Here is a 70,897-nt window from a genome sequence, read left to right on the forward strand (position 1 = left end):
AATAACTCACTGCAAGGGTCTGCTAAATAAAGTTACAATTCTGATCATTGGGGTAATGGGAAAATGAGTTTCACAGCCATTCTTACAACCGGCAGAATGCACAGCTAAGAGACACTAAATTAACTCATGAGTTTCTGTATGCCAGGATGTCTTGGGTTGGAAAAGCAAGATGTGCCTGGGGGTGGCTATTGCCATCTGTCAGAGCTGGGGCAGTTCTCTGCTGTCCCTGGGGCAGTTTTTTCTTTCTCTCTCCCACAGCCAATCCTCCCTGCAGGAGATCTCTGCTGTCCATGGCCACTGAGTGTCCCTGCAGGGCTGATCCAATCCCATCATCCCATGGGGAGATGCTGCATTGCCCAGGGGAGGAGCCAAGCATTCCTACCTGGATCCAATCTGAGGTGCTGGCACAGCCCAGCAGCCTTTGCCCAGTGCATTGCCAGAGGAGCAGCTTCTGCTGCCCTGCATGGCCAGAGGGAGCCCAGGCCCATCTGCAGCAGCCCTGGAGCTGCAGAGGAAAACTCCCCCCTTGTGCAGGATCCCTGCTCCAGCAGAGCCACAGCTGGCACTGCAGGAGGGCTGAGCCCCCATGGGATGGGGCTGTGCCACCCCCCTGACACACAGGGGAACAGGTTTTATTCTGACTCCATCAGTCCTGTTTTGTATCACTCCATTTTTATTTTATTTTTATTTTTTCCCTAATAAAGAACTGTTATTCCTACTCCCATATCTTTGCCTGAGAGCCCCTTAATTTCAAAATTATAATAATTCAGAGGGAGGGCATTTACATTTTCCATGTCAAGGGAGGCTCCTGCCTTCCTTAGCAGACACCAAAGCAGAATTGTGCCCAGTGTCAAAGCAGACACTTGGTCATTTCAAACCAAGACACAGGATGTGTACTCTGAAAGTTAAATGCTTGAAATCCTTTTTCAGAAACCTCTATGTATCCCACAATAAAGGGCATGGAAGGCTTGAATCTGTTTAATAATGAACCTGAGAATGACATCCTGAATGCTGCTTGGAGAGGGTCACTCTGAATCAGACACCAGCAAAGAAGCCTCGTTCTCAGCAGTTTAGACTGGTACAGGATTTAAGAGCAATAGAACAAATGATCATGGACAAATAATGATTTGACTGCTTTGGATTTAAAGATGCTTCCTTTGCATTCTGGAGGATGAGCAGAGCCAGACCATCTTAGCATTCAGGTGGGGAAATCAAACAACAGGAAGAAAGGTGCTGCTATTCCTGCAGAATTTTGAGGGTGGGACACTCTTTTCCGGTGGTCAAAACAGCTCACAGGGATTTTCACTAAGTTACTTCACCCTGTTGTCGTTTTCTTAATGCTAACCCTATTATGCTTTCTCTTAATTGCAGCACTGAATATTTGCATTTAAAAAATTGTGAAGCAATTTACTTGCCAGTCATCCCTGTGATTAATTTCGGGAAAATGTGTCATGTTCATAAAAAGTGAGGCTTTTGAGTGCTGTTGTGGCTTCATAGCCTCAACTGGAGGAAATGATGAACAACTCCCTAAAAGATAAATTATGTTTAATGTGTCTCAGTAATTGCAGGAGCTGTAGAAAAAAAAAAGGAATAGAAGAAACTTGAGATAATGTATCAAATGCAGCCAGGCATAAATTACTGCTGAACCAACAAACCAAGGACACTTGGTGAATAAACTAAGACAATGCCAGATAGCAAGGAGCAAAGCAAGGCAAGCTCATCAAATCAGGAATGGGTAATTTTGGCAAAGGGAGATCACAACCACTGACTCACTGCCCAGCAACCCAAAAACTCACTGACTCAAAAGAAGAGAAAGACTGAGCATGAGGACTAATTAGCAAAATAAGTGAGGGAACCATTTAATCAATAGAAGATAGAATACTAGTTAATAAGAGAACTCTGTGACTTGTAGCCTGTGAACATTAATGCCTTTGTTGGTGTATAAATTGTGACAAGTTTTGATAGTCACTGGGCTGGCTTTGTGGATTTGCCACCCAGCACCTCTTTCTGTGCAAGACTGTAAATAAACCAAATACCTCTGTGTGAGGATCAGCCTCTTGCACACAGAGTGAAAAAAGCCATTTTGGGACAAGAGTATGATTTAGAATCTCCTTCAGATTGATCTCCTGTATGATTAAGTGCAAGGATCAGGATGGTGAAAGAGGCCAGGAGAGCTTAGAGCGGCAGTGTCCTGTTGCAGCCCGTGCCCAGCATTCTGCCACCCACAGCCAGAGCTTGGAAACAAGTCCTGTGAGTCACTGCCAGGTGAGGAGTGAGGAGAAAGGGCTGGGTCCAGAGAAGTGTGAGTGCTGTGCAGTCAGACCCATGGAACTCAGTAAGGCAGTTGGAAACCCACCAGAACAGCCAGGAATTGAGAACAGCTGATCAGTTGAGGCAATGGGCAAAACCAGAGGGAGTGAGAAGCAAGGGGGGTTCCTGCATCCAGCTTGCAAAGCCCCTGACTGAACAAAAGTATACTGATGTTGCTTAACAGTTTAGAGCCTATTAACAACAGAAAAAAAAACCCTAAAACACAAAAAAATGAGGGCAGGGGAGCAAAGACAGCAGAAGAGGAAGCATCCTGACCTAGTGATGTTGAGAAAACACCACAAGGTCATGACAAACAACTTGGACTGTTCTGAAGCAGTGCATAAAAGAGAAAATCACACTGTGTGTCACTTTGCTGTCTTGTCAACCATATCCAACACCCTCAGCCTCCAGCAGCCACCGCACAGCCAAATATTTCTCCAGTGAGAATTTAGTTTCATTTCTGCTCCTTCTTGTCACAATGGGAAGGTGGAGCCTGTAAGTAAAAAAGCCTCTGAAGAAGTTTCAGAAAGACACTGCTTCTCCTTTCTACAGGACACTTAGAAGGGTAAGTTTCTCCCTTCCTTCTTCTAAAAAGAATAATGCAATTTTGGTGTGGTTTGCCACCCTGGCTGGTATGGGAAGTCTCACTGGGAGATGGAAAAAACACTCCTCCTGTGGAGGGGGCCCTCACCCACTTGCTTTTTGCATGGAGGGCTGAGGAGGCTGAAAGGGTCCCCTGGATGGCACAGGACCAGCATCCCCAGCAGGCAACACCTGTGGGAGTGGGGCACAGCAGCTTGAGCCAGCAGGTTCTGCCCCAGGTGTGGGTGAACTGACCCACTGAGATGCCTTTTTGTGGGGGAGGTGTCTTGGTCTCTCTGCAAGCCTCTCAGGAACCCTGGGCCAGTCCCGAGTTGGCAGACACCGGGGAGCAGCCCCAACACGGCTGACAGCGGGGAGACACTGTCTGTGTGTGCCCCGAGGGTGCTGAGGGCACCTGGGCTGGCAGGGAGACACTCTCTGTGCCCTGAGGGTACTGAGGGCACCTGGGCTGACAGCAGGGAGACACTCTCTGTGCCCCGAGGGTACTGAGGGCACCTGGGCTGGGGGGAGACACTCTCTGTGTGTGCCCTGAGGGTGCTGAGGGCACCTGGGCTGGGGGGAGACACTGTCTGTGTGTGCCCCGAGGGTGCTGAGGGCACCTGGGCTGACAGCAGGGAGACACTCTCTGTGCCCTGAGGGTACTGAGGGCACCTGGGCTGGGGGGAGACACTCCCTGTGTGTGCCCCAAGGGTGCTGAGGGCACCTGGGCTGAAGGGAAAACACTCTCTGTGTGTGCCCTGAGGGTGCTGAGGGCACCTGGGCTGGCAGGGAGACACTCTCTGTGTGTGCCCTGAGGGTGCTGAGGGCACCTGGGCTGGCAGGGAGACACTGTCTGTGTGTGCCCCGAGGGTACTGAGGGCAGCTGGGCTGGCAGGGAGACACTCACTGTGTGTGCCCCGTGGGTGCTGAGGGCACCTGGGCTGGGGGGAGACACTCTCTGTGCCCCGAGGGTACTGAGGGCACCTGGGCTGGGCCCCTGTGCAGCACAAGAGACACCAGAGACATCGGTAGAAGATAAAGGGCTGACTCTTAGCAGGGGTTAACCCAAGGTTTTATTAGGATCCCAAAGGAGCTCCTGCACCTCAGGGGCCTCCTGCCCACAGCCCCGGGAGATGTGCCAAGGTTACATTTAAAGGGAGGTGGAAACCAAAAGTAGAGAACATTTTACCAACCAATAAGTGACTCTAAGGGATGGATGCTGGGGGATAGACATACAGGACAGCGTATGGGGCAAGGCTTGGGGGGCTGACCCCTGGCCTCTGGCTCATCACTCAACGACTTGGACCGAAACTTCTGGATGGAGGGGATGGGAGGCTGAGTGATTGACAGAGAGCCAGGGTGGGGTTTGGGGATGATCTCATCCCAGGAAAGGGATAACACAGGTAAAGGGAGGGGGGTACAGTCTGGGATAAACCATTTGGGAAAAATATGGGAATACAAAACAAAACTACTTTAGAGTAGTTTCGAGTATTACGAAATATAAAAACACACTACAGGGAGGAAAGGCACATTGTTGCTCAAGTATTTTCCAGTACCTCTGCTATTTATCCATGACATTCTATTAAACAGCCAAGGAAGGAGGAGTTCAGTTGTATTGTAAGGAGTTTCATTTCTGCTGTTCACTAAACATACAGGGAAATGAAAGTGAAAAGCCCAACACATTGCATTATTATTTCCAGGGCTATCACAAAGCTGTCTCAACAGTAGGGATTTCACATTTGCCTGACAGAGCCCCTCCAAGGCCTTTCATGTAGACAGTTTTGTCAAGTCAAGAATTGTATTTTGAGGTGACAGCTGTAACAGATTCAGAATTGCCTTTGATAAATGCATTTGCTGCATTAGTGCTAAATATCCTAAGACTACTCAGTGAGTAATTAATAATTCACAATTCAGTAAAAGTTCAGCAATAATTAAGCTGAGCTTCACCTGGATATCATCTGCTGAATGCTGAACTGCTGTACAGAGGTGTGGCTGCTCTTCTGAGAGGCTTCGGTGAGAAGAAGGCTGGGAGAATTTTACAAGGGCAGGTAGTAATAGGACAGGGGGGAATGGCTTTAAATTGAAAGAAAGTAGCTTTAGATTGGATATTAGGAAAACATTGTGCCCTGTGAGGGTGGCCAGGCCCTGGCACAGTTTGCCCAGCGCTGTGGCTGCCCTGAATCCCTGGAAGTGTCCAAGGCCAGGTTGAACAGGGCTTGGAGCAGCCTGGGACAGTGGAAGGTGTCCCTGCCATGGCAGAGGAGTGGAACAAGATCATCTTTATGTTCTTCCAACCCAAACCATTCTAGGATTCTCTGGCTCTCTGAACTTCTGGCTGTGAGGTGCCCCCTTCTCTGTGAATACAACTCATGTGTTAGAATATCCGTCTCCTTAACTGAGCCAGGTGCAAAGTAAGCAAGTGGTGCCCACTCGTGGCAACTCTGTCTTTTGAAACAGCCTGGTCATGTCCACAAAAGCCAAATATTTCTCCAGTGAGAATTTAGTTTCATTTCTGCTCCTTCTTGTCATAATGGGAAGGTGGAGCCTGTAAGTAAAAAAGCATCTGAAGAAGTTTCAGAAAGACACTGCTTCTCCTTTCTACAGGACACTTAGAAGGGTAAGTTTCTCCCTTCCTTCTTCTAAAAAGAATAATGCAATTTTTTACTGTTATCTTCATTCCTTTTAATATGACAAGGCTGCATAAAGCATCTAAAGTAAGTGTGATTAAACAGGGTTTCCAGGAGCAGGATTTTTTGCTTTCTGGGGTGGAAAAAAATATATATTTGTATTATTTCCTCTTTAAAAGGAGGCAACTGAGAGATGGCATTTAATTTTTTTTTTAAGCCATTATTCAGCAAGATGATCTAGCCAGCACTATTTATGAGTAGGATCATAAGCTTTTCATTGCTTCATTTTCTTTATGAGAAGACAGCTGGAGTTAATAACCATACAACATGGAAACTGTGATGTTTACCCAAATATCCTGAAGTCACAGGGTGCATCAGCCAGAAATCCATGTGCTCCTCTGGCTGGACAGAGAATGAATAAATCCAGGAGCTGTGTGGGTTCAGCACTGCAGCTCTGCACCCTGGTTTTGAGAGATTTTTTAGAATCTTTGGAACTTTTCATCTTCTACAGATGCAAAGCCAAAGGGTCGTTACAGAAAAACAAAAGAACTTTTCAGAACCATGGGCAGGTTGATGTTTGTTTGTGCAGATGTCTGTTGTGCTGGGAGAGGTTTCCCTCACACAGGCAGGCAAATTCTAAAGTAAAGCTCGATGAAATCAGTGTTGTCCTGACAAAGGAGGCAGGGGCAGCTTTGGGGAGAGGAAATTTTTGGCAGACTCTCAGTGTCATGGCGTCATCCAGCTGCAATGTTTCACAAGTGGCTCCTGGCCCATTGTAGAAGGGCTCTTTACAATTGCAGCTTTTTTGTTTCCCCCTTCTCCTTTCTTCCATCCGATGTTGTCACGGCTCAGTACACAAAGAAATCACTATGCCCGTGTGGCACAGGGAAGGGTTACAGAACCCACCCACCCTTTCCTAATCCAGGGGTGTAGCCCTAGGAATCCACATGGGTGTTTATCCTGGTGCTCACTGCAGGTATCTTTGTGCAGGGGTGTTGAGTGTGTGTGTGTGTGTGCACCCTGTGGTCTGCACCCCACCTCGATGTTTGTAAAGGTTAATTAAAGATATTTGGATTTCCCCATGCATCCTCAGCCCTCCCCACATCCCTTCCACCTCTGTGATGGCCATGGGATTTGTCCTAAATACCCACATCAGGTGGGTATTGCAGGATATCTGGATGTTTCCATAATTAATTAATTCCAGAGACCAGGAACTGAGATGTTTGTGATTGACTTTGGTGTACATTGGCCACAAAAAGAACATAAAATGCTGCTGGAGGCTGGGCCAACAGGGCAAACTGGTGTCATGAAGCTGCAGGAACTTTCTGGGCTGGTTTTCCCCCTTCTCCATCCCCTTCTCTCCCCACCTCCACCAGGGATGCCTACAAGGTAAGTCCAGCTCCTGTGCTTTTGGACAGGTGTTAAAATAACCAAGGTCCACCTAAATACAGACATAAAATCCTAAAGTAGCTCCAGAGGTGCTTTGTTGCTTTGTAATGATGAATTCTGCAAGGCCAAAGACTGGAAATGTGTACATTTCCACTGGAACTGTTCATGTTGTAACCCTTTACACAGGGACTGCTGACCCAATCTGGGATTAAAGTGGAGCAGGTTGCAACTAGACTGCTCTGAGAAGTTTTGGAAGCAAAGGGGTCTCACTTGTGACTCAGCAGAAGGACCATGACCTGATTATAATCCATTGTAATCGATGATAGAGCTGTTATTTTGATATTGCACTGGCAATATTTCCATGCTGTATTAGCAATCAATCTAATTAAAGATGCCCACACAGTCACTGTATCCAGTTTCTCATGCTTGGCCCACAGCCTTATCTCAACTGCTCTGCTACAATGTGTGAGTTTTTTCCTAAACTTGTTTTACACATTGAAATTATAACCTGCATTGTGTCTGATCATCCTATTTTGGCATCTGTTTGAATTAGAAAGCCTGTAAACTTAATTCAACCAAAAAAAAAATTAACAGAACAGGAAGTTATTTCGAGCAAAGATGTGGTTCTCCTAATTTGTTTTCTGAAGTGTTTGAGTTAAACAGATCTTGGTTTTGGCAGAGGGAGGCTAAAAAAATTTAGCTTTGAAAAAGGACTCTTGGGTTTTTTTCCTTAAATCACTTTCTCTGGAAATCCCTTTCCCTGCATAATGTCACACCAAAAGCCACTAGTTTCCTCAGTCACCCATAGAAAACAAAACTTTTCCATAAGGAAACGCTGAACAAGGAAATAAAAAGCCTCCTAGTCCTCCCTTCTCTAACATCAGGTGAAAAAAAGTCTGGTTTTGGCAGAGGGTTTTAAGCTGTAGAGGAGGGGACCAAGGTACAGAGCTTCAAAAACAGGTGTCAGACTTGCCCCTGACAAGTATTTCTTCCAAATAAAAGAGGTGAGAGGGGCACTCAGCAGACTATGGATTGGAGCCAGCCCACAGCCCTACACTCCTGACCCCAGGAAGTTAAGAATTCACATTCCCTCCAACCCTGCCCTGATACTGACTGAGCTTCTCCAAACACCTTTCAGCAAATTTTTTCATCGAGGGAAATTTGCTTTTTGCAAAAACTGGTGTAACTTTTTTTTCCCCCAAAAAAACAAATATTGTTTTTTTCTGTTTTGTCTGATCATTGTTGCCAGGTGGAGTCACTCACTTCCCCGTGTTTGGTTTCAGAAGCTGCACCTCGGAGTGGTTGGACCAGGCACTGATCAATATTTAGTGAAGCCCTTACAGACAATCCACGTTCAAGCCCAGTAAATCAGCAGGCCATGGATAATAAGAAAGCAGCACTCAAACAACCTGAAAGAACCAAAAATACCCCCAAGAAAGAGGGGTTTGTATTTTCTTTTGGAAAACCATTTCCAGAAGCTGCTGAAGTGCCTCTCCCACCAGAACCAGAAGATGATTCTGGGCTGTCAGAGAAACCGTTTGAGAGCAAACCTAACTATGACCAGGACTTGAAGAAGAAGTTTTTCACAGAAGAGGATGAGGTATGGCAAGGAGAGGGCACAGATCCTCCCCACTCCTACTCTGTTGCTTCACTTTGTGCCCCAAAATAAATCCCTTTGTCTCTTGGGCAATCTGCACTTGTTAGGTCTAAGAAGAACTTTTGGGATGAGTCCTAGCAATTATTCATGTAAGTGGCAATAGAGGTACCTGCAATTAATCTGCAGACATTAATAATGCAGGTCTAAAAAAAGAGATGGCTGCAGCCTAGAAGCCAATTTAATGTGTGACATATGTCTGTTTCAATCCTAGCAACAAATGCTGAACAGAAGTGATAAAAGTTGAGGGTTTTTTTTTTCTTGAGGCTCTTCAACCCTTAACAGAAATACAGAGAAAGGTTAATAATAACCTGCTTGGGTATTTAACACTGAACACAGGTTGGTTTTAAGTCTGTGACACAGTTATTGAAGTTTTTTGAGAATTTACTAGCTATTAAACATTGTAGTGAAGAGAGTGGGCAGGGGTTACTAAAAAGGGTTTAGAATGCCTGCCTCCAATAATGTGTGCTGCCTTCCTCATCTTGAACCAAAAATCTGCTTTGTTTGAGTGCATCTGATCCATAGACATACTTCTAGAAGTAATTTTCTTGATTAAAAGTGATGGAGAGAAACTTCAGTTTTTCTTTTCAAAAAAATGAGGTTTGAATGTGCCTGGCCCAATATGTCTGAAACATATTGGTGTTCCCAAAATTGCATCTCTAACTGCAGCAGTCACTGGAACATGGAGAGAGGAACGAGGAGAAGAGACCAAGCTGATCTTTATATACTTTAGCTGAGCATATTTAACAGCAGATGGACCAGTTTTGCCAAAGACTGGAAATTGTTTTGTTTTCACATAAATGAAGAGTCTGTGTTAATATCTGGACGTGTGTCAAACCCAGAAAATGACAATAATCAGTCATTTAAAACAACCCACTCATATTCAAGCCTTATGTGAGCCTAAAACGAGGCAAAGAAGGAAGAGCCATGGTGATCTAGAAGATTTCAGCCACCTGTTAAGAATGTTACAGAACTCTTTTGGTGCCTGTGCACAAACTAAATCTTCAAATTCTGAAACAAAGATCTAATAAGCTATTTTTTACCAAATTCAGTGATTTCTGGGATCAGTCTTCATTTGCATACACGTGCTGCAGTACATCTGTGGAAGAGTGGAAGAAAATGGCAGGTTTTTTTTTAAAAAAAACCCTGTTATTAAGAAAAATTAACAGAGCACACTTAATAATGTGTTCTTTATCTTCTCAGGATGGCTTCTAAAATTTGTTATTTTTACTAAGGATGGTCTGTGAGCCACCCTCAACTGTTTCTTTCATATTTACAGACATATGTTTATTACATGGAGATGCAAGGATGCACAGTGATACGAAGTAGAGCTTGATGCCAGTAAATAACTTTTACTAAAGAACGATGAGCAGAAAATGCATCTTTTTTTTTTTCTTTTTTTTTTAATTATGGAAAATTCACTATAAGTTTAACTCCAACAGCCTGCAGAACACACCTTGTATAACCAATATGAGGAGAAGATCCGACCCTGCATTGATCTCGTTGACAGCCTGAGAGCTCTTGGGATAGAGAAGGATCTGTCCTTGCCCGCGATTGCGGTGATTGGAGACCAGAGCTCCGGGAAAAGTTCTGTCCTCGAAGCCCTCTCTGGTGTTGCTCTCCCCAGGGGCAATGGTAAGAATTCACTTTCTCCCATTTTCTCTTAGAAGGGATTTTTTTTTTCTTTTTTTTTTCTTTTTTTTTTTTTTTTTTTATTTTGGTCTCGAATTGGACAATTCCATGACTGAGAAATGGAGGTGTGAGTGAGGCACCACAAGGTAAATCCAAGGCACATGTTCCAGGTGGTCAAGAGACCAGGAGTAAGAAGTGTAGTGTGATTGCTCCAGCTGAATCTGTGCATTTCCCAGAAAGCAGCAGTGCAGCAGAGTATTAATTTCACATGGAAAACCAGTTTTTAAATTTGCTTTTGAGGTTGGTTTGGGTTTTTTAAACTACATTTTCTTACAGATAACTTGTATTATTATTATTATGTGTAAAAAGTGTACAAAGATCTTTACTTAAAGCATTATTTAAGTCAGAGATGATGAAAGACTTTACAGCTCAAGAAGATCCACTTTCCAGCTCTGTGTGTGTATTTTTGCACACATAAATTCTGCACGTTCCATGTGAGTTTGCAATATAATCTAGTCTTTCAGGCTGGAGTTGTGGAAAGGTTTTTCATAGGATTTAGTTGCAGCACTGAAACAGATCATCCAGAGAGGAGCAAAACTCTGTCTGTGGAGGTTTGCAGGGCCAGACATGTCTGGGAAGAGCCATGGTTGACCTCATCTAGCACTGGTGGCAATCCTGCTCTGAGCAGGAAGTTGGACAAGTCCCCTCTGGTGGCATCTCTTGGAACATTTCCACATTTTTTTGTGAAATATTTTTGTGTGAAATATTTTTGTGTGAAACAGGCAACCTTGTGTACACCACACACCTCAAGGCTGTTGTTTCATGCACAATCTCTCTGCCTTTGGAACTGCTGCAGGTATTGTCACTCGGTGTCCCTTGGAGCTTAAACTGAAGAGGTTGCCTGAAGGGCAGGCATGGCAAGGGAAGATCTCCTACAGAAATGTGATCGTGCAGCTCCAGGAAGCCTCTGAGGTGGACAGAGCAATAAGGAAAGGTGAGTGGGTTTAGCTGGCTCCATCTCCTCTGCATCCTCCTCTCAGAATGAGCAGCATCCATGGTGATTGTGGAGTTACACCAAGAGCTGCATTCAGAGCAGATGAAGCTGGGTCAGCAAAACTCATTTCTCTCAAGGGACTTGTACCAGTGCTCCAGTGGTGAAGATGATTTATGATGATGATCCCAGAATGGCCTGGATTAGAAGGGACCTTAAAGATCTTCTAGTTCCAACACCTTGGGCAGGGATACCACCCACTATATCCATGATCCTTTTATCCTGATCCATGATCCTTTTATCCTGATCCATGATAAAGGCTCAGGCTGTGTCCTTACCTGGGTGGTGCCTTGGTGGCTTCCTGGCTTCCTGGTTTGGGGAAGTTGTTTCTCAAATTGTAAACATGCGACCTAAATGGCTCCTGTCATCAGTTCTGAAGCCCAGAGAGTGCTTGAGGTGTCTCTGGCTGGAAATCTTATTATTTTGAGGAAATTGCAAGAAGGCAGAGTGGAGGACAGAGAGCTTCTGCTGGGTACTGTGATCACAGGCTCAGTCACTGCCCTTCACATGTCTCAGCTTTACTGTTACAACACTTCATGCTGGGTAAGAAATCAGTGTTCTTACCCAAAGGGCAGTAAGCACTTGCCCTAAGTGGGAAAGTTGGATTGTCCTTACTTCCTTGACTAGCATGATTCCTAGAGAGGCTACCTGGAACAGAGGCTGGACAGTGTGAAAGGAATAAAGTAGGGATTTATTGAAAAGGCCTTCAAAGGATACAGTACCCAAAGGCTCTTGGGCAGTACAAGAGCCTGGCTACACCCGAGATGGCCACGAGTTTTCACACTTTTGTAAGTTTTGGTCCATTTCCATATTGGGGTTAATTGTCCAATTACAGCTTCAGGTTATACAGTCCCATCCTCCCAGATTGCTCTCCTCAGTTCCCTGTTGTTTGCACTTTTTGGGCCTGAAGCTGCAATGGTGTCCTTGGTTCAGGGCCTGGAAAAGGATTGTTTTTTCTGACTAAACTGTGAGGAGAACTTGCTAATACTTTATATGAAGTTCAAAGTCACACACTAAGGCAGTACAGAATCTAAAAAATATGAAAGCTAAAACTTAAGGCATCAAGCACAGCTCTGCAAATTGTTATTCTTTCTATTTTTTTAATTAGCTTTTCAATACATTATTTGGATATTCTCAAAACTGGCCAGGCAATTGGTATGAATTAAGGTAATTAAAGAGCTGAAAATCTCTGATGAGAATGACTGTGGTTTCCTTGCTTCTCTGTGCTCACAGCTCAAGCATTATTGCCTTGTGGGATCTGGGACAATTTACTCTCAATCTCCCTATCAAAATGTGAAGAATATAAAACAACACCTATATTTATTTCACAGCATCCAAGGATTAGTTAATGCTTACAAAGTCTCTTCTTGTTGAGGAAGAATTTCTACAACTGACCAGTGTTTTACCTGATCCCTTTCATTGTGGTTTATTTACGTGTATTTTGTCTGCATACATGAGAGTCCATAAATGTATGCTCTGTAAAATATTACAGCTCATATTCCAACAGGACTTCACATCAACTTGTTCTGCATGATAATTTCCTTAGATTTTTGCATAAATTGTTATTCTTTCTATTTTCAAATTGGCTTTTCAACACATTATTTGGATATTCTCGAAACTGGCCAGGCAATTGGTATGAATTAAGGTAACTAAAGTGTGTGGCTGGATCTGAAAGAAAACGCCAAGCCTGAAAGAACCTTAGGTGGTAGTTGGTGCATTTCAAAGTCGTTGTGTTCAGCTTCGGTTTGACGCATCATTTGAAGCTTGTATTGATTGCCTTGCTCTTTTCACAGCCCAGGATATTGTGGCCGGTCCTAGAGGTGCCATTAGCGGGCAGTTAATTTCCCTGGAAATTCGCTCCCCTGACGTGCGCGATCTGACACTGATTGATCTCCCTGGAATTGCCAGGGTGGCCGTGGGGGACCAGCCGAAAGACATCGGGGACCAGGTAAAACTCAGCCTCGTGTGCCCATCTGTGCCCAGGGTCTCATTCCTTGAGGGCTCCCAGCAGACCTTTAGTGAAGTAAACAGAATAAATGGAGGGGATCTCTGCTCTTCCTCTGGCTGCCTTGAGAAGAAATGCTGGGAAATGCAAATAAAACTCTGGTAGGATAAGGCCTGCTGTGAGGGTGATGTGCAGGAGCTGAGTGTGTTGTTTCTTCTAAAATACCTTTAAATGGGAGCTTGGAATAAAAGGAGCCCAAACTAAACTAGATATACCAAATAGAAATGAGACAAGATTGGATTGTTCTGGGCTTTGCTTTCTGGGAGGAGAGTAATTTAATTCCACAGTTAGATAGCAATCTTTCTGTTGTATTGAGAAGAAAGCAGCAGATGTGATAAAATCCAAACATTTCCCTTGTTCCCAGCTGTCTGCATGCTCCAGAGATGGAGTCTGTAACACTGCAGCCTGTCAGAAGCTGGGATGGGTGGGAAGTAGAAAAGAGAGGCATCTCTACCAAAATCCAGGTTTAAAAAAAAAAGAATTTATTTACTGTGGAATAAGCACCACAGTCCTCTGTGAAGCTTCTACAAAATAACACAAATTATGAGGAACTCATTTAGTTTGGCATTAAAACATAGAAAAATGTCAGCTAGATGTCATGTGCATCTTCAGTTTTCGTGCTTTTAAAAATTTTCCTAGAATTATTCCACTGAAAAATAAGCCAAAGACATTTGTGCTGCTTTCAGAGATACAAATTTGAGATTTACCAGCACAATCAAGCTTGCTTGCTTTCCATAAGTGTATACCTGCACCTCAGAACCTGATTTTCTTACATGTGTTAGATATCAAATACCTTTAATATTTCTATAATGAAAGATTATACATGCAAAAGAGGTTAAACTCCAAGTAGCTTTCAAGACAGGCTTAACAACATTAGTCTTGTCTCATTCATGCCAGATGTTTGGATTAAACCTGACATAAGAAAAGAGGCTACATTTTTCTGCTGGCCCCTTTCCATGCCATCCTCTAGCATGTAACACTATCCTCAGCATATGTGGCATTTAATGTCATCGGGCAGTGGCTCATATTGCTAGAAATTGTCACATCCTACAAGCAAGTGTCTGATTTCACTGAAGCTCCTCACTGCTGTATTGAATTGCAGATCAAAATGCTACTTAAAAGAATTATTGGCTGCAAAGAGACAGTCAATTTGGTAGTGGTGCCATGTAACGTGGATATTGCAACAACAGAAGCATTGAAAATGGCTCAAGAGGTAGACCCCACTGGAGAAAGGACAATAGGTGAGATCATTTTTTAAGCTATGAGCTGGAAAGGAGGCCAAATGTTTTTTTTTTCCTTCCCATGAGGTCTGATGTTCAGTGTTCTGTGAAATTAGCTACTAGAAGAAGAGGGAAAAAAAAAAAAAAAAAACAAAACAAAACAGCCAACAGCCTAAAGAATGTATTTGCAAGTTTTTCTAGTCCCAATTCTTGAGTAGCTCCAATAATCCCTTAGTTTGGTGTCTTGCTGGCACTCCTATTATGAATAACTGAAAGCTGAAAATCTCAGTTAATGGTAGTTGATGTGAAGCTAATGGTAAAAAAGCTTTGCTTTAAGAAAAAACCTTTAAAGAAAGGTTTGCAAAGCAAAAGGCATGGTGGGAGGAACTGCAGAGTGAGTTTTACTGCCTGGGAGCTGAGAACTTTCTAGGACAGAGAATACAAAAAAAAAAAAAATGCTTTATAAAGCATGGTACAGAGTGTTCCTGCTTGGTGGTTAACTTTCCCTTTTAACTTCACAGGAATCCTCACAAAACCTGACCTGGTGGACAAGGGAACTGAAGAGGCCATTGTTAAAATACTGCAAAACAGGGTAATCCCCCTCAAAAAGGGCTACATGATTGTCAAGTGCCGTGGGCAGCAGGACATCCACAACAATCTGACCTTGGCTGCTGCAATCCAACAGGAGAGACACTTCTTTGAGAATCACAAACATTTCAGGTACTCCTCACAGAAAAGTTCTCATCAAAAACATGTTAAAGTCACCTCAAAGCTCCCTGTTGATTTGCTGAGATTTAACTACTTAGGGGGTTACAAACAGGTATTAGTTATTCTCAATATTTCTCATTGCCCATGTAGGGTTGTGTTTCAGTAACCCATAAGATTTTTACATACTGAATAAACTTTTTAAAAAAATTTTGGGGTTTTTTTGGATGCAAAATACATTGGGGAAATGCTATGAACTTCAGAAGTTCCAAATAGTCCCAAAGAATTCAAGTTAAAGCATCTGAGCACTTCAATCAGGCACTGCAGTATTTCTGTTCACTGGAAAATGTGGAGGAACAGCATGAGAAAGAAAGGCTGTGCTGAGGACACAGGCTGCCCAGATGACTCAGCAGCAAATAAATCATAATACAGAGAATGGCAGCTGACAAGGGTTGTGAACTTCACACATGAAGAAATAATAGAACAGCACACTCATCTACTGTTAGAATTTGCTTTTTTCAGATTTTTCTCTGTTTCCCTTTGCTCAGTCAGTAGCTGTCAAACAACTCCTGAATAAACCCAGAGAGTCCTGGGCAGTTGCCACATCTGCACCAGCATGGCCCAGAGCCCCTTTCTTTACTCCAATTGTGTAAAAGAATTAGTGAAAACAGAGCAGAGCATCAGTGCTGCCTCCTTGCCCTGCACAGCCTGGCTGTCCAAACCCACCTTTTCCTCTTTTTTCACAGGGCTTTTATGGAACAGGGAAAGGCTACTATCCCCCGTCTGGCAGAGAAGCTCACAGATGAACTTGTGAAACACATTATTGTAAGTAACAGAAGTCCCATACCGAGAGTTACTTCCTAAAAACAAGTTCAACCCTTCAGCCTTGGGCTGCAGTTGGATTTCATCTTTATGTGCTTACTGATGCTTCAACTCAATGTTCAGAGAACAAACTGAACTGAGAGGCAGAGGTAAAAAGCCCCACTCTGTCCTCAGATTTGCCTTTTAACTGCAGATCAACAATGAACAAATTATTTCATCTATTTGTGACTCATAAATCCTGCCTTTTCAATGACAGCCATGATATTTCTTTTTGTTTATGAGTGTTGATCACCTGGGTGACGAGTTACTGCTGTCAGCTTACTGAAACAGTGATTACTATTCCACTGAAAATGTCTTCAAAACATCAAGATGTTCTATTATATTAATATACTAGTGTAAGGCTATTGGGGGTTTTTATTTGGTATAACTATATCTGCATGTAATATATCTTATTGCAGATAAATATATCTGTAATTCATCTTATTCCATTAAGAGAAGATGCTAAAATATAGGGAACATCTAAATTCAGTCTCAAAGGAGAAAAAGAAATTATTTATGTAAATTTACAGAAAAGAAGCAACTAAACAGCCATGTTGCATCAGGTATTTATCAGGAATTGAGCAGTCACCACTTTCCTGGCACAACCTGTGAGGACATTGGTTTTGGCTCACTGTGGGTGAAATTTTGCCCTAGACTGCAGCTGTTCTGCCCAGCCCTCAGTGAGGTCCAGCCTGATCCCTCAGGCAGATCCTGCCTGCTGAGTTCCCTCAATAAAGGCCATATTTGCTTTTCTGTGTTATCCCACTATACACATGGGATTGGCAGCAAGTTCTTGGATTTGTAAAAACAGCAAAGATCCCATGCAGGTGTAGATCACTCTTAGAGGGATTTTGTTTTCCTTCCAAAATCAGAGAAGTTCAACCTATCTCAATGTTCTTCTTCACTGTCTCCTCCGCAGAAAACTTTGCCAGCACTGGAGAGCCAAATTCATGACATCCTCTCTAAAACATCACAGGATCTGCAAAGGTACAAGAGAGGCACACCCGAAACAGAGTCTGAGAAGCTGTTTTTCCTCACAGATGTAAGTATCAGTATTGGTCACAGAGCAGAGCAAGGAGGTAACTGTAATAGAGAAAAAGAAACTGCCTGAAATTATCAAAACACCAGCATGGACCACTGGGAAGTTTGGGGTATCCATCATTTTAGTGAGGGTAACATAGACAAACCACACTTGCAAAAATAATGGACCACAGGAGCTCACCTTCTAACAATTTTTTCCTGTGATTATGGACATGAAAATTAAACAACTTGGTTGACTGGGTCAAAATCAAGTATCTTAGCAAAGGAAAACAAACTCCTGCATGCTCAACACTTTGAAGGGTTCCCATTGGTTACAGGACTCATAAGATCAAATGTATTCCTGATATGAAAATGTGGTTTGCAGGTCCATCTAAGTGCCTCATCTCACAGAGTTACTCCCTGAGTAAACCTTCAGTAGGCTTTAGAGGTGTTTGTGGAAGCTCATCAGACTTCATGCAAGTCTGGCCTATTAGAATTTAGTAAATGGCTCTAAAAGTCTGCAGGGGAAAAAACAAAAGAATATAAAGTTTGTTCTCCTCTAGCTATTACAGTTTGGGAGGAAAAAAAAAAACAAAACCCAAACCAGGACCTAAGTGCATAAAAGATGTAAGAAAGGGATGTTTTTTATGAACTGTGTCCCTGCTTTAACATCAAACTGCAGATTTACTTAACATCCACAGATTAAGCTGAAGAAATGAAACGTCACTAAATTGCCTGCTTGTTGTTCAATTCACTGCAGTTGATCAAACTCTTCAACCAAGACATCTCTCAGAGCACACGAGGAGAGGAGCAGCTGTTTGGGGATGAGGTCAGGCTGTTCACCAAGATCCGCAAGGAATTCCGCACGTGGGGCGCGATTCTCCTGGAGTGTGCTGCGAGGGGTAAGCACAGAACAGGCTCAAGCTGGGCCAAGGGAAATGCAGGCTGGATATTAGGAAAAGGTGTTTTACAGAAAGGGTCATAAATGTCTGGAATGATCTTCCCAGGGAGGTGGTAGAGTCACCATCCCTGGATGTGTTTAAAAACAGACTGGATGTATTGTAAATTCAGGTCCACCGACAAAGGAAGGAATGATGAGGAGGACGCCATCTTATCAGAAGGCTAATTTATTACTTTATTATACTATATTATATTAAAGAATACTAAACTATACTAAAGAATACAGAAAAGATACTTACTGAATGCTAAAAAGATAATAATGAAAACTTGTGACTCTTTCCAGAGTCCTGACACAGCTTGGCCCCAATTGGCCAATGAGGCAAAACAACTCACACCAGAATCGAATGAAACAATCACCTATGGGTAAACAATGTCCAAACACATTCCACATGAGCACAACACAGGAGAAGCAAATGAGATAAGAATTGTTTTCCTTTTCTCTGAGGCCTCTCTCGCTGCCTTTCAGCTTCCCAGGAGAAAAATCCTGGGCGAAGGAGTTCTGAGAATGTGATTGGCACAGGATGTGGCACTCAGTGCCAGGGTTTAGTTGAGGTGTTGGGGCTGGCTTGGACTCCATGATCTTGAAGTTCTCTTCCAGCCCAGTGATTCTATTAATTCTGTGAGCCCATCCTGGCAGCTGACCTGAGAGCCCATCCCCTTGCTTTTAAACCCAAACACAGCATCTTCAGTAAATGTTTTCCAAGAAAATTAAGAGCAAGAAGCCAGGAGCATCCATCTGTTGTGGTGTCCTGGGGACACAGACACGGTTTGTGTTAAATGCTGTCATTACAGAGAGCTTGTCTCTCTTCTCCCACCACAGCAATAAAATCAAGACACTGGCACAGAATTTGTTGGTGATATTCTGAACCATTCTTCTAAGCAACAGCAACATCAATGCATAGTAATAAATAATAACAATCTAGATAATAATTTTTATTTTTGCTCTTAATGTTTTTATTTTATTATTGCTATTAATATTTTAGAATCTGGGTGGGGTTTTTTTCCACTTTAGCTCTGGGCTAAGGTGATACCTCACACAAAAATATTAGCAAATTTGTATAGTATCAACAAAGTTATATCTTAAATAAAAATAACTAGTCAACAGTAGATTCCCCAGAAAAAGTGTTCAGTGAGTTTGGAGGTTTGTTTTGTTTAAAACTTGGAAGTGACTGGTAATGGCCATCTACTTCTGTGAGGGTAAAAATGCCAAGAAGAACCAGAATTTTTGTGGCCCACCATAATTTCTGTCAGTCAGATGCTTGATGCAATGTGTGAGATGGCTCATTCAGAGAACAACAACATGTTAGCTCTGTTCTGTGGTAACAAAAAATAATCTCAGTAGTTTTTCCTCTCAATAACATCTCAAAGAGAAGAATAGACTTTCTTCTTAAACCTGAAACATATACATTGAGTGATTTAGTGGCAAAGCAATGTATTTTACCATTACAGCTAAAAAAACCGTTCCTGGTAAAGTGTGGAAATATGAAGACCAATACCGTGGACGGGAGTTCCCAGGCTTCAGCAACTACAGGACTTTTGAGGACATTATAAAAGAGCAGATCAGAGAACTGGAGGAGCCAGCAATTGAGATCCTGAACAATGTGATGAGTATGGCCCAGCCCATGGGAGGCTCTTGTGTGGGGGACACTGCTGGGCCTGACAAGTTTATTTTCCAGGAGAAGCTGATGCTCTCAGGATCCTTCAGAGTGTGGAAATAAATCTGATTCAGCTTGGGGATTGCTCCTTCTCTAGAGCCTTCAATCTCTACACATGGTCTCCAGCATTTGTTAATGCTTTTCCCAGTGGCTCTTGGAAGGGAATTAGAAAATAATTATAATAAATAGAGCATAACTATAAAAAAATAGAAAATAACTGTAATAAATAACACGACAAGGAAGCAGTACAGTAGAAGTACCTGGTAATAAGTGGTCACATTCTTGGACCTGGAAATCTAAATTTCTGCTTGTTTGTATGTGTCATAAAGGCAGAGTGCACCAGTACAGCAGCTCAGTTATTTCTGAATGGAGAAAATTAGTAGTCTCCCAAGTCTCATATTAACAACAGCTTAAAACCCTCACTTACTTACCTGACTTTATTTTGTCTCTCTGTTCTTCCCTTAGGACTGGTTGAAGAGAAATTTATGGAGCTTGCTAAAAGGAATTTTGCTAATTATCACAATCTAAGCAGAATTGCCATGGTGAGACACTACTATAAGCTGAGATTCTCAAAAGACAGAATGGCATTTGTAAATACATCCATGCTTGTGGTACCTGTCTCACTGCATTACCCTTATGCAAGTGTGGAATTTCTTGCAGGAAAATAAGAAAGAGCCTGAAAATGATAGCATGATTATAATGGCAATAATGAAAGTGCATTTTGCACAACTTTGACAAGGTCTAATATATACATTCTTTATTCATTCTGCTCAAATTCTTGACAGTGCAAAGAAAACCTGGTGTGGCTACCTTGAAGAGTTTATCATGAGTGTCAGATTTAAGTCCTGCAATGATTTGACTGCTGAACTGTTTTCTCCTCTCTGAAAGCAAGCCAGGGCTTTAGCCAGTGCAGGAATCTCATCTTTGCTGAAAGGGAGCAGGAACAGACAAACCAAAAATCATCCAGCCATGAAAAAACTACAAGATGGCTGTTCACAGTTTGGGCATTAGCATGTTTTGGGGTGGTGTTCAGTGGTGTGGATGTCCTTGAAGGCCTTTTCTCAGAAAGAGCTTTGAGGAAAAGATGAGAAGCATTGAGGAAAAGACCAGAAGCAATGCTGGCAGCCAAGAAACAGAGTCCACTCACAGGGTACTGCTGAAAAAGGAAACTCAGAGGCAAATGTGAGTGAAATGTGTGGTTTGCTCTTTCACTTGCATGGTCAAACCCTACTGAGCTCCCAGGTCAACCAGACAGTGAACAAATAAATTATTTCATCCAAACACAGAGGTGTTCAGGCAGGGTCTTTAGGTGTAACACAATGAGAGGAATGAAGAGGGAAGAAGTCCTGGCAAACATTGGACGTGAGAAAATATAGGGGGTGTTTTCTTAGGAATACCAGGAAAGCATTTTAAGGGAATTTGAGCATGACTGAGGGAACTTTGCCACCCCCACAGACTTTTATGTGGAAGTATCAAAAAGACCAGAAGGAGTCAGATGGCTGCAATAAAAGCACCAGACAGACAGGGGTTAGACAGGGTTGGTTTACTGACTACAGATCTTTTCCTTTGGGTTTCAAGCACCAGGTTTGGAGTGATCCCACTCATGTGTAAGGAGGGGACAAAACTGCCACATTTTCCTGCTCTTTCACAAGAGAGAGACCACAATCCAAAGCATTACTCCATGTTCCCATGTTCTGAGAACAGACAGTGCTGCACAAGGACAGTTGAACACTGTGCCCACCTTCCCATTCCCTGGGGACACTGCTAAGCACCGGCACCTTCCCAAAGGGAGCAAATGTCTCAGAACTTCTTGTTCCTTTCTTTTGTAGGTGAAAATTGAAGACATTGGACAGAAACAAGCAGCAGATGCTGTAAGACATATCCGGGCCCAGTTTAAAATGGAGAAAATCGTGTACTGCCAGGATGACCTTTACATTGGTGATTTAAATACTCTTAAGGCACAAAACGCTTTCAACGGGTCCCCAGAAACAACTCTGAAGTCTCAGATTGCTGCAAAGGACCCCTCTCTTGTCACGGAGATGGTTTGTCACACCAGTGCCTATTTCTGTGTGAGTTCACAGGCAGATTTGCTGCCCCCTGAATGCCACAGCAGATCCCCCTCAGCCAGATCCTGTTGGAGTCAATGCAGCCTTGTCTGCCCTGCTAGCACTGTGCAGGGAACAGCCAGGGGTATCTCAGTGTCTCATTCAGGTACATGCTCAGCTTCTCTGCAAACTACCTGGAGCTTCTGACCAGTCAGGGCAAAGCTGGGCTCTATCAGCAGGATGCAGGATATGGTGATTAGAAAGGTCTGAGTGTGCCAAAGTGACAGCTGGCTCCCAAACCACTTGTTAGCTACCTCCCAGTCTGGCTCAGGTCAGCCTCAAGCCACTCTGCACATTCCTGCAGCCAGCAGAAAGTGGTGTCAGTGGCTTGAAGTCAGATCTTAAACTGCTACAGCAGGAGGAGCAATAATAAAACATTACATTAAAATATATCAGCTGTCTGTAGGGATCAGAGTGCATCTGCTGTACTGCAGATAGCACCCTGTAAGTGAAATCTCTGAAGACAAATGGGGTGTTTTAACAAAGGATCACATTAAAGAAAGGAAACAGAACATGCAGGATCAAGATTTGCTTTGTTGTAAAACTCCCTCAGAAAGCAACAAGTTCAATATTAATAATTCAGGAAGGTGGGTAGCAGCTCACTTTGAATTCCAAGAGCAGGTTTTGTGTCAAATTCCTGCAATTAAATGGTCAGGCTGCTCAGGCTGATGAAGACAAAACCCTTGATTTTCATTGAAACAAAGACAGAAGTGGCTTTGTCCATCCCACCTTACTACACACTCTGCTATATGTTTTATCTGCAGTTAAATATTTTTATAAATGACCTGACAGCCATTTTCAACAATCCCCCAAATGCCAGGGCACCACAGCTCCATGGAACTGACTTATGCAAGGTCAAATAGAGTTTGAACGAGATGGAAGTTAAGTATCCATGGCTGCCTAGACCCTACAGGACCCACAAATGCCATTTTCAAGTTGTGCTACAAAAAGAAAGACAGAACCTCTCAATTGCAGCCAGGCACTTAGGTCTAAGTGCTCACCCAGCACCAGGAGGGCTGGAAGCAGGGAGAGGGAGCTCAGAGCTCAGAGCTGGGAGAGGTTTAGAACCTCATGTTGCCCTAAAGCACCAGGTGGGCCCCCAAACCCTGTGGATTTCCATGGGAAAAGGGCCCCAAAAGCTCTTCTGGATCAATCTGTTTGCATCCATAGATGAACCAGGCAGTTGGTCAGGTCAGAGAGGAGATTATCTCATGGAGATAAAAACAGATGTAATGTAGGCACAGTCTGGTCTCACTGCTGCTGAAGACATTTCCCCTTAAGGCTAAAGATTCCTCCAAAGCTGTCTTAAGTTTAAAAGGACAACCACATCAGAAATGCCATCTAAATGCTACCATCTAATAGAGGAATTTACCAGCTTTGGGAAAGATCACTCCCTGATTTCCTGCATCAAAACCTATTGTAAGCATTCAGTGAAGACAGGCTGGACATCAGAAACTGGGCACAAGTTCTGTTTGTCAGGAATGTCCTCCCATAACTTGTCCCAGTGACAGCTGACAGAGCTGAGCAGAGGACAATCTGCCTTGGCTTTAGTTTGCTGAGGGAAGAAAAGCAACAGCTGACACCCCTATTACTCTTAATTTTTAGATTTCAGGCACAAAAGACATTGGTTGCAAAGATTTTTTTTAGTTCATAGCAGCACTCCCTTCTTGAACAGTAACTCAGGCCAACATTTTAAGACCTTGGAACCACTTTTTTTTACCAGATTACCTATAGACCCTTAATTTTTCAGTTCTTTTTACCAATTTAGTATTTTGCCATTTTCTTCCTCCATCTCACAGGAAGCAAGCAAACGCCTTGCCAATCAGATACCTCTGATCATCCTGTCTTCTGTCCTTCATGACTTTGGAGAAAACCTGCAGACCTCAATGCTGCAACTTTTACAAGAAAAAGAGAAGTTAAACGTTCTCCTTGATGAGGATTCTGAAGCTGCTAAAATCAGGAAGAACCTCAGCCAAAGAGTTGATCGTCTCAACAAAGCCTGCCAGTACCTGAGAGAATTCAGCTTGTTGTAATGTCTTTGTTTTTCATAAGGTTTTTTTTTTTCTCCTCATCTTCTAGCATTACTGAAGAATTTAGTATAATCCCATAAAAATGTAGCATCAGCCCAGACCTTTAATACTAATTTCTAGTGTTCAGTTTTTCTTTATTTTCCAAAATCATATGCAAACAGCTGCCTTTGCATAAAGAGCTCCACTGGGGGAGTTGTGATTAAATAAACATTATCCCATTTTTAAACATTTTCTTTTTGAACTCTGTGCAACTACTGGAATAATCATTAAAAAGCTAACACTCTGAGGATTGTATGTTTTGTTGGGGTTTTTTTTTTTTCTCTCTTTTTAATGATGGAAGCTGTACAATTCACAAACTGTAGAAATCAAATTATCTAGCTTTCCTCAATGAAGTTTAATGCATGACAGCGATGATCTCCCACTTCCCTTTGTGTTTTTGGCTTGCTGGGGTTGTTCTCTTTCCTGCTATCACCTAAAAGACACCTCTGCAAAGTGTCACCACTAAATCTCAGCCCAGGGGGCAGAGAGGAACTCACAGCAGGCATGAAACCCTTCCAGCCTAGAAGGAAAAGAAAGTTTATTTCCTTTATGTGCCTGGTGCATCCAGAGGATGCCATTGGCTCAGTTCAATCTCCTTTCCCAGCTCTTTCATTTGCAGAAGGCCAAGAGGCTCTTCCTCTCAGGTGTCTGCAGCATCACCTGAAATTTTGGGATTGATGGGCAGGATTGGATGTCCAAAAGGAAAGAATCCCAGGATGTTAAACAGTACAAAGGTATCTCAGCATGTGTTTTGCTGCCTTTCTCATTTCCCTCCCCAGGGCAAGGAGAACCTTTCCAAAAGCTCTTTCAGAAAATATCACAGTGACATGAAAAATCCCTTTACAACTATTTCTTCTCCGGGGAAGCTGAGAAGCTTCAGGTTCTCCTTGTTTTGCTTTGGAATGTGATTTGGAGATTGTTTACCCAGCATTTGAAGTGTTTGAATTTAATGACCAATCATGATCCAGCTGTGTTGAGGTTCTGAAGAGTCACGGGTTTTTATTCTTCATTCTTGTTAAATCTTCTGATGTATCCTTTCTCTTTCTGTAGTATAGTTTTAGTATAGTATAATATAATATCATAATACAATAAATCAGCCTTCTGAGAACATGGAGTCAGATTCATCTCCTCCCTCATCCTGGAAACCCTCACAAACACCACACTTTCATTTCATGAAAGCTGATGCAAAACACATCACACACACTTTGTTCATGACATTTTTCACATGGAAGATTTGGTTTGATAACCAGAAGTAATGTCTGCATCCAGCTAGAAAAAATGTGCTTATACCAGTGTGTGATGTAGTAATTTCCAAGTTTCCTACAAGAGAAGCCTTCTCCTCAGGCTGGGTATGACAGAAAGGGTTTGTCCCTTTGGCATGGAACTGCAGCTGGTGCCTGACTTTGGGTACAGCATTCACCCCAACATCCAGCTTCCTCAACCTTCTTCAACACTGCAGCCAATTTCCCCTTCCTCCCAGTACATTATTTTGCTATTAGTGACTTGCAGTGCTGCAAGAAGCCTCAGAAAAAGCGCCTCGTACCTGTAACAGCTTCATTTTTAATTTGTTTTGAATGTACTTTAAACTCGTTGGTTGTTTCCCCCATCCCCCAAGGTGCACAGGTGCTATTGCAAACACCCATCTCACACCTGGAGAGGAAAGGCAAGGACACATTGCTGCAGGCAGCAGGAGGGAGAATGACAGAATAGGGTGTGACTCCCTCAAGCCACTGCCCGCAGGCTAAACTTCTTTATCTAATTCAATTAAATCACAGTGATTTCATCAGACCCAGCCACCAAAACCACTCAGCATTCCTGGACATCCTGCTCTATTTATTTCCCTGAGTTTGTTCATGGACCTGAAATATTGGAATTTAAATAATCTCTCAGCTCACCCTCTTGAGTTGTTTTTCTTTTTTTTTTTTGTTTTTGTTTGTTTGTTGTTGGTTTTGTTTTTTTAATCAGACTCTCAAAGCACTTCATACACTGAATCCAGCAACTGTTTTCAAAACCAAAATCCAAATAAACAGATATAAAGCACAACTAAGGAAAACTATTTGTAAAAAAAAAAAAAAAAGAAAAAAAAAACCAATTTATTTGGTGCAGTGTTTACATGTAAGATAATTGCATTTCAGTTCCAAAAGAGAAAACAAGACTAGTAGAGTCATTTCATTCAATAAAGATTTATCCTTAACAAAGTGACTTGATATGGCTTTTTGATCCTCTACCACAATTATAAATTATTTTCAAAATCCTCAGTCAGGTGGCACTCGGATACAAATTATATTTTGCTAAAAACATACAGGTGGATACATAAAGGAGAGCTCTAAGGAATCAGAAGCCAAATTTAACAAATGAGGTAGTTCATCCTGTCCTGCAGAAACGCAGCTTTGTGTTTCCTTGTACAAAACATCCCATCCCTGTGTGTGTGTGTGTGCAGCTCCAGGTGCAGCACAGCCTGCCTGGACTCCTTTGCCCTTCCACAGCAGGGAGAGGTCAAAAGTCACCTTCAATGTGCTCAGCCAGGGACCTCAGCACTGAGACTGCTCCTGCTGCAGCTCTGGGGCATCCCTGTCCTGGGCATCCCTGCCTGAAGCATCCCTGTCCTGGGCATCCCTGTCCTGGGCATCCCTGTCCAGAGCATCCCTGCATGGGGCATCCCTTCCTGGAACATCCCTGCCTGGAGCATCCCTGTCCAGGGCATCCCTGCCCTGGGACATCCCTGCCTGGAGCATCCCTGCCTGAGACATCCCTGTCCTGGGCATTCCTGCCTGGAGCATCCCTATCCAGGGCATCCCTGTCCAGAGCATCCCTGCCCTGGGCATTCCTGCCTGGAGCATCCCTGTCCAGAGCATCCCTGCCTGGAGCATCCCTGCCTGGAGCATCCCTGTCCAGAGCATCCCTGCCTGGAGCATCCCTGTCCAGGGCATCCCTGTCCAGAGCATCCCTGCCTGGGGCATCCCTCTCCAAATCCCACATCCACAACTCTCCCATTTTGGGTTCAGAGCAGCTTAAGGCACATTTTTGTAAGGTCTGAGGCAGCCAGACTGCACCAGTCTGACTTTGACTGACGGCTGTGTTGAGATCCTGAGGATTTTTAACTACCTGAATAGACAGTGAATTTTTTTTATTTTATTTTCTGTGCCTGTACTGTAGTGCATGAAAAATTCCCTTCATACATATGCCTCACCCTCTACTCTCCTGAGGCCCCACCTGGAATCCTGCATCCAGCTCTGGGATCCCCAGCATGGACCTGCTGGAGCAAGTCCAGAGGAGGCCACAAAGCCGTTCCAAGACCTGGAGCACCTCTGCTGTGGAGACAGGCTGAGAGAGCTGGGGTTGCTCAGCCTCTAGAAGGCTCTGCAGAGATCTCACCACCTTTTCCAGTCCCTAAAGAGAGCTGGAGAGGGACTTTGGACAAAGACATGGAGTGAGAGGACAATGGCTAGTGACATCAGACTGAAAGAGGGCACATTTACATTAGATTTTAGGAAGAAATTCTTCCCTGTGAGGGTGGTGAGGCACTGGAACAGGTTGCCCAGGGAAGCTGAGGATGGTCCAGCCCTGGAAGTGTTTAATGCCAGTTTGGATGGGGCTCTGAGCAACCTGAGATAGTGGAAAGTGTCCCTGCCCATGGCAGCGGGGTTGGAAGTGGATGATCCTTAAGGTCTCTTCCAACCCAAACCATTTTGTAATTCTATACTAAAAAAACATTAATTTCTTTTAAAATTGCCAACCAGCAGCTCGGAGATTCAACATTCACATTACTTAACATTTAATTTAAAAAACTACTAAACCAACTGTCTCAGCATCCTGCTACGAAAATCTGAAATTAAATTCTGATTGAAATTGTCATTATAAGCCTGATCATCAAGTGAAAGTTACTCAACAAAAGAGAGACATTTCAGCAAGCAGTTGACAGAATGACTCTGCCAGGCACCCCAAGGAGAAGAAAGGTGCTCATTGTGATAATCCTTCACTGATTAAGATCTGTCACTGTAGCCAGCACAGAACCAAGTGTGCGATCCTTCATGTTACTTTTAAAAAGAAAAATCAAAGAGGAAAAATAAAATCAACCACAAAGTGAATAAATATCCCAGGCCCCCATGGCTTCATTCATTCTTGTCCTCAGGAACATCGATAGCAATGAGAGTGTTGTCATCTGTTTGCCTGTTTAAAAGACAAAACAAAACAGAAAACAAAGGTTCAGGTTCTGTCTTAACAATCACTTGGATGCTTCCCAACAAAACAGCTTAGTTACCATGTAAATCACTTTTTTTTTTTTTTTTAAGTAGAACCACGTTTCAGAATGTGGGGCTTTAAAATTTATGAAAAAACTCTGAATATTTTACCTGCATATTTTTATAAATCCAGTCTGTAAACACAGTCATATTCCCATACACTCCAGGTTTGTTGGGAGTGGCACAGCCAGTGCCCCAGCTGGTGTCCCCAACCAGCCACCACACAGAGTGGTGGTGAGTCACCAGAGGACCTCCACTGTCACCCTGCAGGGACACAAACACCTTGTTAGTGACACGGTCACCAGGAAAAACACGACCTGTTTCACTCCAGGAACACAGCTTTAGTTTCAATATAAACCTACCTGCCATTTAGGGACTCACTAAAACAAATATGGTGGCAATTTTGGTGTTAAATGAGGTCTGCTTCCAGTAGGGATGAAAATAATTTGCCCAGAGCCCTCTAAGTAAAACTGGCATTACTGGCTTTATTGTTCACAGCCACAACACTGTGATTAATAATATAATAATGATAATAATGCTGTAGTTATGAGGAGCATTTGATCACTTTCAAGTACCAGGTAACAAACCATCCTTGAAGCATTAAAAAGGAGCCTCACCCCCCTTGGGAATTTAGTGAGAACTCAGCACTGGCAGCCATTCAGATGATAAAACAAAAGCTCTCCTCTTTAAAGGGATTGCACCACCAAAAGAACCAGAAGCCCAAGTGGATGTAATGCAAATTTTTAATTTTGGGGGAGAATGGGACTTATTTGTAATAGAGAAATAGAAAGATAGAAAGACAGATAGAAAGGATAGATAGAAAGGATAGATAGATAGATAGATAGATAGATAGATAGATAGATAGATAGATAGATAGATAGATAGATAGATAGATAGATAAAAAAACCTACTAGCAAGGCCACAAAAATAATCAGATCATTACATCTTTTATACAATTATTAGCTATAAATTAGGAATAATTACCTGACAGGAATCAATTCCCCCTGCTAGGTCTCCAGCACAGATCATTGTAGGCAGAATCATGCCATTGTAGATATAAACAGAATTACACCTGGAATGTTCTATGAGGGGCACCGCAACGTAATTCAAGTTATTTGATGTTTTACCTGGAGTTGGAATAGGCACAAACATACAAAGACAAAACCAGAATCGGCATCACATACTTTGCTGTTACAAAAAACCCCAGCAGCCAAGATGAAATAAACTTCCTAGAAGCAGTAAGATGGAAATTTAAGATGTAAGAAGTCTACAATAGGTCAAGAGGTCCTCCCCCAGCACCTTTCTTATACCAAAAAAAAAAACCCTTTCCTCCCTTTCCTTCTGCCAGTCTTGCAAATTTATTTGCATTATTCTCTTTCAGCCTGAGGTGGTGGAAAGAAGCAGCTCCTGCCCTTTCCCACATCCACAGGACATGCATGCTTGGCACACAGCAACCCTTCCTGCAGGAGAGGTGGCCCTGCCAGCAGAGGCACAGAATTATCTCCTGGATGGGTATTTATGGCCCAAAGCACTGATCTGAGGGGCCCTTTGCAGTCTGCTGAATGCAAAACTTGCTTTGAGACAGAATGCCCTGGGTAAATATTGGGGGCTGCAAAATGGGTGAAAAAATAGTGTATGAACAGATGTAATTCAAACTGCCCCATCAGCCCATGCAACAATATTCTTAGGATGAAGAGGACTAGTTCATGTGAAAGATCAAAATATTCCAAAGGCACTTTTTACCTCCTTGGTATTCTGCTCCCCACCCTGATATCCAGCACTGCTGGTTAGGCTGGAACATCATTCCTGGATTGGGCAGACAAACTGGCCTCACAGTTTCTGCAAAACAAACAGAAAACAGGTGTTCAGACAGAACTCAAAATAAGTTTAAATGGCCACCACTTACACACCATGCATTCCCTCTGTACTTTGCATTCCTCAAAGGCAGACAATGCAGGAAGCAGAAGAAAGTTTACCAGCTGCCCTTTCCCTGAGGGATACCTGATCTCCACCTCAAACCTACCTCAACTTCACCTCAAATCTACCCCATCTCCACCTCAAATCTACCCCATCTCCACCTCAAAGTGAGGGACAAGCAGTTACTGGTTCTACCTTAATACGTCAGGTTAAATAGAACAATTAACACCAGCTCTTCTGAGCAGTAGAAGACGAAGAAGAAATTCTGAAAACCTCTACAGGTTCTGCATTCTCTTTGCAAAAATCTGCTGAAAATAATCACGAGACAAGCAGGATTCAGTACTGCTGTATACTGAATAGAAGTGTGAAGAATGAAGAAGTGTGCAGCACAAAAACCTGGAGACCAAGCAATGTCCCTGCTCTCAGCAGCAGAAAATCCCTTTCAGATTACTCCTGGTAGCTTTAAATGATGGACTGAAACACAAAGGGCCTGTACACAAAAAGCACTTCAAGTTTAAATAATGGCTTGTTCTCTATTTTGTACTGATTGCTTACAAACAACCTACATCTGCTTTTATGAAAGGACCTTCTTGTAATGTTGAATTCTGAAGGGTTTTTTGACCATCATTTGACCTGACTTGAGTTGGGATTTAATCAGCACTGCACCTGTAGCTGTCTGCCCATAAAGCAGTGGCTAAACTGAAGCACCATAGAGCATTCTGAGGTAAAAATATATCATTGAGATGAGCCCAAAGCCCCTATCCATGTCATAGATTTAAATAAATCCTGCTGAGGAAATCAGAGGCTGTGCCCTCTGCCTCTAGGATCATTTTGTGTACTTCCAATAAGTGTCTACAAGGATTGCTTGATGAAATTCAGAAGCTGTAAAAGGTGTGCTCACTGCCACTGGATTTTTCCCTTATTAAGAGGAGCAGAATACCCACCAGTAAAACTCAGTGGTGTTTCCAGTTTCATGAGGGCAACATCATTGTCTTTAGAGTCTGTGTCATAATCTGGGTGGGAAATTATCAGTTGCACTTTGTATCCACTTCTGAAGAGCATCTCATCCTGATTGAGAATCCCAGCATAAACCCTCCAGCTGTGTGGGTCAGACAGTCGCCTACAGAACAAAGAAAAGGTCCCAAGGTTTTATTCTGTGGTGACAAGACAGAGATCAGGACCTTCAGAAAAATTGTCTTCATGTAGTCAAATGTTTGTGTGACCAAAAATGCGCATGCATTTGACTACCATTTCTGAAGAATAAGACAAAACAAATTGCCAGACATGTAACTTGAGGAAAGCTTGGCTCTAGTTTCAAAAATATATTAAATAAAATCTTTGCAGTGGGTCCAGTATCACTGTCCATCCCCTTAATCACTCAGCACAACAAATTAAGTCTGAGACTGCAACACTGAAGCCTTTTGATTTCCATGACTGAGGGATCAGGCAGGTATTTCTGAAGTCTCACATGTCACTGGTATCAGCAGAAGCCAGAATTAGTAAAAACATGATCTAGTGAAAGAATTTCACTATCTTGAAAACACCACCAGAGGTTTTTTTTAGGCTGGTTTTGGGTTTTGGTGGGTTGTTTTTTAACGTTAAGCATGCTATTTAAGCAGCTTCTTGTGCTCCAGCACAGTTTACAAAAGCTTAATAGAAAACTTGCCACAAGTGCTAAAACTCCCTCCGTGAGAAGTGCCAAGGCAGTTGTGCCTGAAAGTCACCCCACCTCCAAAAAAGACCCAGACCAGGCTGAAAACCAGGTTTGTGCCAGCTGCAGCTTGGTTGCCATTCCCAAAGCTTTTGCACACTGCAGAGCTCCAATCCAGACAACAAAGGAGGGATAAGATCTCCAGGTAGAAATCAACACTTGCATTCCTTTCTCAAGGTTAAGGACAAATATTCTTCCTTGCCTTTGCCTCAAATGTGATCCAGCCAACCAACCATTAAAAATGTTTTTGCTTTGTGGGTTTTCCCTCCAACAGAAGCAGCCACCTTTTAAACAAATTCTTGCCCTTTCTGAGGGTACCACAGAACCCTCAAGTCTATTTTATAGGTTAAAAATGTACAAAGCACCAGCTATTTTTCTTGTTGATGGCTACATAAAGTGCTCCTTGGATAGATATAAATCTGTATTTAATACTGACTTGGACTTTACTACCCTGTGGCAAAAAGATACGAAGAAATAAATGGCACAGGCATCTTTAAATTGATCATATCTACAGCAGTGTGATATTTGAGAATTTGGAGGGGGGAGTTCCCTTTGGGTTTTCTCACAGTGTAATTCAACATCTTCATGGAAACCTTGTACTAGCTGGCATTAAATTTGGTGCCTTGAGTTTACATCTCGAATTGGGTGGGTATTTGTGCTCAACATCACCCATTTCATTTTGTAAATAAGACAAAATATAAATTAAGGCTTCCTGTAGAAGGCAGACAGATGAGCTGCAGCCAGCCTCCTCCAGAACCAATCTTCCCTTAACACTTCAAACTTACAACACAGACAAAACACTGCACCGAGCACCTGCATGCCAGGTGGGGGGAGAAATTCAGTTTTAAGGGAGAAAGTGGGGAGAATTGAATAAATTCATGCATTTCAGCTTGAAGAAAGGCAAACAGGGTGAAGTTTAATAAATCCAAGTGCTGAGTCCTGCATTTTGGCCACAGTAACCACCTGCAATGCTGTGGACTGGGGAGAGTGTGGCTGGAGAAAGAGACCTGGGGGTGCTGGGCAGATGGATGACCATGAACCAGCCGTGTGTCCTGGTGGCCAAGAAGGCCAATGGCTCCTGGCCTGGATCAGGAATGGAGTGGCCAGCAGGAGCAGGGAGGTCATTCTGTCCCTGCACTGCTGAGGGCACACCTGGAGTGCTGTGCCCAGCTCTGGCCCCTCAGCTTGGGAAGGACCTGGGGACACTGAGCACATGCAGAGGGGCCAAGGAGGCTGGAGAGGGGCTGGGAACACAAACCCTGTGAGGAAGCCCTGAGGGAGCTGGGGGTGCTCAGCCTGGAGCAAAGGAGACTCAGGGCTGCCCTCCTCACTCTGCACAGCTCCTGAAAGGGGCCTGTGCTCAGCTGGCCCTGGGCTCTGTCTCCAGCAGCACTGACACAACCAGAGCACACAGCCTCGAGCTGCACCAAGGGAAATCCAGGTTGGAGAGCAGGGAAAAGGTTTTTCCAGCAAGGGTGAGAAAGTTCTGGAATGGCTGCCCGGGGAGGTGGTGGAGTCCCCATGCCTGGGTGTGTTTAACAAAGCCTGGATGTGGCACTGGGTGCCAGGGTTCAGTTGAGCTGTTGGGGCTGGGCTGGACTCAATCATCTTGAAGGTCTCTTCCAACCCAGGGATTCTGTGATTCTGTGAAACAGAGAGGGACTCACCCTTCCACACAGTGTGCTGCTGTCACAAGCCAGTGTGGGGTGATGATGGAGCCCCCGCAGACGTGGGTGCCCTGCACGTGCAGGCTGACCTGCCACGGCCACTGGCCCAGCACGGCCCCGCTGCCCCCCACGATCCTGTTCATGATGCTCGCGCTCTTGCTGGACAGGCCACACTCTGAAAGGTCAGGCACACACAGAGGTTCATCAAACAGGGGGCTGGGAGGGGGATTCTGCACCCCAGGCTCCCCTGGCAGAGGGGTGCACACACCACGTTGGGCACACCACAGCTCAAACCCCTGCCCTGACACCAAATCCCAGGTCTGCCATTGTCCAGACCCGCGTTAAATTGCAAACCCCACCTGGCAGCTGCTCCCCTTGGCTCACCATAAACTCTTCCCACCTTTTAGGATTCTCTGGCCATTCTGACACTGGGGTTTGGTTTTGGGGGTTTTTTTGTTTGTTTGTTTGTTTTGGTTTTTTGGGTTTTTTTTTTGTTTTGGGTTTTTTTTGTTGTTGTTGTCTTTTGGGTTTGGGTTTTTTTGGTTTTTTTGTTTTGGTTTTGGGGGTTTTTTGGGGTTTTTTTTTGTTTGGTTGTTTTTTTTTTTTTGTTTTGGGGGTTTTTTTTTGTTGTTTTTTGGGTTTGTTTTTTTTTGTTTTTTGGGTTTTTTTGTTTTGGTTTTGGGGGTTTTTTTGTTTGGTTTTTTTTGGTTTTGGGGTTTTTTGGGGTTTTTTTTTGTTTGTTTGGGTTTTGTTTTGGGGTTTTTTTTGTTGTTTTTTGGGGGGTTTTTTGTTTTTTTGTTTTGGTTTGGTTTTGGGGGTTTTTTTGTTTGTGGTTTTTTTTGGTTTTGGGTTTTTTTTTTGTTGTTGTTTTTTGGGTGGTTTTTTTTTGGTTTTGGGGTTTCTGTTGTTGTTGTGGGTTTTTTGTTTTGTGGGGGTTTTTTTTTTGTTTTTTGGGGTTTTTTTGTTGGTGGTGGTGGTTTTTGGGGGTTTTTTGTTTGTTGCTGTGCAACAAAGCAGCCAACAGCCAGGAGACTCCTCAGGACAGGAATCACCATCAAAAATGCATTGCCCACCCAACTGCTGAATCTTGGAGAGCACAAATGTGCCACAGACATCCCAACACAGCGCTGGGGGACAGCTATGGAGCTCCACCACAAGTCATTTAAAGGAACCAGTGGCAGCAAAGACAAAAGCAACTGGGGATGCACTGCATTCCTTGGCTCCTCTCTCCCACCCTGCTCCTAAAACTGCATTATTTGGGAACCAGAGTTAAACCATTTGCCCATGCAAAAGCAGCAATAAATGCCTCAGTTCCAAAAGGACTTGCCAGCCAGAGCATTTCAAAGCATGAAGAAGCAGAAGTTTGCAATATCTGGGGAGTTACCTATGCAGCGCAGAGAAACCACACTTCCTGAGGCACAGGAACCACTGCAGGAGAAATAAAAACACCAAACAGCATCTTAGGCACTCAGTGAAGGAAATGGTGAGCCAAGTCCACCCTCCAGCTGCTTTCTGCCCTTTCCAGCTACATGCCCTGCCTTCAGCCTCATCTTCCTGCAGAGGGTTCCCTCCTCTCTTCACCATCTGGCCCCCACCATGCCTTGCATTCACCAAAATTGTCCTGTGGGACACTGCAGGCATGAGCACAAAAGGTTTTAAAGCCCATTGAAAAGCAAGATGAAGAGAGAAAGTGGAGCTGATTTAGGAAGTCGTGGCAGAAGAACTAAACAAGGGAGCTGCAGGGAGTTTGCAGGCACAGCAGCCTACAGGTTTTGACACTGGACACTTCAAAGTGGTGTAATGATAATAAAAATGATGCTTTCCACAGTGAGGATCCATTTTTGCATGCTGTGTGTCCATGTGACTGAAAAAAAGGCTGTGCCAGCTGCTGTGAATGTGTGGCAGCTTGTAGCTCCTGTCACCATGCACAAACTCCTGCTGCTGGTCAGAGAGCCTTAGAAAAACACCCTTGACCTGGCAGCCTTCTAGACAGCACAGAGGATGGGACATTTTTTTCTTTTAGAAGAGGACAGGGAGGATGGAAAAATGACAGCTGTGTTTTTAAAAAGAGGGAAAAGCCGTTGCTGCAATCAGATTAAAGGCAAAGTCCCTTTCCCTCCAGCAATCCCCACTGGAAGATGTGCTTGCATTGTGCTGCAGGCAGAAGCTGCACCTCTTCCAGCATCTGGAGAGAGCCTGGATGAAAGGAGAGAGGCTTTTATTAACCAAAGATACCTGCTGTACAGCTTTTTGTACAAGTCTATATTCCCAGCACTTGTGTTCAGCTTCATGTAGCTCTTAAAGCTGACGTCAGGTACCCCACGACTGTAGAAATATGTATCCCTAAAAAACAGAAAGTCCACCATGAAGCCCAGCAGCGCTTTCAGTTTTCAAACAGGTGATAACAATGAGCTGTGCCAAGCCAGAGCTTCTGACACGACAGCAGAAATCTTTATTTTTGGTTATTATATTTATTTTTGTGAACGTGGGAACCCTGGTGGTGCAGCCCAGCCACAGTCACTGGGTTAAAATATTTCTATCATTTATTTATATCATTTATATAAAATTATATAAATATTATTTATTTTTTTATATATATATATATTTAAACTAAATATATATTATAAATGTTATATATTTTATATTTAATATTAATATCATTTATATAATATTTTTACCTGATATGTATACACCTCATGTAACCGAGCAAGATGAAGAGATGCCCTTGCCAGTACCATTTTCACAGCAAAGTCTCAGACACATTAAAAATGGCAAGAGGGACATTTTAACCTTTCTTTCTCTGAGCAGAGGCTGACAGAGGTTGCACTTACACGCTGTAGCCCATGTCTTTGCATGCAATCTTCCCATAATCATCATTCCAGTCATCATGGCAAACAGGATACCAGGATTTGCTGACAGGTGAATAAACTTCCAGGATAAAATTTGGTCCAAAAAGTCTAACTGCCAGAAAAGGAAGAAAGGGAAAAAGGAAAAAAAAGAGGAAACTAAGAACACCACATGCTATTATTACTGCTCTCTCTTTGGAAGTAGTTACCCATTATATCCACTTCATGTATGAATTGGTGTTAATTTAATGCTCCCTTCTACTCAAATTCTGAGTAAATAGCCAGGAGACAGAAATATGGCAATGACTTACTTCTTTTCATGTAAGGCAATTTATAAGAAGTACCAGTTTTAAAAAGCAAATGTACAAGATAGGGTTCATCCTTTCATTTCAGCTTTTATGCTAAAATTTCTCTGTTATATTCTACCACTGAGAAAGATTGCCATAATGAATTTTTTTGATCTTTTCTCTATGCAGCCATATATTTCTTAATATATTACATACTGTGCATAAATAAAATATAGTCTATTGAAAAATATATTATCTTATTAATATCTTTATTATTAAGAGATTTTATTATCTCTTTATACACCAAACTTCTTCAGAGAAGTGCTTTGTAAATCAAGAATGTAACCAGGAGCAATTCGTTCTGACATTCCGCGTCCCATTATGTATTTGCTTGCACAAAAATTTAATAAAAAATAGCTCAAGCAAAAGAACAGATTGAAACAGGCTTCTCCAAGAGGCCATTATTCAACCAAATGGAGTGGAACAGCTGCCAGCAAACGCCAACCCTTCAGGAGAGTGTGCTGAATAAAAGTTTGCAGAGGGAATTTAAAGCACAGCTGGCGTTTCCAGCGTGGCACTGGCACGACGCAAGATGCCAAACCTCTGGAATGGACAAATCAAGGTTCCCACCTTCTACCTTCAGCTCTAAAGCTTCCCTTGGCATCTTTTCAGTTCAAAGCAACGATTAGGCCAGGCTTTCTTACACAAATGAGTTAGTTGAAGAACTAAGAAGAGAACAAGGAATACAAAATACATGGGAAAAGCTAAGCCTGGCTGAAGGTTTGTTATCACCTGAAGTTTACTGAGAAGTCACCACTGACTGTTCCATCCAGAGACAATGCTAGATCCAGTTTTGCACAAACCCCGCTCAAATTAAAAACTGAGATTTAAAAAAATGACTCGAAGTCAAGGCAGCTCAAACCCCTGAGCATTTTATTCGGTTTTTCAATCGGGCTGGGAACAAACTGAATATCTATACATAACACACATCCTAAACCACTTTAAAGGCAGACCTTGGGCTAAAACAGCCTTGTTGCAGCTTAGGCAAGCTCTGTACAGGGCAGTGCTCCCCCAGGCTCCTGCAGTTGATGCAGAGTTTCCCAGCCCTTGGCTGCTGTCACTCACCACAGCGGGTCTCGTCCTCCCCGTTGGGGCAGTCGCTCACTCCATCGCACCACTGGGAGGGGGACATGCACACCCCTGAGGAGCCACACTCAATCAGGGAGCTGAGACAGTGGTTCTCTACTGCAGGGAGACAGAAACACAGCCACGAGGCTGCACATGGTCACCATGATATTTTATGAACAATCCCTTCACCAGGATTTTCCTCCCGAGAAGCTGAGAAGCCTCCGAAAAGAAATGTAAACAATGATTATCTGATTGCTTGGAATGTGGTCTGGAGGTTGCTCACCAACAGGTGCATCTTTGATTGGTTGCATATGAATTGTTTTTAATTAATGACCAATCCCAGTCCAGCTGTGTTGGGACTCTGTCTGTCACGGGTTTTTATTATTCATTCCTTTCTAGCTTTCTGATGTCTCCTTTCTCTTTCTTTAGTATAGTTTTAGTATATGATATAATATAATAATGTAGTAAATCAGCCTTCTAAGAACTTGGAGTCGATTGTCATCTCTCACCTCGTCCTGGGACCCACAACACCACAACAATTGGTGACCACCCACATCAGCCCAGCTCTCAGAGTTTCCCTCTTTGGTGGAGCAAAACGTTGGAAGCAGCTCCTAAACCCAGAGGTGGGAGGGACCCAGCCTGCCCCAGCAGAGATGGATTGCTCTGTCCTTGGCACAGATCAAATCTCTGATGCAGCTGGTTGGGTTTTGGCCACTGGACTCCCCTGAATAATCAGGCACCATTAAGTTGTCAGAAAGGAGTCAGCTTTGCACTGGCAAAGTGTTAACGCGTAGAAAAGGAGGAGGAGAGTGTCTCAATTATGTACTTTTGATCTCATTTAAAACAAGATTACACTCACCCTGCTTAAATCAAAATGAGTCAAAAAACCGCTTCCAAGAACAAAAAGTGTCATCCTACTAGTTCTAAATGAACTCCCTTAAAGTCATAGAATAGTTTGGAAGGGGTCTTTAAACAACATTTTAGTCCAACCCAATGCAGTGAGCAGGGACACCTTCCACTGGATCTCTCCTTCTCTTCTCCTGAGCAGAATGGAAAGGAGAGGTTCCTAAAACTACCAGATTTCTAGTTTCCTGCTTTTTTAGCAAAGCAGCTTTCATTGAAAGGGAAATTAAGACAGCACAAGGCAAACTTCACCTGAGCTGAACAGAATTGGTCCAGCCCTGCTTCAGAGCTCAGCCACCCCAGCTGGGGATGATTTCCAAAGCAAACATCCATGGTACAACTTAGAGTGCTGAGACAGGCTGGGCTCATGCAATGTTTACATAAAAGCCCCACAGAGACAAATAAATGGATATAAATGACTTCTGCTCCAATAGAGATCCCATTTTAGCAAAGCAAAATGCATCTTGATCATTTACCCTCCTGCAGTCAAGGTTTGCACACTTATTGCAATCCCCTCCCTTCACCTGAAATTAAGTGAAGCTCAAATTTGGAAAGTAACAGCAGCATTAAAAAGAAAGAAGTAAAAAAAAAAACTACTCAACCCACAGACAAAACTGAGCCATTAAGAAGCAACATTAGTTCATGTCTTAGGAGAAAAGGAACAAAGATTTTTCTGTCCTTAATTCAGAATAAAGCATAAAATGAGAATGGATGCATCTAACTTGAAAAGACATCTTTTCTTTAAAAAAAATTAAAAAGAAGGAAAACAAAATAACTTACCAAAATACCAGATGAAGAAAGCAGCAATTGCACAACAAATGACTATTAATATAGATAATATAATTATTATGGTTTTCCTTAGACCTGAAGTGAAAGCAGGGAGGAGAGAAATTAGGTTCACAAATAAAGTTATTTCCACCCACCAGCACTATTTATTTGACATTAAAATAAGTCATTTTTAGCCAGACTTTTCCCCATTCCACCATTCTTCCTTCCAAAGACCCAGCTTCACCAGCACCCCAGCCAGCTGTCACTTCTTCATGACAGGAAGAAAGGCATGAAGGACGTGGGTCCTTCAATGCACAGCTTGGAAGGGAAAGTCCCTTTCCAGTTATCTTACTTCAACAGATCTCAGGTCCAAAACTGTGGCAGTACCAGTTGTGGGTTTCTCTGGGTCTGGATTGAAGGCACTTGAGATGGTGTTTCATGTTCAGACTCAGGTGTTTATTATTTCTTATCAGTAACACAGTCTCACTGCTGTGAGTTCTGCAGCTTTTCATTAGAAGGCACAAAATGGCAACAATCTCTTGTTTCAAGGTCTTTTAAGACTAAACTCTCCAATGAAGAGCTGACACCTGGATTATTTTCCTTTTACCCCAATAACTGATCCCAAAGAGCTGCAATGGGGACTTTTCTGCCCAATTACAAAATGCCACCCAAACCCACGGAGAAGAAGGAAGGAGAAGCATGAAGAACAAACCCAGGACAACACCCTGTGCCCTCCATCTTGCTGCCATCCACAACATACTAAAAACCCCAAAACCTCAATTTGTCTACACTGCTCTCTATAATCTATTTCACACTTTTGTGGATTCTGGTCCATATTGAAGTCTGGGAAACTTTCTCCACAAATGAGGGTCAAAGTCAGTGCATCCCTGGGGGTCAGGGCACACCAGAGCAGACAGAGAAATATTCCCTGCAGGTTTTCACACAAAACCAGGAGAAACCCCCCCAAAACTTACTGGCTGCACAGGTTCTCCTGGGTGGGGGTGCTGCTGGCCTGCTGGACTGGTGGGTGGCAACCCTTGGGATGTAGCTTGGCACGGAGGGCGGGTTTGTGGCGAAGAGCTGTGGGTAGGGGTGAGCACCTGCTGCCGGCCTGGCAGCGTAGGGGGGCTCTGGCTGGAAGCCCCTGTTCTCGTAGTATGGCGGCGGTGGACCCTGAGGGGTGGCGTGGGGAGGGAGGGGGGGAACAGCAGAGAGTGAGAAACGAGGACAAAAACCTCCCAGTCCCACTCTGTAAAATACACCCCACGCACACAGAGCACTTACTGGGGACTCCAGTGAACACAGACAGAGAGATTCACAGAACATGCCCAAAACCTCACGGTTTGAATAGTAAAAATAACACAGAGTGAGGCTGGGAATCCTCTGGTAAGATCAGTTTCCTGATCTCGCTTTCCATAGCAGCCCAGCCTAAGAAGGACTCTTGAGCCCAGCCCTCCCAAGCTGTTTGCACTAATGCTTGCCCTGGGATGTCTGACAGGGTAGAAATAAACAGCAGGGACAGCTGTGGGCTGCACCACCACAGAAAGAAATGCTGACAAGTAACAGCCTTTGTCCAGGTCCAGGATAAATGCTTACTGCCCCATTTCATGCTGTGACAGCACCAGGTACACCTAAGCTATTTCTGACACACACTGCCCTCCAACAGGAATATTTATCCTGCAAGAGCTTTAAGAACTAGTTAGAAGCCTATCCCACCAAAACAAGCTTAAATAAATCAAATACACATGCTCAAAGGCATAAATCTCCCCTAAAAGTATCTGAGCACTTGAAATGTTGGTTAATTCAAAGCTGTTACACCTGCCTCACAGCATCTTTTGCCCTTTTTGCCAAAAAGGAAACACAACAAATAGTCCATGTTTTAAAAGACTTGTTAATTAGGACATCACTCAATGGGCTGTCATGTGTAAAGAAATAAAACCAAATTAAAAGAAAATAATCAGAGAGGAATATTGTGAATATTTTGTTTACTTACTAGAGTAGAGGTCATTTTTCCTTTGTCAACAGTACAGAAACAATTCAAGTGTTGGGGAGTAAAGTGTGAACCTATACAAACAAACAAAAAAGAAAACAATCACAACTGGAGGCTTTGTCCAGCTTTCTTGTCAGTTTTCCCTTTGGAAAAAGGCCAGATTTGCAGAGAGGGAGAAATAAAACAAATAAAAAAACGACCAAAACTCCCAACCAAGCGGAAGTATTTGAAGAGAGGGTACAAACCAAGGTGCAGCATGAAATCAGATCTCAGCAGCCTCTCAATACAAGCCTGAGGATTATACAGTGGCAACCATTCATTAGCACGAGGGCAGCACAAACTGAGAAGGTCAAGTCAGTGCTCACCCTGGCTGGCAGAGCCAGAGTCAGAGAATCTCCTGGCAGGGACCCACACGGTGTCAGTGCCATGGCCAGGCCCTCTCTCAACACTTACTCAAGTGTCTCTCTGAGGTTTATGACACAGAAACCAGCACAGCATCAGCAAATACAAATTCAACCAGTTCGTGGTACTCTGGTAGTTGCAGCCCCCACAAGGCCACGTTTTTTTCACTCTTATGTGGTCTAAAGAGTTGTTTTCTTGGCTGTGTGTTGTAGTCACTGAACCAAAAACAGGGAGAGAGGCACTGCAGGGGAACTGTGCCACAGCAATACTGACAGTTTTGTGTCGGGTCCGTCTGTCTGTCTCTGCCCCAACACGGGCAGGGTGGTTCTTGGGTGGACGCGTTTCAAAGGACGAGTCTGGACTCTTCAGCTTTTCGATCTTCAGATTGTTTATTGTTTCTTATCTACAAAATTTTCTGTCTGCCCAACAGAGGTCTGATCTGCAAGGCAGCCAAGGGCACTCTGACCACCCACGGGGCAGTTGTGTCTTTTTATACTAAAATCTACGTACATGATATTTACCTTTATTTCCCAATACTTTTCACCCATATTAGCAAGTACACCTTCACCATAAACCAATCCCCAAGTGCCAACATCACCACAGGAGATGGAAGACAAGAAGAAGAAAGAAGAAGGACGAGACACGCCCTGATCCCTCCATCTTGTCTCCATAACCCCCCTGTACCAAAAACCTTAAAGTTTATATTTCACCCTCTAAATGTGTCCCTGTTACACCCTTCACTCTAAAGTGATTCTCATGTCCTCAAACTGCTGTCACTTCTGTGGATGGATCAAAATCAAGCCACCAAACACTCTTGGCAACATTCCAGGGTTTCCGAGACCCCCAAGGGTTCTCCTGGCATCTCTGGACATCGGGAACGATGTGCTGAGATCCCACAGTTTTGCAAACAGGGTAAAAGAGAGGTTCTGCACTGAATGTTTCATGCATCCAGCAGTTTATTTAAAAGTTAAACGTTAACGTTGAGCAAAACCACTGATTGCCACAGACACAAGAAATACAGAAATGTTTGCTGGTGCAGATCTAAAATAGGCAGTTATAGACCTCCACAAGAAATCATTCTAATAAATGCTGCTGTCTATTGAGTCCTCTCACGTTGCTCTACAAGAAAAAAAACCCTAGAAAGTTCCTCAGTCCTGCACTGAGAAATACATTTCTCTACCTTGCAGAGCAAAACCCTGCATATTGCAGCTGTGTAAAAACACAAAATAACTCAGCCCAAAGTAATAGGCTATTTTTTAGAACCTCTGTCAAGGCATCATCTCACCCAAAACTGAGCTGCAAATGTCACTGAAGCAGGTTCCAGCAGCTGCTCAGCCCCTCAAGCATGCCAATTCTTTGTGACACTTCAGGAAGGCTGATGCTGGTATTTGCTTATCATTGCTAGCAAACACGTAAATAATGCACCACTGCACTTATTTGTGTGGCAGACAGGTGAGCCTTACTCATACTTACTGAAAGTCCATCAGACTGGTGACTAAGGCTCCAGGACTTCTGCTTTGCTTTATGTCCCATCCATCCTTGCCCAGCTCTTCACAGCAGTGGGGAAGTGCAGCTCTGCCCAGAATTGGAGACAAATAAATCACAGGAGGGTATTTCTGTTCCTTGTTCTCTGAAAAGGAGAAGGAATAAAAGGGTTAGGAAGTTTAGTGATACCAGAGAGAAGTGGTGATCCTGAGGGAAGCCAACAGCTACTAAAAAAAATCCCCAATACTTTTTTTATATTACCATTTGAAAGGCTTTGCAAATTAACAGGGAAGAGTGTTCCCCACTCTTTTTTGGGAGTTTCTGGGAGTGGTTTTAGTTTGGTTTTATTTGTTTTCAAATGAACTCAGGAAAAAATATCTCTCTTGCTCAGCTGGTTTTCCACCATCACTCCCAATTCAGTTCTTTTTAATCTATTTCCTATCCAGTTTCTGATTAATAACACTTTACCTGTTATAAAATACAGGAACTCATAGGTTCCTGTATTTTATGGTATTATATATATTTATATTATATTATATTAATATATATTATATTAATATATATTGTATTATATTATATTGTATTATATTTACATATTTGCCAGTGTTTTAAAACAACAGGAAACCAAAATCACTGAACTGCTGTTACCTTTGCAAATGTTTCAGGCAAAAATCAATCTGTAGCATCCAATAATGACATAATCTGGTTTTCCTAAGCACACATCACTCCCACACTTCAAAATGTTTTACAAACACATCAAGGGAACTGCAACAGCTTCTCTGATAAGGAAGATGGGTCATGGAGGAGCAAAATGACCATCAAACACTCCCCAACAACTAGAGAGCTACAAGGGACTGGTCTGCCTTATCTCAATCCAATACTTTGGCCCCTAACTCACCTCACACACCAGGCAAATTTAAATAGATCATTTAAAAGTGTCCTAAACCCACTCTGACAGTGCAGAAGAGTTCAGTGGGAATGTACAGCTCTCCTTCCCTCATTCCTCCTGAGGTCTGCTGAGCTGTTATAGCACTTTACTGGGTGCAATTGAAAAAATAAACTTCAGGAGTCCTTTAAAGAGAGTTGGAGATCCCAGGCAAGGGAACTGGGATGGAGTTCCCCCACCAGAGCAGGCTTCAAGGTGTCACAGGGTACCAGAGCTTCGAGGGTTGGCTCGCTAACACCTTCTAGCTCTGGAAAAAGTGCACCCAAATAATGAAAGGGACCCATCAGTCCTGCCCCTAAATTTCAAATACTCCAGTATGGATGGAGCAGAAGCAGCATTTGCACCTCCAGCAACACAGAAGGTCCCAAACTGAGTGGGTTTTTCTTTCATAACTCATAAAGTACAGGAAAAAAGCCACTGTTTCTGATGACAGAAGTGACAAAGAGTAAAAAGCCACCACTGACACAGTTCACTGATGAATAAAGCAAAATGTGTTGCCTCAGCTGGCAGCTGCTATTTGAAGTAGCCAAGATTTTTATATATGCCTTAGGAGTGTTAATTTCATGTTATCTTAATCGTGGGTCATTAAGATTGAAGGAATGCATCACTACTCCAGTAAATCTGTCAAAAATGAAACCAGAAAAGGAACACAGCCAAACAACAATACAAAAAAATAAAAATATTAGATTAATTCAAAACAAATTCAATCCAACAGCTTTTTGCACTTTTTATGTTTTTCTACAGATTTCTGCAAATCAGGTCTTTAAGCAAAAGTTGCAGCACAGTTGGTCTGTACTTCATTTGACAACACCCTGTTTAATCAAAAATGGACTTTCCAGACTCTCTCAGCCCTCCAGAGGCTTGTCCTCCTCCCTGCCACAGTGACAGTCCCTCTGTGCCATGGAGAGTTGTGTTCCATGGTCCTCACCACCACGTGCTCCTGAACCCCTCACCGAATTTTGGTGAATTTTGGCAAAAAATGAGACCCTGATTTTGCCTCATTACAGCAGCATCAGCTCATGGCCCCCTCACACCTCCCTCCTGTGTCCTTTGCTGGCCAGGAGCCAACATCCCAAAAAGGCAGGAGACAGAATCAAAGGCAAAGAAACCCCAAAGGTCTAAGCAGGATTTTGTAATGACACCAGACCTGCTGCCTTTTACACTGGCTCTCCATGCAAGGAATGACTTCCTCAGCACACACCAAGCCATAATTGTTTATTGGTTTCCAAAGCTTTTACACAGAGATCCCCATAGGCTGTTTCCATGCCCAAGTCAATAGGATGGAATAAGTACCTCCAGATATCCTAATTCAGCACTGTGAATTCAACTGGCCAAAGAAGGCAGAGTTATACTGGCAACAGCTTGCTTCCTGCATTTACAGATTTACATATTGCTCCAATAGGTGTTTCAGGTTATTTCCTGAAGCAGAAACAGCATCAGCTGTTTGCTGAGCCCTGTGATGGTTATCAACAACTGAAAAAGAAACCCCCGAACAAAAAAAAACCAAACTAGTTCCTCACAGTTAGACCTACATAAAAGCAGCCTCATGTAAACAGAGATGTAAGAGGACAGAATAGTCAAAACCCAAATGAAAGGAGTCAAGTTCATCATCTCAAAGGGGGAAGCATAAAAGCATCCAAACTTTCTACACGAACTGAACACACTGCAGCCTATCAAAAAAATTCCCTGTACCAAGCAAATAACAGAAATCACTGAGATAGCAAAGGAGTAATTTCAGTGCAAAGCTCAAGCTTAAAGAGGGGCAAGCCAACACATTATGGCATTGATGATGCTAGAAAGGAAATATTATTTTTTTTTTTTTTTAATTTCCAACCAGTTTATGACCACCTAGAAGTTTCAGCAACATAACCGTGAACACAAGATAACCATGGTGTGGAGGAAAGGTTAGTGGGGCAGTAAAAAAAAAAAATAAAATTAAAAAGAGGGAAAACAAGCAAAGAGGTGATTCCAGATTCATTTTCATGAACTTTTCACAGAGCAATTTCACAGGACAGTTCCTGCCTTGTCACCTGGACAAGAGGAAAGAAACATGATGAAGATTGCTGTTTAACAGTGAGTACTAAAAATTACAATGAGTTGCACATGAAGTATAGAAAGGTTTAAAAAAATCCAGTTATGAATGAAGAAGTAAAGGAGATAAGATTTTTTTATCCCATTTCATTAACAAGATTTCCTAGACATTTCTTCAGGAAATGTCACTGAGTATTTTTATTGTGATGATTTTTAAAAAGTGATTTTAATTTACTCCATTTATCCTTTGGCAGGGATCAAAGACAAATTGACTGAACATCTCAAAGTCATCAAAATCAGGGTCCTACAGTGTCCTGGCCTTTCAACAAACCTTCTCAACAGAGGTGAGCTCTATTCAGCATGCCTGTGCAGTAACATCACAAGTATTTCAGACAACTCTGTGAGACTCTGCAAATATTTACCTGAAAGGTTGCCACAAATAAAACCTCCTCCTTCTCACAGTTCCTAAGAAATAGTTTTGAAGCTATTCTAGATTAGCTCCTAAAAAGCCATTCTAATGTACAACTACTTATCAAGAGGTGTTAAAAACAGTGCCTCTTGATAAGCACTATCAGCAGCAGCTCACTGAAGTCCACAGCAATGTTCCCCAAGCCAGGAAACCAAAACTAACTCTACTTCCACGTGCAAAAGAAAAGGAGGCATTAAAAATCCCTGAGGGTAGCAGTCACATTTTGAAAAGTTATAGGATGGCATACTCACACTACAAATAATTTTCTTGTTATTATTATTACTATTATTGTCATCTGTCTGCAAACAGACATTGATTTCAAACTCAGTGTGCCACAAGTACATCATGTGCTTTGTAAGGAGCAGTGGGGTGAGGAGGGAGGCTGAAATGCTCTTTTCTTTTTTCTCATTTCACTGAGTGGATGGTGAGTGGCACAAAACCAGCCATTCCTGAACCAGAAAGGACCAAGAGCCCAGAAAAACCAGAGGGTCTGGCATGGTAGGAGATGGACCCATTGTTCAGGCAGCAATTGCAAACCACAGCACACAAAACCAGATCACAGGAGGAGCTGGAGGATGCAGCAACAGCCAGCTTGGCCTTGGATTCTTACTTCCCCTACATGACATCCCAGGTTCTGCCCTTGCCCTTCTTCCAAGGCATAAGCAAATAACTTTCTGGCAGAAGCATGTTTGCTAATCATTTTCATATTTGATTATTACCCTCTGGCTCAATTCAAGTGTCTGTCTACGTCACTGAAAGTCACTGGCAAGGAAATAAACCTCTCAGGAGCACTTCTTCACTATATTTGAGCTGCAAATAATGTGATGTGAATAAGGCAGCACTAGGTACCCACACTGCAGGAAAATAAAACCCAGCAATGTTAACAAACCAGATTTATTTAGATCCCTGTCCAGCTCAGCGATTTTTAACCCGTGACCTACAGGTCCTGAGGAGCTGCAAACCACTTCTAAGAGGTCTATGGCAGAGACAAGAGTGAAAAGCAAATCTTGCTGGCAGGGGGTTTGAATTCACTCCACGGGGAGGCTCCTGTGGCCAGAAAGGGTTTCAGGATGCACACATCAAAGCCTGGGGGAAGCAGTGCTGCACAGGCACGGAGCCACCACCGTGGCACTGGAGCTGCTCAGTGAGGACCAGCCCTGGACTGGCACAGGAGGAAAAGCCCATATCTTCAGGACTGGCAACTCCAAGGCAAATATTTTGACCAGCATCCCACAATAATGTGTTGCTTTGTTTTTCCATCAACATCCAGGAACGTGGTTCCAACTTATTTCCAATTTCACGCTGGGCTACTGTGATAGATTTGCTCTAGGCTGACTGTCCCATGAGCCAGAATAAATTTTAACAGTTTAAGAATGAAAGGAAGAAAGACAAAAAGGCACATGAGGTCCTACTTTGACATCAACATTTATCTTTGCCCACCTGTCTTTTGGCTTTACATCTACACCTGTAGGTAAAAGCCACATTTTCCCAGTTCACTGATCTATGCCACACACAACATCCACCTCTTTCCCCACCTAATATTTACCTAGATGATGCAAATAATCCAAGCTACTTCCTTGGGCTCTAAAGCACTGGAGACATTAGTGTCACTTAACTCAGGACAAACAGGGCCACTTAGGACAAAGGGACAATGCTCCCTTAAATTCACAGACACCCACCCACCCAGGAAGCTGAGGTTGAGTTTCAAGGTCCAGGTAAGCAATGAACACAAAGCCACCTGCAAGGAGGTGTGGACTGGATTCACCTCAGCATGCAAAGCTTTGGCACAGAAGTTGCAATGGTACAGCTCTTCTAAAAGTTACTTTCCCAAAATCACTTGATTTTGTGCCAACTTTGACCCCAAATTAGCGCTTTTGCTGAAACCCAATGCATCAATACGCACTGAAGAGGCCCCAGAGCTAAATACTGCTCTGGTTTACTCTCTCTGCAGCCTTGAAGAGGTTGCCCAATCTTTTACCCTTCATGGCCAGGGCAAGAGATGGACAAGCTGCACCTGGAGCGGTGCGGGGTGCGCCGGCTCTGGCTGAGCCCCTCCGCGCCTTCCCCGCTGCGGCTCCTCGGACCGCGCTCCCAGCGACCCCACTGCGCCCACCCAGCTCCTGCCTCCCTCCCTCCCTTCCTTCCTCCGTGTTCCTGCGGCTCCTGGATTCCCCATCCACCTCCTCCGTGTTCCTTCGGCTCCCGGCTTCCCCGTCCACCTCCTCCGTGTTCCTTTGGCTCCCGGCTCTCCCGGCTTCTCCATCCCACTCCTCCCGGCTCCTTTGGCTCCTGGTTATCCCGGCTATCCCCATCCACCTCCTCCGTGTGTCTTTGGCTCCTGGCTATCCCGGCTATCCTGCCTTCCTCATCCCCTTGCCTCCCCGCTCCTTTGGCTCCCGGCTTCCCCATCCACCTCCTCCGTGTGTCTTTGGCTCCCAGTTTTTCTGGCTATCCTGGCTTCCCTTTCCACCTCCTCCCTGCTCCTTTGGCTCCCGCCTATCCCCATCCACCTCCTCTCTGCTCCTTTGCTCCCGGCTATCCCGGCTTCCCCATCCACCTCCTCCCCGCTCCTTTGGCTCCTGGTTATCCGGGCTATCCCAGCTATCCCCATCCACCTCCTCCCTGCTCCTTTGCTCCCAGCTATCCCCATCCACCTCCTCCCTGCTCCTTTGCTCCCGGCTATCCCAGCTATCCCCATCCACCTCCTCCCTGCTCCTTTGCTCCCGGCTTCCCTTACACGCCGGCCCGCGGGAGAGCGCGACTTTATCGCTCTCCATCTCGCCCTGGAGACACCGGCTGGGGACAGGGGACACCGGGGACAGCAGGGGGGCACGGGGAGAGCCGCCTCTCGCTTTTCACTCCTCCGGCGCCTCCTACCCCGCAGGACGGCGGTTCCCAGACACCGCCGCGCTCCCTCCTCATCCCCCCCCTAAGAGCACAGCGAAGTTTCTCAGCTAAAAACCCAACCCAGCACGGCGCAGCTCGCAGCGGCCGGGACGGCGATTCCCTCCCAGGCGCTTCCCGAGGCGGGGAGAGCGGCGCTTACCTGGGGGAAGCTGCGGGAGCGGCCGGGCTCGGCAGGGGCTGGGAGGCGGCGGAGGGAGCCGGGAGCGGGCGGTGCAGCCGGGGAGGAGTCTCACGGTGCGGGGCAGGGGCAGGGCAGGTGCCCGCAGGTGGATGCGCCGCCCGCCCGGCCCCTTCCTCCCGCGGCGGGCGGGACCCGGCGCTGCCCGCGCCCGCCCCGGGGCCACCACAGCCCGGCGGGCCCGCAGGGACACTGGCTGCCCTTCCCTTCCCTTCCCTTCCCTTCCCTTCCCTTCCCTTCCCTTCCCTTCCCTTCCCTTCCCTTCCCTTCCCCGTACCCCCAGCCCTCGTCCTCCTCCTCCTCCCGAAGGGGGAAGCGGTGTCTGAGCCCCCTCCCCGTGTAAGACCCCCGGGTTTGGCTTTCGCTGTTCCAGCCCAGCGTGCTGGGGCTGTGCCCTGTTTGTTGAACTCGTCCCTGTTGGCCTCCGTTTCAGGGTGTTGCAGGAAAATACGGAGTCACAGCACTTCCCTGAACAGGGCAGGTCAGTACCTGATAAAGATTGCTCATAAAACACCGGCCGGGGTAAATGACTTCCGTTTTCTTTGGACTTTTTTAGGGTCATTTAATAACGGGGCACTCTGGGGAATTACTGCCACCTCAATGGTCGCGGTGCTCGCAACTTGTGGTGCCACCTGTAAGGCAGACCTACGGTGAGGGAGGGTTTTTCTCTGCCAAAGCTGAGCTCCACATCCGAAAAAAAAAATTAAAAAATGAAATCCACTCACGTCCCAAAACTTCAGAGTAGTACTGGAAAAGTAAGTTCTCAAGAGAAGAAATTCCACTCAGTGTTAATAACAGCTGTGATTTAGCTGCAATATTGCTGCATGCTATGTTTAACATCTCTGTAGGGGGACTGCAGATAAGGCAAAGTACACAAGTTTGGCATGCAAATGTCTGGGCTTTGTTTATATTTCCAAATGCATATCAAGGAATTCTATCAATCATATCTTCAGTATTTTTCCAGCTCCATGTGTTTGTTCAGAGAGAACTATGAATCTGCAGACCCCTAGGTACAAAAACAGCAGGAATATTGTCTAAAACATCTTTAAACTTTAGCTTAGGTTTTTAAGTTGAACCATTTTGAGTGCAAAATGCTCCTGAGCTCCCAAAAGGAATCAGTGAGATTCAGTCATTTTCCAGTGTGGATTCAGTTGCAGCAATTTGATCTCAAATTTCACCTGAAGCAAAAGGTAAAATCATCCCAGATACAACCAAAGCACTGCAGTGTCAGCTTCTGTGGTTCTCTAACATGCCCACCTGTGTGGCACATCCTTGTCTTGAATTTACAGCAAGGTCTTCAGACCTCAGAGATGTTTTAGGTTTGAAGCAGGGTGCCTGGTCCTAAGATTTCCCTGTTAAGTTTCCTTACCTAAATGGAGGGAAATAGCCCCACAAATTGTTACTTGGCATCATGAAAAAATTCCCTCAAGATCTGTTCAGTTCTACTAGAGAAGCTGCACACTTATTTTCTTTGGAAATTCATGTGGTTTTTTTCTTTGAAAGTCGTTTGGAGCTTATGTACTCCTGTGCTGATGGTGTCTCGTTTCTCTCTCAAGACATAACCTAATAACTTAGAATTCCAAACTGTATTTCCTTTGAGTTTAGAACATCCTGGAGCTCAGTTTGGAGTTGCCCAAGTGTCTTGCACTATGGCTACGGATAAGGAGAGAGATTTAAAATATATATATATTCTGGTCCCTGCCAGTCTGAATGAAGCCATTTTGTAGGTATGACATCAATTCAGGTGGCACAAGAGGAACTGGGCAGAGGGACACGGCAGGAGGTGAAAAACACTCTGTGCTGCTCTGCCAGGGGAGTTTAAAGCCTTTAGGAGGCTAGGAAACAACACCGGAGCAGCTTCAAATGAATGGAACTCTGCTTGGTTCCAGCCTTGAAGGCCTGGGCGCTCGCCAGCAGCTCGCTGATTATCCCTGTTAACACCTTTTCTCCTCGGGGAGAGCTGAGCTGCTCAGGGCACAGACATTCCCACCCTCTTTCCCCCAGTTATCCCCTCCCTCCTGGCTCACTAAAAGGCCTTGCAGGGCTCTAGAGTAGTGAAAGCTTTTTTTCTTTTTATTTTTTCTTTTTTTTTTTTATTTTATTTTTTATTTCCCCCCCCCCCAGCCTGGGTTAATATTCCCCGAGGTTAACTCAGCCCGCTGACAAAGGTCAGAGGAGCAGGAGAGCACCGGGGAGGGGATCACAGCCTCCCCTTGGCAGCAGGAGCTGCCTGGTCTGTTCAGCTGCTCCTCCCCGGTGGGGCTCGTGTCCCTCTCATCCCATCCCAAACTGCTCCGGGACAGCGCAATCGTGTTTAAATCGTGCCGAGCATTCGTTTTATTAATGGGCTTTAGACGAGCTCTAAAGGACAGACCAAGGCAGGGTTTGGTAGTGGCTGCGTGTTCTGGGAGGAGCAGGCAGGGTCTGCTGGGCAGGGATGAGCTCTTGCTGGGCAGCCCAGGGGTTTCTGCTGAGAATTCAGGGTGTGGAGACCTTCAGCGTGAGCCAGCAATGGCCCCAAACGCCTTTATCGCACTTAAATGTGAATAAGCTCAATGGTATTGATCATAAAAGTTAAGTTAAATGTTTAGTAGATCACTTCCTCCTCTGTATTTCTGGACGTTGGGATGTGTTCTTTTGGTTCTTCACAGGAATGCAAGGTAACCTTTCCATGGACTGGTGCTAAGCATCTGAATAAATACATCAACTGATGAATAAACTGATGAATAAACTGATGAATAAACTGATGAATAAACTGCTGTTTGTTGGTGTCTGGCATCACTTACATTGTACATCCTGGTCACTTTTGGCTTCCTATGGCACCTCCTCGAGGTTCCATAAGGTAGCTCTGCCCACCCATTTATGGGATCATGGAATTTTCTGGGTTGGAAGAGGCCCATCAGGATCATCGAGTCCAGCCCCTGTCCCTGCCCAGACCCTCCAAAATCCCACCCTGGGCATCCCTGGCAGCGCTGTCCAAAGGAGCTCTGGCAGCCTCGGGGCTGTGCCCATTCCCTGGGCAGCCTGGGCAGTGCCAGCAGCCTCTGGGGGAAGAACCTTTCCCTAAAATCCACCCCAAACCTCCAGACTCAGCCCCACGATGTTTCACTGGTCACGAGAGTGGAGATTGGGTACCTGTCCCGTGTTTGCCAAGACCACAATGAGGTAATTTGTCACAGCTCCCTTTGTTTCTGCAGGCACTTTGTCAAAGTTCATTTCCCACTCAGTTAATGCCCAACTTGCCATATGCTCACTTGTATTCTGATTTCTGCCTGTGTTTCAGGTGTCTAATCAAAACCCCCAGGGCAGTGGGAGATAAAGTCTCCCTAAATCCAAACATCCAGTACTTACTCCAAGCACTCAGGGTGAGCTTGCCCTTGACACTTGGGGATTACAGCACAAAACTTCCTTTTACCATTCCAATAGAACTGCAATTAGAGCCATCTCCGGGGAATTCCGGTGCTAAAACCCACAGCTGGAAGAAAACCTCACCAATATTCAATATATGGTGTCCTCCCTGAAGTTTTTCTTCCACTGTTTTTTATTCTTCCCTTGGTACCATGAAAGATCTCTGTGGTTGACAGAAACTACAGGCACCCACTCACCCATAAAACTACACCAAAGCTGGGAACATAATTAGTCATTCAATAACTAAGCTTAAACTGAATGTATGTTGACTTTGGAAGTACATTTGCATCTGGCTGGTATTACCAGGAATACCCACACATAAATTTACCTACTGCAGGTATAGCTGAAAATCAAGATAAATGGGCAAACATCTTCAAATATAATCTTTGTTTTTATTATTCCGGCTGTTGAATGAAGCAGAAGGTGGCTCTTTGTTAGGGTATTAACTAAGTATGCTGAAAAACCACAACTTTTTAAATCAATTACTGTGTTATCTGGGAAGCAGGAGAGGGTCTCATGGGCCTGCAGATTAGAAAGGTGTGTCCTTGTGAACATGCTCACTTCTCTCCCTGCCTTTCAGAAAATATTGTAAGAGGTTGAAGCCCCACACAGATGGAAACCCATAAAATTGCCCAGACTCTTTTTAGTTCTCAATTAATTTTTTTTTCCTTTCCCCTCCCAGTTCAGTTTTCTGGTATAGAGGCAAAGTTTTAGAGTTACAAAATGAAATTCTTTGCTGTCTCACACAGGGAAGGCAGGAATAATCAGTGACCTTCACTTTAGTTCAGGTGCATGCTGTTTCAATGGGTTTCTCCCCTGTTACTGTATAACAAGAGAGAATAAAAATTCAAATCCTTGCTCTTTGTTGGATTTTTCTGGGTGTATCATGTAAATACAGCTGCATTTTCCCGTATCAGAAGAGAATTTGACCTACAAATTTGACCTCCTATCCCCATTAAAACAATCCTACTCCTGTGGCACAGAAATTGAATGCCAATTTTCATTTATTGTATGATTTTTTCCTGAAACTTGGGACTTTTTTTTTTTTTTCGCTGATCTGATAGTTTAGTTTTGTCTTGCACTTGTAGCACAAAGCAGCAATAAATCCAAACTGCTCAGCTAATTAAGCCAGGTTTTAGTTACTCATATGCCAGCCTGGTCTGAAACAGCTACAATGCATCAGTAAATTTGAGTTTCAATGCAGAATGATCTCACTGTTCTCATAAAAAGAAATGGCAAAAGTGCATTTTAAATTAACATTTTAATTTTTTTAATTTGCAAAAGAAAACCTACTCAGGTCTTATGTGATTGGCTTCAAACAACCAGAGAATAACTGTCTTTCAGTACAAATTAGAATCAAATACATTTAGTCTTCCTGATACATACAGAAAAAATACAAATTACTAAAATAAAAAGAAACAAAACACAATAAATTTTAAATTAAGATTTTTTTTTCTGAATCAGAAACCAAAAATTATGTTTTGGATGTAATCTTGGACAAAATTAAGGTTGATTTAATGAAGCCAGATTTTCTCAACTGATAGTTTAATCATAATATGTTTTTTAAATGTTGACTGCTAACCGTGCCATCTCATTTAAAAAAACCCTTATTTTCTATGGCTCCCGAAAGATCAGTGGTTTTTCATTTATTTGGCAATAATTCTATCCTAGATAAATTTTGAAAAAATGAACAAGACCTTTTGAAGAGCTGAATTTTCTGAATACCTGCATGAGATAACCAGAGATAAATCCCATCCGAAAAGAATTGCCTTTTGTTTGTCTGAATAATAAAGACAGGGGATTTTTTTTCCACTTTCCATGCTAGTTCAGCTCTAGATTTGCTGCAGTTTCTATCTGCCTGCATTTTTCCTGCTCTGCAAAAGGGAATTAATGGTATTCAATGTCAGGAGGAGAACAGCTATATTGACATTTGACCAAATATTTGTAAAATGCTTGGAGACTTGTTGATTGACCTGTTATAAAAGGGTAACAATAAAGTGTCCTCTTTATATTTACCTGCAGCTAGACAAGCTTTTATGGCCTGTCCCTGCACCAGGTATAAAAGTACTTGATTATTATCAACAATTGGACATTGTTTTAATTCCGTGATAAATGGAGCAGATGGAGTCAGAACACTGTAAATCACTGATTGGTCACCAACAATGCACTGATCCACTTCATTGGATCAGGCAGGTTATAAAGGAGGAAAAATGCAGCCCAGTTTCATCTGTTTATATTCTTCAGCAAGCCAGTAATTCACTTAGGGCCAAATATATTAAATTGTGATTATGAGAAAGTGCTGTTTGCTTATGCAGTTTTCAGGGAGCTGTGCTTTCCATGGAAGCAGCCAAATGTGTTGTCCACAACTTTTGACAACTTTGTTTGCGACTAAGGCAAGATTTTTCACCTTGATTCCAATATTTTCAATTATTTTATTTTACCATTTTTTTTATTTTAACTGAAGTGGCTCAGTGAAACACTATTTGCACCATGAATATAATTTCAAGTGGAGGGAAAATGATGATTTCTGGAATTATTTCTGAGTCACAGTTGCCACTCTTCCATGTCTTGGTATAAAAATGATTAACTTGTAGTAGGATGTCACACTCTTGTCACCCTTGCTGCATTTTCCTCGTTAATGACTAAAATATGTCTTACTTCATCAGTCTTGATTTAGGTCTAACTCTCTCTTTATTCTGGTCCAGTGGATCCTTGAATTGCCTAAGAAATGTTGTTTGCTTGCCTGCTGCCTGTGGAAAGAAGCCTTGTGTTTGAAGGCACAAATAAAGCCAAAATAAAGCCAAAATACTTCTTATATTCAGAGAAGGTGGCACAAGGGAAGAGATCCTTTCTGGTCAACAAGAGCTGTGGCATTAGAGTTTTCCTCTAAGAAGTGAAGGACTGATGCTTTAATTCAACCTTTACCTCATTTCCAACACTTTGTAACGAAGCAAGTAGATGTTCCAAGAGGAAATTCCCATGCTAGGCTAACCAAATTGATTTCTAGATTTTAAGTTCATAGATCCCTTTTTTAATCAAAACCCAACCACACTGAAAGATACCAAAGCTCCATAGGAAGCTAAAAGCAGTTAGCTGGAAGTGTTTGTTTTCTCTGGGGTTGGTTGGACATTGATCATCAGCCTCCTGTACAAGCAGCAGGTGAGTAATTTTCAGAAGGTAATTTGAACCCATCCTGGGAAAGGAGCACAAGCTGGCTGAGACGAGTTTCTGTTGGTGATGGGACCTGTTTTCTTAAATATTTCTGTGTGCACAACAGCAACAGTCTCATAAATACCAGCCAGGGCTGGCATCTGCACTGCTGCTGTACATAAAAGTGCTCAAAGTGCAGGTGCAATAAAAACCACTCAACAACGTTGCATGGGCACTGTGGAAAATGGCCCTAAGAAATGAGAATTTTCACAAATATCCAAAGCTGACAAAGCCTCTGCTTTAGAGCTTAGCATTTTATCCCTATCACTAATGGGTCAGGTCAGTCATTGCAAAATACTGATTATCTTGCTGTCTGTGTGGGCAGGTTTTGAAGGAAAAAATAAAGAATGGATGGCATAAATGGAAGCCAGGTAAGTGAAGCTGACCCACTGATAGTTAACTTTATGAACATGTGTTTATAGTCAGGGATTTTATTTTATTTTCCCACCTTTTTTTGCTGCAACATGCTGCCTAATACACAACGAGCTGTATTGGTTATGGGGCAGTTCCCTGCATTATTTTTTAAAGTCTGTTTCAAGATCATGCTCCCCTATCTGATTTTGAGGAAGGCACATCACAATTTATTTTTTAAATTTTTCTTTCTTTTTTCCTTTTATTTATGGCTCTGGTTTTGTAATTTCTGCTCATGCCTACGTACATGTGGCAGCTGTTAATATTAACTATACCGTCATGAAATCTTTACCGCGTTTTATCTTTCTCTGCCCTTCTTGTATCTTCAAAACAAAACAATCCTCTGCCCCTGCTCCCTGTGAATTTCGTTCCACTGAACTATTCCAGCCGGATAAAGAGGATTTCCACACCTTTGACCACAGCTGCAAGGTGCCTGTTGTACAAAAACAAGGAGTTCACCTCTTCTTGAACCGGCAGAGAGAGTTTGCAACTCCAGATTCCTGCTCAGGAGTGACGCAAGAGCTCTGGTGCTTGTGTCCCCTGCCCCTTCCCAAGGGAGCCTGGCTTATCAGGAGCACCAGTGCCAAAGCTGGGAGGCTCAGCTGGTAAACACATGAAGTGCAGACCTTGGAAAATAACAATTCCCAGGCTGTGGGATGGGTAATCCCTCAAAGAGCAGCAGGGGAGCCAAGGTGGGCACCTCTGCAGAGTGCATGTAGTGGATGTTGGCAGCATTTGGGTGGGTTTTAATGTATTCTTTTTTCCTACAGCTTTTAAATACAAAATAGCCCTCTTATTTAAAGTTATCCTATAAGTGTTATCCTATAAGTTGTCCTATTAGTGTTAACTTAAGGATAACTTAAGTTATCCTAAGTTCATGCATTTTGATACCAGTCAGATTTATTGGAAAAGCCTAGTCAATACACAGTCTTTTAATAGTGGGCTACACTTTAAATAAGAACTATGGGATTCCACACAAAAAATACGATTTTCAGGGTATCCTTACAGAGAACAGAGGATCCTTACAGAGACTCAAAGAGGAAGTCACCCTTTGAGTGCTGGGAACCTTGAGAAGACCTTAAGGCAAAGAATTCACAAAATAGCCAAGATTTTAGCATCCCATTGCACAGGGCAGAAAGGCAGACTTAGAGCTAACAATTCAGGAGAGTGTCTGTACTTCAGCACTTGTTTGATCCCTGTCTGAGAAGACTTGGAATTTCTTAGATAGGCTAAAGGTGACAAATCAGCCCAGATGCCCATGAGTCATTTCATCAGCACAAACTGCTTGACCTTCAAGCACTCAGAGTCAGTCACTTATAAAAGCATTTCCAGGAGGCCACTGGGTCTCCTGCATTCTGTGCACCCAGAGAAGGTAAATTTGATGTAATCTGAATTGAAAACGTGTCACGGGGCTGCAGAAGCTGCAGCCTTGACTCTTACCTAGGTGGGACTTTAGCTGCTCAGAGTGACCCTGAGATATGTCAGAAAGTCTCTTTTCCCAGCCCAGCTCTTGAAGAAAGAGTCAGAACTCTTCAGTTCTCAGTCTCAAGCTTGTTTATTGTATCTTATCTATAAAATATTTTCTCCTGTCTGGCCAAGGTCCTCTCAGCAAGACAGTCCAGGCACTCTGCCTGCCCCCAGGGCAGTGTTATGTCTTTATACTAAAAACTACATGTACAATGTTTACAATTACCTTCCAATACCTGTCAGCTATGTTGGACAGTGAGCTTCTACTCTACACCAATCTAAAAGTGCCAACATCACCCAGAAGATGGAGGCCAAGAAGAAGAAGGAGAAAGGCTGGACATGCCCAGATTCCTCCATCTTGCCCCCTGAACCCCCATTCTAAAAACCTCAAAAAATCTATTTTTCACCCTGTGATAAATTCACTATCATTATACTTAAACTGTCTGGCTTGTAATTCTTCATCTGAGGTTGGTAATTGTTCTTTCCAAGAGCTGAATCAAAGGCACAGGGGTCTTGGGCTCTGTGCCAAGGTCTCTGAGCCCCCTGGGCAGGGGCTGGAGCCCTCCAGGGCAGCCAGAGGAATTTCCTGGGTTCCCACAGGACAGGAACAGCAGGTTTTGGCTGTGGTGAGGTTTCAGCTATTTGCATGTGAACGGGGAATCCTAATGCCAGTGTTTCTGCATGGATTCATTGCATGGATTCATCCCCAAAGGGCTCTGGGGGAGCAGCAGCAATAATCCCTTAACAGCTGCTTCAGGTGCTCCCTTCCGCAGGAGGAAAGCACTCGAACAAAAATGATTTCAGCTGAGCTTAGCCAGCTTGTCTTGTGAGAGAGGGACAATCCTCTTGCCCTGGGGACATCCCTTGTCCCAGTGCAGAAGGTGAGCAGTCCTGTGAAGCACCCCTGAAGTTGTTTGTCCATTCTTGTGGATGCTGTTGTGCACAAAATGCATCCAGAGCTAAAACTGTGTCCTAGGGTGATGTTATGATGCTTGTATCCACATTCATGGGTTCTGTTTATGCTGGATCATCTTATGGATGGGAATGCTTTTTGCTCCTGCTCATTAGTTAGTTCAGCCAAGCAGTCCAAATTTTTCCCTGGACTGTTTTTCCTTTCCCTTTTCTGGAACCACTCAAGCGTGCTCTGGACTGGGACCAGGGAAACACCGAGAGTTTGCACCTTGTGGCTGCAGCAGCCATCCCAGCACCGGAGGGACTGATAACAGAGGGACCTCCCCCAAGAGAGACTTTCTGAATTTGTCATCTTTTTCAGCGCAGTGAAAGAGTGGTGTCATCCTGTATTGTTCATTTGGTGTGCTGGGGATTGTTTTGCCTGTTAAATAAACAGGTTCTTTCCACTTCTCTCCGAGGAATCCTTCCCAAACCAGTTGGGGGTGAGGGGCTGTGTGGGTTTACCCCCTTTTGGAGGTTTTCTCCCAGATTTGCCCTAAACCAGGACAAACTGAAAAGCAAAAGCATTAAAAATAGGTTAGAAACTGTTGTAAAATAATTGTTAGATCATTAAGCATGTGCTGTTAGTTTGGTTATTAAATTGTAACAGGGATTAAAAGGGCAGTTATAAGAAATGTGGTACTCAAGGTACCATAACACACCTCAGTGAAGTGCACCACGATCCAGCCTGGACAGAACTGTAATGGGCCAATCAAGTGTCTTAAACCTTCATGCAAATGAAGGATCCAAAGAGAAACCAATCCAAAGGAACAAAAACCAGGATAAAAAGGGGCTCCTGACCCACTGAATGTGTGCTGCTCCACCTGGAACATCGGGGCCATCGCTGCTGAGCAGCCCCAGCGCCGGGAACGCTCCTGCTCGGCCTGCGGGCCCTCACGCTTCAGGCCTTTCTTTTTATTATAGTAAAAACTGAAATCACTTTAGTACTGGGAGCTGCCCTCGATTTTAACAGAAACCCATAACACTGCTGTCCTGCTCAGAGAGATGTCCCAATTGCTCTCCCATCACCTGAATAAAAGGAAAGTGAACATGAGAAAAGGCTAAAAAGGAAACCTCCATCCCTCTCAGAGGTGCCTGAAAGTTTGAGTCTCCCTTAACAGCAGGAGCTTAGACACTTGCTTGGACACAGATTGGTTTAAAACCTGCAAGAAGGCAATTTTTTGGTGTGGCTTTCAGAAAAAGGGTTGCTGTGATACATAAAGAAGGGGCTGGCTCAGCTTCAGAGAAAAGTGGTTACAGAGCATGAAATTGCAGAGCAGAGGAGCAGCTGTGTAAGGCATGGGTCTTTAGGGACAAAATAAAAATACAGTGAGGCACCCTGTATTCACTCTGATGCTTTTGAGGTTCTCCCTTGTGTTTTTCTCTGTGGTCAAGTGTCCACAAGAACACTGATGCTTTTTTTAGGCTTTCTGGAGTTACCTCCTGAATGTGGGCATCCCTTGAAGTCCCTGGAAGGAACAATGTGGAAATGCACTTTTACTTATGCATAACACTCCAGTCCTCACAGCACATGCTGTTCCCAGGCCACTATTTCTGTCCCCTGGGAGCAGAGCAGTTGCAAATTACCTTCCATTGAGACTATTGTCTAGTGGGGTTATGGATCAGAAGCTTGATTTTCCCTCCTGGGTTCTGCATGGAGCACACAAAAGCCTCCTGGCTGAGCCACCCAGGGTGATTGGCTGCCACCCACAAGTTCTGGGTCAGCAGTGTGTTTTCCCTGAACTATAAAATATTTGCTGAAAGGAGTTTGAGGGGCACAGTGTACAGCTGCAAATGATGCTAGGAAATGGCACAGGCTTCCATGGGATTCCCCCCAAGAAGTGTTTGTCATTAACAAAAACAGACCTGTGAGAAACAATTGCTCACTTTGAAAATTTAAAAAAGATTTATTAAAGCTTAACAAAATTACAACAAAGGACAGCATAAGGAAAAAGCTGCAGTGCTGGAACTGCCCCTCATGCACACCACATGGCCAGTTCATCTTCAGGATGGATGCTCAGTCTTTTATACCCCTGGGGGCTGCATCAGCCAGCCCTGGCCCTCCCAAAGTCTGTCACTCAGCTCTTCTGTGCCATTTATCAGTGCAAACTGCTTTCTTGTCCCTGGATTGGAGCTCAGGTGTTGCCATGCCCACCCCCTGAGCACCCCCAAGCTTTTCCATTCCCAGCTGCCCCATGCCAGGGACACCTGTGCAGCTTCTTTGTACCTGTCCTGGACAGCCCAGGCTGTCTGGTGGCAACAATACAGGGGGGAAAGGGAACCATGGGGAGAACAGAGGACATCTAAACCACAATAACAGAACCATACATCACTAAAGCTTTTCTTCATATTCACACAATAGTTATCCCTTAATTGTGAGAGCAAATCATCTCATTATCCATCTCTAACAGAGCTGTGGTAGAAGTTTGCACCAAAGGGGATTCAGGTATGTTCAGAAGCTGGTAGATGTGTAAAAAGCCTTGTTTAGCCAATGGAAGTGCTGTGGAAGAGCTCAGAGTCAGGTGGATGTTAAACCTGCAATCCAGAGCTTTCCCAATGCCTGGCATGGTGCAGGCAGCTTCTGTCAGCTCAGGGCTGTGTGTGTGAGTCAGCACAGGCAGGCAGCCAGAACAACCACAAACAGCCACCAATTTATGATAAAACACAAGTAATAAACTGATCTCCATTACCTCTGTCACCAGGGGATCCCAAAGCAGAGGCACACATGATGAGCCACAGAAATTGTTAAACTGGTGCCCATGCCAGGGGATCTCTGGCCCTGCTGTTTGCTCAGGCTTATCAAGGGTTATTCCAGCTGCAAGGTCACCTGGGCTGATTTACAACCCTCCTCCAGTCTTCTGCTCTTTAACCCATTCCTCCCAAGGCTGAGCGTGAAAGAACTCGGCCAAATATCTGATGTGTCCCATTGAAACCTTGCCTGGAAAAAGAAAACAGAGCAGCTATTCAGGAGTAAAAACCCAAATCAAGAAGGAGCTGGTTCTCCTTCCTGGTGCACACAGAGCACTCTCTGTACTTGTGTGAAACCTTTGCCAATGCTTTTATGAGTGCACCCAGGAAAGCACAGACTGTAAAGCCCCTGGGGCTTTTTAAGAAGTATGTATGTCCAGAAATTAAGAGCTGTGTTCAGTGTGAGAACAAGCTTGGAGCTGGCAGCCTCCTCCATCCTTGGCCTTGCTTTTCCATGTCCTTCAGGAATGTCAGTGCCTTGTGCCAGCTTGACATTCACTCAGGCCTGACTTCAGAAGTCACTGAAATGCCTGGGAAGGCTCAGGTACATCATGATCCTTATTTTAATTAAGAGATTGTCTGATCTTCTCCTCCTCACAGGTGCTGTTCAGTGTGTAGAGACCCACAGCTAAATCTGAGATCTCCTGAAGGGAACACTCAAGCACAAACTGTGTTTTTTCAAGGAGTTGTCTGGTTTAAAGCCCAGTTCCTCAGGATAAAGAGGGAGCTTTCCTCAGGATAAAGAGGGAGCTAAATTCCTCTTTATCCCCCTGGACATTCATGGATGGTCCATCTCATGTGGTGCTGCCTTTCACAGCTGCAGTGACAGACTCCATGAAGGACACCACTGCAAAAATAAAATACAGCTTTCAGGATCTTGGAGGGGAAAATCAAATATTTTTTTTTCAGGAAAGAGCCCTGCTGACTCTGACACTTCCTGCATCAAATGTGCCCTCTGTTTAGTTTTATCTCAGAACATCTGACCTCAAAACAATACACAAGAGTGAAATTAGGACCTCAAAACAATACAAAAGAGTGAAATTAGGGAACAGGCTCCTGCAGGATGGTTTGAGAGATGGAAGACTTAAAGAGTTGACTACAAAAAATCTTCCAAGAATTTTCCAGAGACTGGTGGGCAGCCACTCCTGGGGAGGCAGCCTGGCCCTATCAGCATCAAAGGGGCAGGCAGTTGCAACAGGCTTTGCAGCAACTACGGAAAAAACAAGATGAAAAACATTTAATGGGGTATTGCATAAAACAGGCAGCCTCAAGACAACTTGAAAAACTTGTTTCAGTAAAGCTACGTGAGAAACAAACTGAAAAGCAGTTATTTTGTGTCCTGTGATGGATTTTTTTTTTTTTTTGTTTTGGCTGGACCTTTTTGCTTGGTTTTTGGTTTTGGGCTTTTTTATCTGGGTTAGTGAGTCTAATGCTAGTGTGAGCTCTTTTGTGCATTTCTTACCCATTCTGCTAATCATAAGGTTGCAGGGCACCCTCTTGTAAAGGTTTTCCTCAGGCAATTTTGTCCAGGGTGTGAGATGCCAGGACAACATGGTACCACCGGTGCCTGCATCACTTTGGTTCTTTGGGGTTTTTAGTGTCATTCATCCCTTAGAAAGGAGGTTTTTGGTCATGTTAACAGAGGTTGAGAGGTGCTGGCAGGAGCTGCCTGGATGTGGACATGAGCTGCTTGCTGACCTGAGCACCTCCCTCATTTCTGTGTGACCCACATCCACCTCTTGCTTTTCCAGCAAAACTAGCATAGAACTGTCCAGTTTCCTCCTCTTTTGACCCACCTCTTTCTCTTCCTGACATGCTTTCCTGACCTTAAATTTACAAGACCATTGCTCCATTCTGGCCCCTCTAAAAATGTAATTCCATAAAAAAAAAAAAAAAAAAAAAAAAAAAACAACACGAGGGAAAGGGGAAAGCTTCTCTCTGAGTGTGATGTCCATAGGAGAGGGGGTTTCAGAACCCTCTCCACTTGCATTTTGTTGTGAACTTCTGCCAAGTCCATTTTGGTCATTATATAACAACATTTTAATATTAAATCTTAGAGATTACTCATATGATCAGCTGTATAACTGCAGTGAGCACTCAGCTTCTCATAGACTGTGCTGAAACGACAGCAATGAATGCTCTGAAAAATAAATGGCAGCAGCCAGTTCCTTTGAAATCCAGTTTATTTCTTCATAAGGCACCCCATTTTTAAAGGAATACAGTGTATCTTCACCCTTATCAGCAAAGGCTGACCTTACATAGCTCAGTGAGGACAAGCATGCATAGTTTATAACTGACCCTTTCCTCCTGCACTTAATCTGGTGGAACATCTTGCCTAAAAGCACAAGTTTAGGATTGCAAAGGTGCATTTTTGCCCTTGATTGCAACACAGGTGAAGTACAGGTAATACCTGCAACCTGGCCAGGGCTGCTGGCTCTGAGAACTGGAGTTTCTCAGGGCAGAGCCCCTGGCTGGGGCTGCACTGGGACAGCCCTTCTGGGTGGGGAATGCAGGGGACAATCCAGTGAGCCTGCAGAGCCCTCTGCTTTCCAGCCTGGGGAGTTTTTTCATGGCATAGGTAAGGAGCCAGACATTTCTCTGACTGGAGCTGGGAGGTGGGATCTTGCTAGCATGGGTTAGGTGGAGCTTGGGGTGAGTGCTGTGCCCTTGAGATGCTGAAAATACCCACAAAATCCAAGGTGCTCAGAACAAAATCCCTGTTAAGGACACAGTGAATCACTGCTGAAATGTTCAGGAGGATGTGGCACTTTGGGACATGTTTTAGGTGCGATTTTAGGGGGTTGATGGTGGGACTGGGGGGTCCTCGAGGACCCTGTGATTCCATGATTCCCAAATGTCCCATCCCAGGTGCAACACTTGGCCTTGTTGAACCTAGTGAGGTTCTTGTGGTCCCACTTCCCAAACTTTTCCAAACTTTTCCCAAACTCTAGGCTGGCAGTGGGACTGGAAAATCTCACTGCTCTCTCCCAGCCTTGATGATTCTGTGACTAATGAACTGGAGCAGACACAGCTTAATTAAAGCCATTAAAAAAAAAAAAACCAACCCCCCCCCCCCCAAAAAAAAAAAAAAAAAAAACAACAGGATACTTATAATATTTAAATACTCTCAAAAAAGTGCTAGAAGGTGAAATATTATTTACAAAGTTACGAACTTCAGCTTCATGTATCTTTTCCCTTCTCCCCTTTGTTTTCTGGTCAAAATTGTTGAGATTGATTCAGCTCTCACTCAACAAGAACAGGGACTCCAGAAAGTCAAATTTAATTCAAAACCCAATGAGATAATTGGGAAGTGTAAACTTCTAATATCATTTAGTTCATTCCTAAAAGTTGAAACAAACTCCATAGGATTTTCTCCATTTTTTCTCACTAAAATTTATTTCTTGTTTGTTTGACTTACCAGTACTAAGATTTACCTAAGCTGCAAAATGTTTCAAAAACTGAAACGGGAAAGCTACTTAAAAAAAAGTTAAGTCAGTTGTTTTACTGAATATGAAAAAGGGCTGTAGAGAGGACAAAATACTTGCATGTTTGAATCCTAGATAGATACTGAAGTTGACACATAGATCCAGATTTCTGAAAGAAAAAAAAGTGTGTGGGTTCAGTGTAAAAGTTTTTGCTATTCTAATTGCTCAATACTATTTAGTGAAAGAGCTTTTGTGCATAAATAGAAATAATATATTTAATGCCAGAAAGAAAATTGAAAGGATGAAAGTATGTGGGTTTGCCTCCACCTAACTCCTGATAGCAAATAAAAATTAATGATCAAAATGACAGCAAGAGGTGTCAACTTTCTCATTCATTATTCCGTTTTTCTTTTGTTGTTACATACACTGTTTATGGTTCTTTGAAAATGAAACTGTATGCACAAAGTACAGTGCTTATTACCACTCCTATTATTGCAGATCCTTTCTTTGGCCATAAGTCCTTAAATTATCAAGCAATAGTTTTTATAAGAGTAATATATTTACATCTCAAATGCATGTGCATACTGTTGCATGAGTAAACTGAATGAATCACAGCGTCAGAATAATAACTGCAGGCCACAGTGGGAGGAGAGATTTTGATTTATTTTATGGGTGTGTGTGAGAGAACAGTGAAGTGAGATTCTGGGAAGAGGAGATTGGACTTTATCCTTCTGCTTCCCCCAAAACCTGCATCCAGTAACACATTCAGAAACTCTAAAATTATAAGGCCAAAATGCAAATGTTACACAAGTAACTTTGCTGAAGAATAATAATTGTATAGTAAGAAAATAGCTGGCAAAGACTTATCAGACTGGATAGCACCACCAAGCTTTTAAAAATTTATGTTTATTAATAAAAAAGTATGTTTATTAATATTAATTATGTATTCAGTTAAATGTAGTAAATTCATATTGTTGGAAACCAGATGAAATTAACCCCAGGGGTAACCAATTAAAGGCAATTCAATTATACAAGGATTTATTTGCAGCAAAACATTGAGGGGAGAAGTGCTATTAGGAAGCTTAGAGAAAATGAAGACATGAACTAAAAATAATAAAATTAAAATTAAATTTAAATTTTAAATTAATTTAAACTAAAAATTAATTAAAAATAAAATTTACTTATTAAAAATTAAATTTTAATTTAAAATAAAATTATTTTCTTTAAATAAAACTACTTCTTTAAAAATAAATAATAAAATTATTTATCCTAAGAATTAAAAATAAATAAAATTAGCTCCCATTAAGAGGGGAGCTAATCAGAAATGGAATGGGGAAAAGAAATCAGAAAATTTTACTTCTTCTGGAACTTGGGATGAAAAGGTTCTATTGACTGTGCGATTTTGCAGTGAGGTGCTTGTGTAAAATATTTTAAAGCTCGAATTTTTAGTATGGTGATCTTAATTCAAAGAGATACCAAAAAAAAATGAGTATACAGAAGGAGAAAGCAGGGAGAGGCCACCTGGTCGGTGCCCCAAGACACTGCAGAGCATGCAGGGCTATGGTTTGGTTGGCAAAACCAAAGCTCAGCTGGAGTTGAATCTAGCAAAGGATGAGAGGGACAAGAGCTCTTCCTTTAAGTCGATTTTGCAGTGAAATGAAGGCTGAGGAAGATGTTGGCCTGGGGCTTGGGACCCCGCGAGGGCTAAGGTGCTTAGTGCCATTTTTGCCTGGTTCATCACTGCTCAGGTTGGTTCTCTGCCCTTCAGAGTCTGAGCCTCTCAGCAGAGCCTGTGGGCACAAAACCACAGGTAGGGAACACAGAGTTAGTGAGGGCTTGGGCTGATTAGCCACAGACGAGTCCACGGGAGGCATCTGTGGAGCTGGGGAATGGCCTCTGTCACTGCAAGGCCACTCTGCCATTCACAGTGAGGTTCCTGGTGACTGGGAAAAGCCAAATAAAACACCCAGCCTGACGAAGGACAGGGAGCAGCTGGTGGAGCTAGAGGATGGTCAGCCCCAGATCAATCCCTGGGGATGTCACTCAACAAATCCTCTTAAGAAGGCACTTCCAGACACAGGAAGGAGAAGAAGTTGATTTGGAAGAGCTGAGATGGATGTACCCAGGGGTGATGGTGCCCTTCCAACACTTTCAGAGATGGCACAACGAGCTCTGTGTACAAAGGGAGAGAAGAGGACATCAAATCCTAAACTCCAGCAAGGCCTTTCACAGTGTTTCCTTCCATATCTTTATTGCCAAACTGAGATATGGACAGGATAAATGGGTGATAAGGGGGGTGGAAAGCTGGCCTGACTGCTGGGCTCAGAGCATTGTTTGTAACCTGTCAGTGATCCAAAGTCCAGCAGCGTGCCTGGGGGATCAATACCCTGACCAGGAGTGGTTCAAGCCTTTGTTAATGACCAGGTTTAAGCCTTTATTAATGACCAGGACAGCAGGACAGGGAGCAATAAATTTTCCCACTGTGGAAGCAGTCGATGCACTGGGCTGCTGTTCAGAAGGACCACGGCAAATGGCCCAGCTCTAGTGAGGCCATGGGTCCAGTTTGGGGCTCTCAGGTCAAGATATGGATTTTTAGGAGAAAGTCCAGCACAGGGCCACCAAAACACTCAATGGGCTGGAGCACAGGATGTAAAAGAAGAGTCAGGGTGAGTTGAGACTGTTCAAGCTGCAGAAGAGAGTTTAAATTCCCAGCACAAGGGAATTTCTCACTGCCTGGGGCTAGCCCACAGGAGGTTGCAAAGGATGGAGTCAGGCCCTTCTCAGATGGGCAGGGTGACAGGACAAGAGGCATGGGCACAGGTTGGAAGATTGGAATCTCTGAGTAGGTACCAGAAAAAGGAAATACCAGCATGAGCCTGGTCAGACTGGGATCCAGAGAGGTTGTGGCATGGAGATTCTGAAAACTCAATTGCACAAGCCCTGAGCAGCCAGGGCTGACTGACTCTCCCATGGGCCATGGACAATGCTCAGTGACCTGCCTTTCACTGAATCACAGAACATCCTGCATTGGAAGGGACCCACAAGGTTCATCGAGTCCAACCCCTGGCCCTGTGCAGAACAACCCAAGAATTAATGGATTCAAGTGAGCATAAATTTGAAGACAAGAGAAGAAAGTACCAAAGGCATAGACAGGAGCTCTTTGCAGAGCTTGGTGCAAGGACATACCTGTGGAATGTAATAGGAGGAAAATCTAATCTGAGTTTCAGGGAAAACAGCAAATCCCTTTCTCCATGTTTCCTGTATCTATTATATTTTTAGGACCTAAGCAGATCTTTCTTGTTTTAGCATACAATCTCTCCAGAGCTTTTCTTTCTGATCAGTTTTCTGCCCAAATTCATTTTTTTAAGAAGGAAAAGCACCTAGCAGCCCAGTTTAGGCACAAAGTTAAGCAAAAACCTCATTATAATAAAATAATTTTGCATATTATCTTACACATACAGCAATTTTGTTTGTGAGATGCTGTTAGAGAACAAAATTTCACCATCAGCCATAAGGAAGGCAACATGTTTTTCATATCTCTCTGGCAGCCTAAGGAATTACCATAACATGATAAAGGATATTAACAGTTAAACATAAAACTGAGTTGAAGGTGCCCTTTCATGCCCTTTCGTTATATGAATAAATCAAAAGTTTGAACAGTGACATTTCCGTTGGGCTGTTTTGCCACTGAAGGGCGTTAATTTTATAATCTTATAATTGGTACAACAGCTCTGTTCCTCTCAGGCACGTTGCCATCCAACTGTGCCCGTCACGTGCTGGGTTTTGGGGCTCTCAGCAGTTCAAGTTACAGGGAACAAATTTAATGCACATTTCAAACCAAGTGAAGTCGTTGCCAGGAGGTCATGTGAGAAAGTGGACTGCACAAATATCTGTGGAAAACATGGGATTGTGTGTTTGGAGACTGCTCTAGAAGTGCCATGTAGGGTGGTAAGGTATCGCCTGAGCTTCTTCTTCTCTCTGCTTGTCTTCATTTTTACAGGAAAGCAGGATGGGAGAGGGCTACAGCTGGAATCTTCTAGATTCTGCAAGAATCTAAAGGAAAGAATCATGGGATATGAGGAGGAAGATTGCTGCAGACATCTTTTATGAAAAGTCCTTTCCTTAGGATTTTTCCTCCTGAGAAGCTGAGAGGCCTCAGGAACAAAATGTACCCAATGGTTATCTGCTGCTGTGGAATGCAACAGGTGCATCTGGGATTGGTCTCATGGGGTTGTTTCTAATTAATGGCCAATCACAGCCCAGCTGGCTTGGACTCTCTGTCTGAGCCACAAGCTTTTGTTATTCATTCCTTCTTTTTCTATTCTTAGCCAGCCTTCTGATGAAATCCTTTCTCCTATTCTTTTAGTATAGTTTTAATATAATATATATCATAAAATAATAAATCAGCCTTCTGAACCATGGAGTCACATCCTCGTCTCTTCCCTCATCCTTGGACCCCTGTGAACACGGTCACAGAAGATGTCCTAAGGAAGGTCACTGATCAGAGAATGAGCAACTCTCTATACCTGTGGAGTACCCACCATCCTGGCACAGGGAAAATCCACACTCGGGTTATGGGCACAAGTCACACAGCAGGTGGGCTGAGTCTTTGTCCCTGTCCATGTCCCAGCCAGCATTTCCCACCTCACTGACCTTCTGGATCAGATGATCTGCAAAAACTCAGTCTGGCCTTTCAGAATCTCTTCTGGTCACAGTGACCCCAAGATACATTGGAAAGTCTCTTTTCCCAGCCTGGCAGTCAAAGAAGGAGTCAGAACTCTTCTATTCTTGTTCTCAAGGCTGTTTATTGTATCTTATCTATAAAATTCTCTCTCCAACCCACCAAGGTTTGTCTAGCAGGTTGGGTTGAGGCACTCTGCCCACCTCAGAGGCGGTGTTGTCTTTTTATACCAAAAACTACATTTACATTATTTACCATAACTTCCCAATACCTATCACCTGTGTTAGACAGTGATCTTCTACTCTAAACCAATCTAAAACTGCCAGCATCACCCAGAAGATGGAGACTAGGAAGAAGGAAAAAGGACAAGGCACACCCAAATTCCTCCATCTTGGGAACCTGAGACCTCATTCTAAAAATCTCAAAAATCTATTTTTCACCCCGTGACACACTAACTATTATTCTACTTAAACTCTCTTGACTTGTAATTCTTCATACAAGGTTGGTAATTGTTTTTTCCAAGGGCTAAATCAAAGGCACAGGTGTCTTGTGCTCTGTGCCAAGGTCTCTGAGCTCCCCAGGCAGGGGCACGAGCCATCCAGGGCAGCCAGAGGAATTTCCTGGGTTCTGACACTGGCCCAGGAAGAAGGTTCTGGGATGCATGAAACTGGAAGGGCACCTCTGCCCTTCCTCATGACCAAGGGCTCCAGGTCACACAGCAAAGAGCTACAGAGGCAGGGATGGCAGCTGATGGGGGCCTTTGGTAGATGGTTGTTAATTGCTGCCCCGAAATGCACAGGATGTCTCTGCTTTGGCCCGCGCAACTGAAGAATGAGTCTGGACTCTTCAGTTTTTGGTCTTGAGGTTGTTTATTA

The 70,897-nt window shown here is 43.6% G+C and overlaps 2 protein-coding genes across 4 annotated transcripts; one reads left to right on the plus strand and one right to left on the minus strand.

Annotated features, from left to right (window-relative positions):
- Positions 1–5,360: 5,360 nt before the first annotated feature.
- LOC129134994 (interferon-induced GTP-binding protein Mx-like) lies at positions 5,361–24,092 on the plus strand. Of its 2 annotated transcripts, none has more exons than XM_054654818.2 (14): positions 5,361–5,509; positions 8,192–8,508; positions 10,005–10,197; positions 11,051–11,188; positions 13,039–13,193; positions 14,353–14,491; positions 14,992–15,190; positions 15,922–16,000; positions 16,956–17,078; positions 17,817–17,958; positions 19,466–19,624; positions 20,137–20,213; positions 21,501–21,740; positions 23,576–24,092. In XM_054654818.2, the coding sequence occupies exons 2-14, from the start codon at positions 8,287–8,289 to the stop codon at positions 23,807–23,809; spliced, it is 2,100 nt and encodes a 699-aa protein (XP_054510793.1). In that variant the 5' UTR covers positions 5,361–5,509; positions 8,192–8,286; the 3' UTR covers positions 23,810–24,092. The 2 variants fall into 2 exon arrangements, with proteins under 2 accessions (XP_054510793.1, XP_077027150.1); XM_077171035.1 differs by having other exon boundaries at positions 5,424–5,509; positions 8,158–8,508.
- Positions 24,093–26,627: 2,535 nt separating this feature from the next.
- TMPRSS2 (transmembrane serine protease 2) lies at positions 26,628–49,914 on the minus strand. 2 transcript variants are annotated; one of them, XM_054628528.2, is made up of 15 exons: positions 49,683–49,914; positions 43,179–43,335; positions 41,307–41,377; positions 40,288–40,486; positions 39,326–39,409; positions 37,640–37,759; positions 36,213–36,342; positions 35,617–35,724; positions 34,766–34,809; positions 33,382–33,556; positions 30,948–31,123; positions 29,830–29,925; positions 29,071–29,213; positions 28,198–28,350; positions 26,628–28,015 (listed from the first exon to the last, which is right to left on the minus strand). In XM_054628528.2, the coding sequence occupies exons 3-15, from the start codon at positions 41,319–41,321 to the stop codon at positions 28,004–28,006; spliced, it is 1,455 nt and encodes a 484-aa protein (XP_054484503.2). In that variant the 5' UTR covers positions 41,322–41,377; positions 43,179–43,335; positions 49,683–49,914; the 3' UTR covers positions 26,628–28,003. The 2 variants fall into 2 exon arrangements, with proteins under 2 accessions (XP_054484503.2, XP_077027157.1); XM_077171042.1 differs by lacking the exon at positions 49,683–49,914 and adding an exon at positions 49,374–49,489.
- Between the last annotated feature and the right edge of the window lie 20,983 nt (positions 49,915–70,897).

Source organism: Agelaius phoeniceus, chromosome 2, assembly GCF_051311805.1.
Source record: "Agelaius phoeniceus isolate bAgePho1 chromosome 2, bAgePho1.hap1, whole genome shotgun sequence".
Taxonomy (NCBI): Eukaryota; Metazoa; Chordata; class Aves; order Passeriformes; family Icteridae; genus Agelaius; species Agelaius phoeniceus.

Excerpts from the sequence above, each read along its gene's own strand:
- LOC129134994 (XM_054654818.2), top strand. The coding sequence starts at position 8,287 with ATGGATAATAAGAAAGCAGCACTCAAACAACCTGAAAGAACCAAAAAT. Across the intron at positions 20,214-21,500 it reads ATCTAAGCAGAATTGCCATG|GTGAAAATTGAAGACATTGG; the intron begins GTGAGACACTAC and ends TTTCTTTTGTAG. Across the intron at positions 21,741-23,575 it reads ACACCAGTGCCTATTTCTGT|GAAGCAAGCAAACGCCTTGC; the intron begins GTGAGTTCACAG and ends TCCATCTCACAG.
- TMPRSS2 (XM_054628528.2), bottom strand. Across the intron at positions 35,725-36,212 it reads AAAGACATGGGCTACAGCGT|GGATACATATTTCTACAGTC; the intron begins GTAAGTGCAACC and ends TCTGTTTTTTAG. Across the intron at positions 28,351-29,070 it reads GGGGAATTGATTCCTGTCAG|GGTGACAGTGGAGGTCCTCT; the intron begins GTAATTATTCCT and ends GTGTCCCTGCAG.